The 58,253-nt window shown below is 36.7% G+C and overlaps 4 protein-coding genes and 1 pseudogene across 5 annotated transcripts; 1 reads left to right on the top strand and 4 right to left on the bottom strand.

Moving 5' to 3' along the window:
- Window positions 1-622: 622 nt before the first annotated feature.
- LOC116716745 (metalloreductase STEAP4-like) lies at window positions 623-15,423 on the top strand (annotated as a pseudogene).
- Window positions 15,424-22,693: 7,270 nt separating this feature from the next.
- LOC116716983 (serum amyloid P-component-like) lies at window positions 22,694-25,122 on the bottom strand. Its single transcript, XM_032558024.1, has 5 exons — window positions 25,053-25,122; window positions 24,819-24,867; window positions 24,495-24,597; window positions 24,074-24,371; window positions 22,694-23,081 (listed from the first exon to the last, which is right to left on the bottom strand). Exons 2-5 carry the CDS (start codon window positions 24,865-24,867, stop codon window positions 22,863-22,865), a joined length of 669 nt encoding a protein of 222 aa, XP_032413915.1. The 5' UTR covers window positions 25,053-25,122; the 3' UTR covers window positions 22,694-22,862.
- Window positions 25,123-27,343: 2,221 nt separating this feature from the next.
- On the bottom strand, window positions 27,344-32,042 carry LOC116716981 (C-reactive protein-like). Its single transcript, XM_032558023.1, has 5 exons — window positions 31,910-32,042; window positions 31,699-31,753; window positions 31,384-31,486; window positions 30,990-31,287; window positions 27,344-29,467 (listed from the first exon to the last, which is right to left on the bottom strand). The coding sequence occupies exons 2-5, from the start codon at window positions 31,751-31,753 to the stop codon at window positions 29,249-29,251; spliced, it is 675 nt and encodes a 224-aa protein (XP_032413914.1). The 5' UTR covers window positions 31,910-32,042; the 3' UTR covers window positions 27,344-29,248.
- Window positions 32,043-33,641: 1,599 nt separating this feature from the next.
- Window positions 33,642-37,103, bottom strand: LOC116716980 (serum amyloid P-component-like). Of its 2 annotated transcripts, XM_032558022.1 has the most exons (5): window positions 35,775-37,103; window positions 35,494-35,551; window positions 35,169-35,271; window positions 34,304-34,601; window positions 33,642-34,179 (listed from the first exon to the last, which is right to left on the bottom strand). In XM_032558022.1, exons 2-5 carry the CDS (start codon window positions 35,549-35,551, stop codon window positions 33,958-33,960), a joined length of 681 nt encoding a protein of 226 aa, XP_032413913.1. In that variant the 5' UTR covers window positions 35,775-37,103; the 3' UTR covers window positions 33,642-33,957. The 2 variants fall into 2 exon arrangements, with proteins under 2 accessions (XP_032413913.1, XP_032413912.1); XM_032558021.1 differs by having other exon boundaries at window positions 35,494-37,103.
- Window positions 37,104-39,018: 1,915 nt separating this feature from the next.
- steap4 (STEAP family member 4) lies at window positions 39,019-47,247 on the bottom strand. Its single transcript, XM_032558020.1, has 11 exons — window positions 47,076-47,247; window positions 46,685-46,995; window positions 44,024-44,131; window positions 43,859-43,929; window positions 43,679-43,766; window positions 42,584-42,862; window positions 42,396-42,490; window positions 42,197-42,307; window positions 41,746-41,788; window positions 41,492-41,656; window positions 39,019-39,542 (listed from the first exon to the last, which is right to left on the bottom strand). Exons 2-11 carry the CDS (start codon window positions 46,883-46,885, stop codon window positions 39,285-39,287), a joined length of 1,419 nt encoding a protein of 472 aa, XP_032413911.1. The 5' UTR covers window positions 46,886-46,995; window positions 47,076-47,247; the 3' UTR covers window positions 39,019-39,284.
- Between the last annotated feature and the right edge of the window lie 11,006 nt (window positions 47,248-58,253).

Below are 58,253 nucleotides of genomic sequence, written 5' to 3'. Positions count from 1 at the left end.
GCAATAAATTGCAAAGCAAAACAACCACACGCAAAACAGTAACATATATGCCTGGCTTAATTTCTGCTCTGCTGAGTCTGTTGGTGTCACATCTTTGCAGATGTTTTAGCTACGGGGAGAGGGAAACACTGAATTTGCACAAATTGTCTTTCTAGCCATTTGGCTGGAACAGCAGGTTTTGAAATGATAATGAATACGTGGGCCAGGATCTCCCACATGGCATCGTGTCTAGTGTGGAAACAGAAGATATAAAAGATGGCAGCCCTGGAAAGCAGAAGAATAATGTTTTTTTTTACTCGTGAAATATGAAAATCGGATTCTGGCAGTACAAGGATGATAACGCAGTCTGTGTTTCTCAGAAGGGATAAACATCTAAAGAGAAGAAAATGGTGAATCTGTAGGTATTATTTTCACTGAAGTGTGTAGAGGGTTCCGCATTCTCCTCAATTACTTGCTATAAAACTGTGCTGTTTTGTAACCCAGTTTAAAATAACCAAGATGTAATAATAATAGTTTTATTATTATTATTATTATTATTATTATTATTATTATTATTATTATTATTATTATTATTATTATTATTATTATTATTATTATATCATAACAGAATAATAAGAAAAAAACTGCTAAAAGAAACAGCTAATGAAATTGAGGCTGCTCGGCTGGCACACTCCATCACACGTTCGCTTAGCTGTGGATTGTAGGCGTAATAAATACAAACCCATGTCTCTTATGTCATGCAGACAGAGGTCAAAGGGAAAAGGGGAGAGGCAGAGTAAAGATCAGACTCCACAGCAGTATAACTTCACAGCATGGAGACACTAAAAATCCTAACATGAGTGTGATGAGAGGCAAGTCTGAGGAGATGAAGCAAAAAGGCATATCACTGCATCCTCTGGACATGGCAGCTGCCTCTGAGCCAGAGCTGCTGTGCATATTTGGGCCCGGGGACCTGGGGCGCTCTCTGGGCCTCCGTCTGCTCCAGTCTGGCTATGGAGTTGCGTATGGCTGCAGAAGACCACACAGCTGTGGCCCTTTGCTGCAGGGAGCTCAAGTACACATCACTGGAGCTGGAGTTTTTCTCTCAAAAACTGAAGAAAGGGGACAAATGTGTGTGATGTATGTAATTATGCAAAGAATTATGCGTTGAAGAGCTGAATACATGTTTTGTACAGGTGATGACCCATGCAGAAGCAGCCCAATCCTCTAACCTAATCTTTAGGAATTCTTGACAACAATGGAGCATGATCTGAAAGGGAAAGTAAATAAACACAAACTAACAATATGGTTTGATTGTTTATATCCAGTGGCTATCAAATGTATTCACTCTTATTGATTTTAGAACTGTTATGGTAAAACAAAATGTGGCTTTTTTCTAAAACAAAGGTATTGGTGGATTTCAATAACAACCTGAAGAAGGGCATATACCCAGAAGCCAATGCTGTCTACTTGCAGAGGTGACAAACTCTAAAAACAATGCAGAAGAAAAATGAATACATTTTAGGACTGTACATTGTTATATGCTCTGCATGGTGAGATAGTTGTTATCCCTGTTGCTAAGCAAATAATTTAAGTTTAGATTCTTTTATCCATTACATGGCCTTTGCTTTCTCTTTATAAAACTTCAGTCTGACCTCCATGTACAGCGTTTTACTTGTTGCACGCCATCCTTGGCAGTTAAACTTGTTCAGTCTCTTTTTGACTTTACAGACATGGACTTTCATGTGACATTTTAGTTTTTGGTGACTTGCTTGAGCATTTTATGTTCTGCTCTCAGGTTATTGTGGTGGTTAAACATGGGCATGCTGGCAATTGCTCAGAATGTCCTTTACATGCACCTTGAAGTAAAAATGAGATTTGAGATTCTTTTAAACCTTTTTCAAATTCCTTGCTAGACTCGTAGGCTAACATAATCTTCTCCCTGAGGTTTTCATTCTGCTCTTTTATTCCTACCACGCTGTTCCCTTGCAAATCAAAAGTCAGGAACCAAAACCGTCTGCGGTTTAAACAGGGCAAGCCTGCATCACGATGCCGTGTAAGGATGTTGTAATGTAACCGTTTTCACCTGATGTGATACACATTTGTGTGGGATTTTAGTCATTTTATGTGGAAAAAACATGGGGGTGTCCTAATATATACCTCACTTGAAATGATAAGAAATGATGTACAAATGTATGTTAGAAAAACATTAAAAGATTAAAGGTTTTCAAAGCATGCCCTTTATTGACCAGACTGCAACTTTCAGGGAAAATATGAAAGTGCTAAGACAGATTTCTTTTGAAACCAAGAAAAGTAAAATGCTGTGTGCTATACAGGCTGGTTCCCAGTGCTGCTGTGGTGAAAGGTCTTAACACGCTGTCTGCCTGGGCCCTGCAGAATGGACTTTTAGCAGGAAAACAGGTAAGAAGTAAGTAATCTTTTAGAGATAGTCAGTGGGATCAAGGCAAAACAACACCAGGAAGCTGCTAGGCATTAAGAAACACTTTAGCTGACAGGAAGGAAAGATACAAAGACAGAGGAGTAACAGGGAGGAGATTACCAACTTGATCTGTTCATGATGAGAAACACTTTACATCAAACCTGGAAACAGTGCCTGCTTTCATCACTTATTGTACATTGGGAAAAGTGCCTCTCAGATTTGTAAACATAAAAAAGATTACTTCGTCATACACTGTGCACAACCTGGAAATGGAATTTATTTCATTTGCCTTCCTGCTGATAGCTGATTGTATCAACTTTCCATCTGAGGAGTAAAGAAAATGAGGACATGGTAAAAAAAAAAAAAAACACGCACACGCATACACACCTTATTATGTTAGAAAGTTGAAAGCCCAGTGTTTATTGCAACCTTCATTTCAGTTTGTTTCGAGAGAAACACAAACATGCTGGAACCTCTGGAGACCAAACCTGAATCTGCCTCAAATCCTCTTTAGCGCAAACATTTATTCACATGTGTACACACACACACCCACGCCCGCACGCCGACACACACCATCGCTCACACCTCTGCAGAACTCTCTTTGAAAACAGGTAACGAACACAAGATGTGTCTTCAAATGTCTTTCTTACTGCACATGTAGTCACAGTATGTATTCATGCACACACATACATGCTTGTAAATGTGCACTATTCCCTGGCCAGCAATTTGATTAGATCCACAGCGGGGCTGTGGCGCTGTCACATTTACATTCAGATGGAGATTTAGTCTGTCGGCCGTCCCCTGCTGTTACTGGTGCAGTAATGTAGGCAGACATGGCTGACTGCCCAGTCCACTTATACACACACCTGGGGAAAAGTGCTCTATCCTTCCGACTCTCACACACGCCTGTCAGACTGCTCTCTCCAACGCTCTGCAGTGCTCAGTTTCTTACAAACAACTTAATCATCTTATCCCAGAGCTGAGAGGTAAAAATGATAAGCGTCAGCATGGCAAGATCTAGAAATGGGATTAAATCCTGAGTATAGATGAAGCGGACATGTGTCTTTACAGAGTTAAACAATACAAAGTAGTTTCAGCTCAAAAATTACTGATACAAAACTGGCAGATAAACAAAAGAAGGGTTAGTTCTCAGACAGACTTTATTTGTAAGGTATGTTCTAGTTTTTTCTCTAAACAGATCAACTGATATTTACAGCAAATAAACAAAATGAATAAAAATGGCTCTGCAGGAATAAAAACAAAAACATTTTTATTGTCATTTACAGCTAAATAGAAAACTGTCTATTTATGTTGAAAGCATGATTTGGTATGATGAATATTGGTGATGATGATTGTATATCGTTGCACTTGAGAATGTTTGTTGTATTTGCTCTAGTATTCCTTTGTTTTATTATTAGCATTGCTACCATTGTTAATTCATCAAGTTAATGAGATCAGATTAAAATATGTTAAGAAACCCACAATTTATACATTTTTGGGTAAGCTTTGTGTAACAAGGGTAGCCGTTCGCGGTAGGATTTTACAGTGACGATGAAGCGTTGAGGCAGTCAGGTGGAAAACAGCAGTTGTTTTATTCTTCACATCACATCAACCAACACTTCACAGGTGAAAACTGCAGTCTTAAATAGTCCCAGCTGTGACGGACCAAACCACCTTTGATTCACAGGGGAATCTCAATTCATCAATATCCACTTATTTAATTAAAATACCTTTTACTAAATATAAACATTTCTATTTACTTTTTATAAATATTTTATGTTTTATCATTACACCAGATGAAACACCACAAAACCCATAAACAATTCCCCCCCCCACACTTCTCAATGGCCTCTCCCGGAGACTATATATGGTGTCTGGACCCCCGGGGCAGTATTTGTCCAAACACCCTGGAGAGGACACAGAAAAGACAGGTGAGTCACTCTACACTAGCACTCCACACCCAACAGATTATGCACAACACATTTGCTCAGTTTTACCCACTAGTAGCTCATTGCTCTGCGTAACAATTATCCTCCCTCCACAGGCAACCACCTCACTCGTCAATGAGGAGCAGCTGTGCAGAGCCCAGAACAAAAGGCTACATGCTAATGTCTAAAAATACTCAATAAATACAATTAAAACTTCTTGTGTGCAAATTGTTACTGATGTGCAAATCTATGCTTAAAGTGCAGTGCTAAATAAAGTGCTTGTTAATAAAGTGCAAAAATACTTTAAAAATGCAATACAGTGATTTCAGTAAAATAGTCCCAGTAATGAAGATCTCTTCATTACATTTCCTCCCTCCTCTCTTAAGAGCACAGTACCTCAGTCCTCTGACACTCTGGATAAACAGTCAGCAACCACATTAGACTTCCCTGGCTTGTACTGGACTGTGAAGTCAAATGGCTGCAGTGACAAGTACCATCCAGCGATACGGGCGTTGGCATCCCTCATTCGTCTCAACCACTGGAGAGCACGATGGTCCGTCTCTAGAATAAAGTGACGTCCCAAAAGATAATACCTCAGGGCCTCAATAGCCCACTTCATGGCCAAGCACTCCTTTTCCACTGTTGAATATCTTGTCTCCCTGTCAAGCAGCTTCCGACTCAGAAACACCACAGGTCTTCTTTCACCGTCCACCTCTTGTTGAAGGACAGCTCCAAGTCCCACTCCCGAAGCATCTGTTTGTAAGATGAATGGCTTAGTGAAGTCTGGTGTGTGCAAAACAGGATGAGTACATACCGCTTGCTTGAGATCTTTGAAGGCGCGATCACAATCTTCTGTCCAGCACACTTTGTTGGGGGCTGCACCCTTTGTTAGATGGTTCAGTACAGCTGCTCGTTCGGCAAAAGAAGGTATGAATTTCCGGTACCAGCCCACCAAACCAAGAAATCCTCTCACCTTCTTCTTTGTAGTTGGAACCGGGAAGGAATGGATTGCGTCCATCTTCCCCACTTGAGGCTTTATTTTCCCAAATCCAATGACAAAACCTAAGTACTCCACTTCTCTCTGGGCTACATTACACTTCTTTGGGTTAACAGTCAGTCCAGCCAGCCTGATGCGGTGTAGGACCTCCTGCAGGTGAATCAGATGCTCCTCCCAGGACTGGCTATACACCACAACATCATCTAAATATGCTGCAGAAAATGCTGAAACATCTCTCAGTACATGATCCATTAAACGTTGGAATGTTGCTGGCGCACCCTGTAGCCCAAATGGCATGACTCTAAATTGGTACATACCAAAAGGAGTTTTAAAGGCGGTCAGCTCTCTTGCCTCTGGTGCCAACGCCACTTGCCAGTATCCTTTGCACAGATCCAGCGTTGTGATGTAGCTTGCTGAACCGACTTTCTCCAGTAGGTCGTCCACCCTGGGCATCAGGTACGGGTCAAAGTTGGACACAGCATTTAAATATCTAAAATCTATGCAAAATCTCAGGGAGCCATCTTTCTTCGGTACCAGCACAATCGGGCTGCACCACTCACTACTAGACTCTTCAATTATACCCAAATCCCGCATCAGCTTTATTTCTTTTTCCAGTACTGGAACCAACCGCTCTGGTATGCGATAGCTCTTTTGACGACTCGGTGCATCTTCTTTCAGCCGAATCTTGTGTTGAACCAGTGATGTAAATCCTGGAACTTCTTGAAAGAGCTGAGGGTCCAAGAGAGGTTTGATTTTGTCCTGCTTAGTAGGGGACAGATGAGAAATGTCAACCAAAGCACAGTCTGACATGCTTGTTGGAAAAAATTTTTCAGTCACCTCCTCATCCTCAACTGCTCTCACAAATAACTCCTGGTGCACAGGCTCCTGTCGGCTGTGGAACTCTTTCAACAAGTTGACATGAAAGGTCTGATGCTTTTTAGCTCTTTCCGGCATGTACAGTTCATAAACCACTTTACTCACTTGTTTGGTGATCTCATATGGTCCATGCCATTTTGTCAGCAGCTTGTTGTCGCTGGTAGGAAGCAGTAACAGAACCTTCTGTCCTGGCAGGAAGACTCTGTCTCTGGCCTTCTGATCGTACCATGTCTTTTGATGTTGTTGAGCTGCTTTCATATTGTCCTGTGCAAAAGATGCCATTTCCTGCAAACGCTCTCTCATGTTGATGACGTATGCTGCAATGTTTTCCCCCTCTGGCTTAGCGTCTTCCCAACAGTCCTTCAGTAGATCCAGCGGACCTCTCACTTGACGCCCATACAATAGTTCGAAGGGTGAAAAACCTGTGGACACTTGTGGTACCTCCCGGTAAGCAAATAACAGGTACGGCAGCCATTGGTCCCAGTCAGCACCTGTGTCAGAGACAAACTTGCGCAGCATATTTTTGAGAGTCTGATTATATCTTTCCACTAGCCCGTCCGTTTGGGGGTGGTAAGGGGTGGTCTTAAGTCCCTTAATTCCTAATAATTTATAAACCTGCTGCAATAGTTTGGACAAAAAGTTTGTCCCACAATCTGTGAGAATTTCTCTTGGTATTCCTACTCTAGAGAAAAACTGCAGGAGACAATTAGCAACATGTCGGGCTTTAATGGATCTGAGAGGAAAAGCTTCAGGGTACCGTGTAGCATAGTCACAAATCACCAATATATAACGGTAACCTGTCGAGCTCCTTTCTAATGGGCCCACAATATCCATGCCGAGCCTTTCAAAAGGTGTCTCAATAATTGGCAGCGGTTGTAGCCGGGCTCGTGCTACTCCTCTGCCTGAAGTCAACTGACATTTTTCACAGGAACTACAAAATTTAGAAATCTGGGTATACATTCCTGGCCAAACAAACCGGCTACTGATTCTACTCAGCGTTTTATGAAAAGCCATATGGCCTGCCCACGGAATTGAGTGGCCCAGCTCCATAACTTTGTGCCTGAACTGTTGTGGAAGGGCTAATGTTTCACACTGTCCCTTCTTCTGATATAAAATACCTCCTTTGATTATGTACACCGCATCTTCCAGGAAGTCTAACCGGCGCTGATTAGTTCCTCCCAATCCAGCTACTTTTTCAAACCAAGGTTTTAAAGTAGGATCATCTCTCTGTAGTGCACCCAAATCTGAGGGAATGTCAAACTCAAACAAGTTATTTGGCTTAGACAACTGTTCTATCCCTTCATCACCTGAGCCTTTGAATTTCTCCCTTCTTTTCTGAGCTTTTGACTTTTTAGTTTTTCCTAGCCTTGTTTCCAGAGACTCCCCAAAAAAGGGCAGCTCTTTCAACACCGTCTTTGAACTTTGAGCTCTTGTGACTACATTGCAAGGTTTCAATGGTTCTACTGGTATATCAGATGTAGGACATAAATCCCCTGTATCTCTGTTGGTAAGCACTTGGGGTTCATAGTCTGACTGGTGAATAAGGTCAAAGAGAGTGGGAATATCATTACCAAGTATAACTGAGTATGGCAAAGAGGGAACTACAGCTACTTGTACCAGGTATGTTTGACCTCCCACTGTCAAATACACCTCAGCACTAGGGTAGACATGTTCATCTCCATGTACACAGCTTATTTTAACCCCCACCCCACTTAGCTTTTCTTCTGAGAGTAAGCTAGCACGCACTAGAGACTGGAAGCACCCAGAATCAAGCAAAGCTTCTTCTTTCTGCCCATTAACTAGAACAGAACCAGTGCACACTTTCTTTTCTACAGCCTCAATAGCTGGTCTTGGAACTGAACACAAAAGTGATGGCTTTGATTTAAGGGTGGGGCAGAAGTGTTGTGTATGGCCAAAGCCATTACAGTTGTAACATCTAATGTCTTGGACTGAAGACTTGAGAAATGACTTTTTAACATTGGGAGGTCTTTGGGAAGGGAACTGCTTTGAACTAGAAACATTTCTAGTCTGACTTTGACCAGAGCCCTGTTCACCCCCAGTGGACTTACTTGATAGGGCATAGTGAGTCTCTCGGCCAAAATAGGTGCTCTTGCTCCCCTTCCTGGCTGATGTGAAGACCTCCGCAAGAGTAGCTGCTTCTTTTGCCGTCTTCGGGTCACGCTCACGTATCCAGATCTCCAACTCCGGATTAACCATTCTTAAAAACTGCTCCAGAATTATCTGCTCAGATATTTCTTGCACAGTAAATTTATCAGGTTTAATCCATCTTGAAAACAAGTCTTTCAATCGCACATAAAGTTCACGTGGCGTCTCACCTGGTTCAATCTTCAGGCATCTGAAGCGGCGTCGATAAGTGTCAGCAGTGATTTCATATTTTGCCAGAATTGCCTCTTTCACGTTGTCATAGTTCTCAGAGTCAGCCATATCCATTAGAACATAGGCTGTGCGGGCCTTGCCTGTCAGCAGAGGAACAAGACGGACCGCCCACTCATCTCTAGACCAACGACACACCTGGGCCATCCTCTCGAACGTCATCAGAAAATGCTCAATGTCGTCATCCGTGGATAAGGGAAGAAATCTTGGTTCAATTATGGACCTGGAACCATGAGCTACCTGGACATCACCACCATCTGATTCTTCTGCATGTGCTTCAGCTGTTGTGGGTTGATCATGTGCTTCTGATACATCAGGTCTTTCAAGTACAGCATGCACTTGAAGCTGCATTTGTTGAAATTGATGCTGTATGCTTTTCCACCTTTGCTCCTGGCGGGAAAAATCTTTATCAATCTTCAGGTCTCTAGCCACTTGAGACCGCATAATAGATTTGACCAACACTGCCAGTTCCTCCAACTTATCTTCAGGGTTGGTCGCTGCCATGGTCTCCATTTCAGAGGAAGCTCCAGCTCCTTCATCAGGCTCTCCCTCTTGGCCTAGCTTTTTACCACCTCTGGTCATCATCTTCTCACTGTGGCATGACTGGCACACTTCTGACACCACTTGTAACAAGGGTAGCCGTTCGCGGTAGGATTTTACAGTGACGATGAAGCGTTGAGGCAGTCAGGTGGAAAACAGCAGTTGTTTTATTCTTCACATCACATCAACCAACACTTCACAGGTGAAAACTGCAGTCTTAAATAGTCCCAGCTGTGACGGACCAAACCACCTTTGATTCACAGGGGAATCTCAATTCATCAATATCCACTTATTTAATTAAAATACCTTTTACTAAATATAAACATTTCTATTTACTTTTTATAAATATTTTATGTTTTATCATTACACCAGATGAAACACCACAAAACCCATAAACAATTCCCCCCCCCACACTTCTCAATGGCCTCTCCCGGAGACTATATATGGTGTCTGGACCCCCGGGGCAGTATTTGTCCAAACACCCTGGAGAGGACACAGAAAAGACAGGTGAGTCACTCTACACTAGCACTCCACACCCAACAGATTATGCACAACACATTTGCTCAGTTTTACCCACTAGTAGCTCATTGCTCTGCGTAACAATTATCCTCCCTCCACAGGCAACCACCTCACTCGTCAATGAGGAGCAGCTGTGCAGAGCCCAGAACAAAAGGCTACATGCTAATGTCTAAAAATACTCAATAAATACAATTAAAACTTCTTGTGTGCAAATTGTTACTGATGTGCAAATCTATGCTTAAAGTGCAGTGCTAAATAAAGTGCTTGTTAATAAAGTGCAAAAATACTTTAAAAATGCAATACAGTGATTTCAGTAAAATAGTCCCAGTAATGAAGATCTCTTCATTACACTTTGATTGCAACTGTTAAAGTTTAGAAATGTTCAACCTTGCATACCCTTTTGGAAAGTGGAATTTCCTGCAGAATTGATGCCCATGCAGACAGCCATATGGAGCTTTCTTATCTTCTAGCGCTAACAATAAATATGTATTTGGTTGTCAATGAAATGTAGCAAGATGGAAGAAAAGACTTAACCAAAACAAAAATGTGCTAGAGCTGGTTTTAACTTATATCCACTCCTTCTTGATTTTGTAAGCCTGTTTGTCTGGATCATTTCACTCTTTTGACATGATGCTTATTGACATCAGGTTTTAAATAAACAGTTTTTGAAGGACATGTTCATAGTATCACATCATGTAGTTTGGTCACATTTGTTGTTTTATATTTATAGTTTATGTTTGTCCTTCATATCTTATTATGTGGAAGACTTGTAATGCTATATACTTCCTTTTTTATCTTTCTGATTCGGCTGAATCCCTAAATTTCCCCTTTGTGGGACGATAAAGGCTTTCTATTCTATACTAAATACTTTTATTAAATTCACTGAATTAAAAAAAGTCTTAAATTTGATCTAATTTTAACGTTTATTGTTACTGTTTGTCTATATGATTTCTTTACCATGTTTTTCCACACTTCTCATTTTATATGCTAGTCAAAAGCATATAAAAACAACCAAAAGTATTTTTAAGTACCGTACCTTACTTATCAAACATCCTTTCTGCAAAATATTTTTAATTAAATACCTAACTGATACAAGAAGATCAGCTTAATCATTTTAAAATCCTTTGAGGGATGCTTTCAGTTGATATTTGATCAAACACACAGAATCTGTTTAGATATTGCACATTAAAGAAAATCATAAGAATAAAACTGTAAGAGCTGACAATACTAATCTCTTTTTCAGAGTTTAAATTCTTGCCAACAACATCTTCCAAATACTTTTCCTTCTGCATATTTTTGAAACTGTCCACTAAACTGTGTGCAGGTCTTCCTGTGTGGAGAAAGTGGAGAAGCAAAGCAGGCAGTAGCACACCTGGCCTCCAAACTGGTCCTCACTGTTCTGGTTAAAGGCTCTCTGTCAGCAGAGTTGGAGGACTTGCCCCTGAAATTGTTCCCAGAGTGGAGGCTGCCTTTGTCCATAGCTGTTGGCCTCTCTTCTTTCTTCTTCTTCTACCTGCTCATTAGAGATGTGATCCATGCTCATGTTGAAAATAAAGATGAGATTTCATATCGAATCATGGTGTCCCTGGCCAACAAGGTCATGAGTTGTCCTTGATATCAAGTCTTTTCTGGTATATCTATTTTTTTTCTTATGGGTGTTTTGTAAAATTGTGTTCTTGCTGTGTCCAATTGTGGCACTTGTTATGCTATCTCTCCGTTACCTGCCTGGTGCAATTGTTGCTTTTTATTTTCAACTCTACAGAGGGACCAAATAAAATAATAATATATTGTTTTAACAATTTGGTATATTGTGGAAATGTTGTAGAAATGCAATGTTAAATTAAATCGTACTTGCCTTTGGTTTTTCTTTCTCCAGGCGTTTCCCTAACTGACTGGACCGCTGGATGCTTTGCAGGAGCAGATGGGTCTTGTTGCACTTGGCTATGCTTTTCTGCATGCCATCTATACATTCATCATTCCTATTTGCTATTCTGTCAGGCACAAACTCATTTCAGGGGTGGTGGATGAGGTACAGCAAGCTGGTCCAAACCAGTTATCACATTTTTTAACAGTCATGTACAAAGAATAACATGGCATAAAACTTGCATTGATCCTTTCTTTCTTCCTTTGCCTCTTTGTTTCTTTCTCTCTTTCTTAAATGAAGAACAATAAAACCGCCCCATTTTACTTTGATAATACTGAGGCAGGGGCCACAGTCTCGTTTATATCACTGGGAATCCTGGGATTTTTCCTTTTTGTCCTGTTAGGACTAACATCCTTGCCCTCTGTAGGTGGATGCCTCAGCTGGATAGAATTCAACTTTATTCAGGTCAGTGCTCTGTTGGAAATGTGAATGTGTGTGTGAGTGTGAACTTCACCTTTACGAGTATGAACATTATCAGACAGGTGGAGTAAATCAATCAGCAGAAAAGATCTTTAAGCACCTTTGTAGAGGGTTATATTTTGACTTTCCAACTTCTTTTACGATAGCAATTAAAATTCTCCAAAAGCAGTAGCTGGCACTCGTTTCTCAGAGTGAAAGCCTGGTGGACTTTTGCCTGGGATTTTAAATGTTAAGTTATTCATTAAATAGAATTATGATACCTGGTGTAATTCCCAGCAGGGACATTGTTAATACAGGTCACAAGCCTATTTATGTAAAGGTCAGATCCATAAGTAGACACCAGAATGAGGCCCACAGAAAGACGCATAGGTCAAAATAATCCTTATGATCTGGTGAAAAAGAGTTGTGAAAAACATTACACTTGAGATGGCAATTTTCAACAAATATTTGTTAAAGATGTGGTTTGTGTTACTCAAAGGTTGTATGCATGTTGATGCACACAATGGAAGGATTTGATATTTCAAACACATTAAGTGAGATATGCCCTGATCATCATTAAAATCAATAGAAATAATTTGTTTGTGCTGTCTGAGCTCACTGTAAGCAAATGTGAATGTGAAATTATGCAACCAAAAACTAAAACTCTGAATGGAAGCAGGTTGTCCAAATAATTCACAAAATTGAGCTTCAAATAAGGCCACAGGTGTTATGTAAAATGTGTCATTGTGAAATGAATTAATCTGCATTTTCTGCTCCTTTCACTTGATGATTCTATTAATAGAAAAAAATAAGTTTACATGCAACTATAAATTTCTAGGAAAAATACCACTAAAATTATTTATTCATTAAATGAAAGAGTCTGAAGCAAATATATTTTTGCAAAAACGCTGTTAATCTATATGTAAAGCCACCTACATTTACAACTCATTATATTTGTTACACAAATGTTGCAGCAACGACCTGATAATGACATTTCTTCATCTCATCTTACACTCTCCTTGGCATGCTAAATGCTTGAAGTGGCTGACACTGCAACAGAGTTTGGCCTTTTTTTTTATTTATGCAGCTGATAACTGTCTGACCAGCAGGAGGCACTCAGACTGTTTGTAGAACATGTTACAATAATGATTAAGCACATTTTACATATGCCAATATGCATGGAAAAATTAACCTTGACACCAGCTTCACTATTGATTACTGAATGGAAAATATAAATAATGCACAATAATAAACATTGATTGAAGTACCCCTTCATTTTACAGAAAATTGATCTTTATGCTCTCTGTTTTTGAAAAGGCAAAACATTATTTTGAAGAATAGATTTTTGTTTAATTAAATTAAATCATCTGTGACACAATTGCTTAACTTGCCAATTAATTTGGCCTATAATATATTTTCAATGGGCCAATTTGTGAAGAAACAGCTGCTATCTTTCAGTATGTGTTCAACTCATGATGCTACGTTGTCTTTGCTACATTGTGAGAAAAACAAACTGAAATAGTACAATCTGTTACTATTTCATCTTCAGGACAGAACAAGTTGTGCAGAAGACACTGTCTCATATTCTATTGTATCCGATGGTCGTCTAATCATCTTGGCCTCAAATTTAAAAGCGTTGTGCTAATTTTATGATTTTCCCCTATGGGTTAAACACTTATTTGCTTACACTCTCCTTGCTTAACTCCTTGAGTTAAACAAAAACAATGTCAGACTTCCCTCCCACTGCAGTTGTTTTAAGCTTGGTGAAGTGAATCTTCATCAGTGTGGATAGAGCATGCTTTAAAATTTGATTAGAAAGGGTTATGACTAGGTTATTGCTGCATTTGTGGAGCTCTTCAGTATTTCTTCTGTAACAGTGATACAGTATACATATGTATACTGTATCATAGTATAATGTAAAGTATATATATAAAGTATATAGCATAAAGTATATATGAAATCTTAAAGTTGTGACACTCATGCTATGGAGTCTTTTGAGATGTAGAAATAATTGGTGCAAGATTTGCAATAGTGTGCTGTTAACATTTGGATGGGTAAATATTAGATGATGTTCTAAGGGACAGTTTTGGGTTGTACACATATTTTTAACAGGCATGCAGTTGGTATAATAAATGCAGACAGGAAACACACATTAACCTTAGTAAATTTTAGAATGTGACAATGAAAAATATTTTTCTTGAATAGAGGAATTTTTAAAAGAAATAAATTGTATCTAGAATTGCAAGAACTTTTCTTTTTCCTTTCTGGGCTTCTATTGACCCATAAATCTATAAGTTATAATGTTTTCATCAAAAGCAGGCTGTTGTAGAAGTAAAACAACTATTAAAATAACCAGAAAATGAGAAATAGTGATGTTAAAAAGGTTTGTATTTTATGGTGTAGATTTTTGTACATATTTCTAACACACAAGATCTTTGTAAATCCCAAGTGTAACTTTTGACTTGAATTCCACATACCTTGTAACACATACGGCTCCAATTTTTTTTAAGTCTTATCACAAGCACTTATTGTAGTCTTAGAGCGGGATAACCTACTGTTGGAAAAAAACATGGAGGAGTCTGGTTTGAGAAGCAACCCCTAGTGCAAATTCATGTTTGATATTTGTGTAATTGTCATTAGGAGAGTTTATGGTGATATATTTATCTTAGAACAATTAAATATCAGTGACTTGTTGCTCAGGAAAAACATATTTTAGGCAAAACTTGTCAGAAAATAATATCACAAAATGTGATGAATTACATTAAATCAATAGAAATTATGTTGAATAGGGATAAAAAGTTTTCTAATAGTTACTGTAGCTAAAGCAAAGCATGTTAAAATTAATTTTTGTCTAATCTAAGTGTTATCTTTCTTTAATCATAATACATTGAATTTTAAAATTGTGCTAATTGTAGACATTTTGCAGACCTGTTTTGTATTAACTTTAATGTGAAGTTTATTTTAAGCCATTTATTCATTTAGTTACATGAAAACTTGACTTTTAATACCTTTAAACACCAGTCCCCAGATTCATACATGACACCTTACACTTTTGATTGTTGTTGTTGTCTCTCTGTCATCATGTCAGTGAAAACATCTATATTTTGACATGTCCTACTCTTTTTGCAGTGTTTTAAGTAAGGCCTTTATATGTGCTATTTTTCAGTCTGAACTAGGACATCTCACTCTGTTCATTTGCACGGCTCACTGCTACATCTATGGCTGGAATAAATTTCTTCAACCCTCAACCTACAAATGGTACACGCCTCCAGGCTACATGCTCTATCTGATCGTATCTTCTGTGGTGTTGGTGCTCAAGTTACTTCTTCTCCTTCCTTGTGTGGACCGCACCCCCACCCAAATTCGCCAAGGCTGGGAACAGACTCAGCCAAAGCAGATGGGTGAAATAAAAACCACAAACCTCTGAACTTTGTTCTCAAAAGGCAGAGTATGCAACCTATTAATTCACGTCTTAAATTAGCCACGTACAGTCATTGCTGGAAAATGTTTTCAGTGTGTAAACAGTTATCTATTTTAGGTGATAAGTAATAAATTACCATAGTGAGATTATAGACATACAAAACAAATGAAAATTTTGGTAATTTTCACTTACTTGGGCAGTTATCTTTTATCTGCTTTAGAAAAACAAAAAGAAAAATAAGTATTACAAAAAAAGTAGGTAATGCTATCATGAACAAGCAGAACTACTAGTTTTCTGTTTTACTTTAAGCATTCTTCTTTAAGAAAATTTATAAATATGTATATTTATATCCAACGGCAAGTTTTTCAGTAGTTAGTGTGAGGAAGGTTATTGATTGGCTGCTCTGATTAGACAAAATTGAGGCAAATAAAGTTTTGACTTTTCATCTGTTATGGATTCTGTCTTTACTTGTATCTCTTTTAACCTCTTCTATCTGCTTACACTCACATGCTGCAGCTTCCATAACCATGTTTAAATCTGACTGATGCCAGTCATATGTAAACAGACTGAAACTGATTAGACTACCCTTTAGGGAGGGTACAGATTGCAGAGAAAAATAAAAGCTAAACTTGCATTTCAATCTTGGCCTCACTTGGTCTTAGATGTGCTAAGTGTGGCCCAGTGAATGTAACTCTGTATCTGTTCCATTTGTATGACATGCATGACTTGTAACATTTGATAATTTTTTGGTATTAAAGTCTGTTTTTATATATAACCAAATCTCAGTATTTCTTAAGGTAATTTACACTGAGGGGTTCTGGTCAGGCCCTGAAACTGGTTAACGAACCTGGTGGAGCACAGAGACAAAAATGAATGAACTCCAATACATCCGAGGCGTGGGAGAAAAACACACTGGTTTTGTTTGTTACCTGGATGGTTACCTGGATGGTTACCCGCCTCGTCACCAGAACAGAAGTCTGTGTGATGAAGGAGAGGAAAGAAGACATGATGCTTGCAGTGCTGCGCGACTCTGTCTACCTACATTTTGCGCTTACTGCAGTGGTGTCCAAAGATGATCCTCGAGGGTTGGCATCATGCATGTTTCAGTTCTCTCCCTGTTTCAACACATTTGGATCAAATGATGGCTAATTAAAAAATCCTAAGTAGAACATTGACATGTTCTATACCAGGTTGTTACTATCAGCTGGTACAGAACTAAAACATGCAGGATGCTGAACCTTCTGGATCAACTTTGGACACCACTGGCCAGTGCATTCATATTGACAGAAATAGGTGTAGTTGGGCACGTTGTGTGTGTTGGAGAGGAGGGGAGGTCTTGCGACTGGATAAATGAAAGATTAGTGACTGATAAAAAAATTACAACATGGCTTGTAGACGAGAATTGGTGCAAGGCTAATGACTCAGAGGTAGAAGAGGAGAGGCAGGAACAAAGAGTATCTGTTGTTAAGGGTACAAAGTCTGGAGTAAGAATTTTTCCTCTTCATTTATGCCGACAGCACCCCTTTTACTCAGTTATCTTGTTATCATGCATCTAGAAAATATTATCAGAGCACACAATCTGTAGTCCCTCACACCCTCTCGCATTGTTTTGTTCTCTCATTACCGAGGAAACTGCTGTTGATATTGGCCTACTTCCTAGTGTCAGGAAGCTATCTGCTTGGCGTGTGTGGGGGTGTATGTGTGTGTCAACGCCTTAGAAAAAATCTTCTAATATGTCCTTGGGAAAGAATTACAATGTGGCGACATGCAGAAACACTGTGAAACAAGCTCACATACACACATTATTGTTATCTATTTCAGTTTATAAGCCTGACAAATTCATAAAACCTTCAAGTACCATTCATGTTCAGCTCTGTATGGATATAAACAGCATGGACATTTAATGAAAGGTTCTCCCAATATATGTCTGCGAAATCTGAAAATATATGTTGAGTAAAGTGTCAAAAGCAAAAGTCACAGTTTTCTAAAATCATTTTGGAGATTTTTTGATGAAACCAGTTCTTACATAATTTTTATTTAAAATAGTTATTTTAGCACAAAATTGCACATGTAAAGTAAACTAGTTGCAAATCTTAAATTAAAAGCTTAATTTAGAACATTGTGAGCAAAGCACAAAACATTTATTTTTGCTAAACTTTTTTGTAAACAAGTTTCAAACGTAAGATTAGGGTGATAATACAAACAATTTTTCAACTCCACATTCTTGTGTTTCAAAAATATTTTCTTTGGATAACAAATACACTGAACAACCATGACTGGGTTAGGTGTGAATTAGTAGATTTTAGAAAGAAAATATGTCTTCAAGAAAAGACTTTGGGTTTGTACAATGACGGTTTCTATGTTGCTGTTAAGTTTTTTTCAAACTAAATTTAAACAAAAATAGAAAATATGCAAGATGTTTTGAAAGAACAAATGGCTAACCTTAGTATTTATAAAAAAAAAAAAAATCAGCAGTGCATTTTGAGGGCTTTCAGTTTATTGCAGGATTTAATGCATTACAGCCTAGAATATTATTGTATGCAAACTGAATGTCAAATAAGTGCTTCTTGGTGTCTGCTGAAACCTACAGTAGTCTCAATCTCAGTCAGCTGAAATAAAAGTTGCCCTCCATTACATCAGGAAGCTGTTTCGTGATCACAAGGGGCTTTTTCTGAGTTCCCAGGCAGCACAGGGTGCTTAATTGATTCAGTGGGAATGTCAAAAGAGAGGTGTGTGGGGTGAGAAGTGTTACTGCTGCAGCCCCTCTCTGGGCAGTTAATTTATCGTGAAAGTCCCTTGAAACTTGCAAGTAGGCTACGCTGTTGCCAGAGCAGTAGTTTGTGCAAACTTTCACATCCAACATTGAAGAGTTCAGTCTGTTCAGAAAAGTATTATTATAAATAACTGCTACAGTCACATTCAATGAATTACAATATGTGTTCTGATGTGGCACGTTTGTCAGATTGAAAGTACCTTTTAAACATATCTGAATTGAGCTATTGAAATAAATTTTAAATAATATTCTAATTTATTGACTGAGTCTGTAGTCCAACATAGTTGGGCTGGTAGCAACCATAAGAATCTAGATAATTTCAAAAACATTAGACCTTTCCCTTCAGGCATTTACAGCTTAGGCAAACATGGCGCTATAATGAATGTTATAGACTTGAGTTATCAGATGTGTAGTATTGAAGAACTGAAGAAGATCAGATCACTGATCCTGGGGCCTTTCATTTAATCCCTGTATCTACAAATATATCCATCCAGCCACCCAGTCACCCAGTCAGCCAGCCAGCCAGCCAGCCAGCCAGCCAGCCAGTCAGTCAGTCAGCCAGCCAGCCAGTCAGCCAGCCAGCCAGCCAGCCAGTCAGTCAGCCAGCCAGTCAGCCAGTCAGCCAGCCAGCCAGTCAGCCAGTCAGCCAGCCAGTCAGTCAGCCAGCCAGCCAGCCAATCAGTCAGCCAGCCAGCCAGCCAGTCTCTGTACCTGCTTACCCTGGTAGTAAGCAGATGGGGCTGGTGTCCATATCCAGCTATCACTGGGCAAGAAGCAGGGTATACACCTCAAGGCTGATTCTCTTAAGGTCCAGATTAACTGTTTTTACCAAAACATCTTTCTTTTTTCTGTTTTTGTGCCTCTAGTGACACTAGGCCTCTAGTGTCAAATAGTGGCCCAATTGATGGGGAATACACATTGCAAAAGTCAACGGGGTGAGACTTGAACCCATGATGGCCGCTTTGAGGACTGAGGTCTCTCTTTGTACATGGGTCACATGTTTTACCCCTACACCACTGCCACACCCACTCAAAACGTTTTTGATGTTATTAAAACTTGTTCTTTGCCTTTTCCAGTAGATCATCTGTTTTTCTCTACAGTTCATATCTAATTACATTGCAACCAGCTATCAAGTTTTTTTTAAATTTATAAAAAACACTTAGACATATACTGTATATTGGAGTACCAGTGTGAAATAATCTTTGAAACTCTATGCTTTTGGTATTTTAGAACTATTAGCACAGTTTCTTTATACAATAATAGTCTGCTGACTATTATCCAAACCAAACATTTCTCATCAAAGAACTGCTCTATGGGTCAAGGTAAATGTCCCATACAAAACAAACTTAACGACATGTCTTCTGTTTGAATCATTTTCCTGACAAAGAGGTTGTTGGAATCAGGAGTTTCAAGCTCTTTACATGCAAAGCACGTTGTCTACTGCTGAGATACATCTCCTGCTCACTTCATTTTAGCATCTTATTAGGCCCTTGTGAGGAAAATCTTGTCATAATTACCATCTATAGTCTTGAATAGCCCAGAAACCTGCCAGTGAATTTGACTTTTGACCAGCAATTCTAATCATCTCATCTGTGAGCAAGAGTGAACTAGATTTAAAGAAATTCCCTCTGGGTATTTTGTGAAAGTGTATTTTTCAGTGATACACAGAAATGGGCAGACAAATGCATTGACAAATTTATAGCAGGATATCACAAAGCCTTCAGTCGTGACTGTGTTCGGCACAAACTAAAAAACAAAATTGTAAAATGGAATAGAGTTAACTTTAAATGTTGAGATGAGAAGAGCAAATATTTCTATTGCATATATTCAAGATGAGCAATGTGTTGAGAGGTCCTTCTGTGTCCTTCTCAAAACCGTGGTTAAAACTGTGATCATTCAGTACACCCACTCAAACCAGTCAGGACATTGACCTTCTGAGGATCCAACTGATCCCATCTTCTTTAACTGCATGAGTTTGTTGTTAATGTAGTTCCACTCAATGTGTCTTTCACAAAGGTTAATGTTACCAAGTCCTGGGTGAAATCAGACTTGTAAAATTTTAAAACATCAACTTGACAGTTTTAACAACAGAATAAATAAGAAAAATGCAAGAAAATCAAAATGATGTTTCCGACAAAATGAAACAAAAAACTAGGAAGGGCAAAGGTTAAACTTGTTCTATGGTTGCTTCAACTATACTGTATTTTTTCAGCATGAAAAGGGAAAATTAAGTTATTACTGTGTCCTTTGTTCTTAAGGAGATCAGTACCATGCAGCCAATTACGTGTGTAAATGTGTACATGTTTTTGCCTTTACCATGACTTCAGATGTACTGTTGTTTAATCTAGATCGTCACATATAATCTAAATATCCATGCATTCAGTTTTTATACCTGCTTAATTCTTTGGGCTGAAACCAATCTCAAGCCATCAGTTGGTGAGAGAGAGGGCACACGCTTGCTCACCACTCAATCACAAGACAACTGAATAGTCTGAAGATTCATGAACATAATTCATTTAAAAAATCAAATAACTCAAATTCCTCAGTTGAGCTGTAGGCTGCTGTACTCATAGATCAGTTACAGAATTGCTTATATTAACTTAACCAGAAGATTAGCTCAGTTGCACTGCTAAAGTTTAGAGGACTCATATGTAAATCTTGTCCTTGCACCAACATATATAAGAATTTTTTTTTTTTCTGATATGATTGTTCACCGTGACTGACAAACTATTTTGTTAAGGTTGTGGAGCTCTGCTTGAAAACTCCTCCGTCCTGGGAACTATGCATGAAAATGGTTTAATGCATTGCATTCTGGGATATTTTTTACCAGTCTCTTTTGTTCTTTTGTAGTTAAATCCCTTTTTTTCATGACTGGGTCCAAAACAGTACAGTCTCCAACTGACAGCATCATATGCCACCCTATTTGACCAGTAAGCAAATTACAATGGGTCTAGCACAGAGCCATTGATGATCTTGAGATTTTATAACACCAGAGGCTCAAAGTACATTATGATTTAGATACCTTAATGATATTAAGGTATCTTAACCTTTAGGTATTCAACCCTAAGCTGTGCCATAATTAAAGTGTTTATATTTTAGGTTACAGGAGCAACTTGTTATTGAAGAAAGAAAAAAACAAACACAATTAATTGTGCAGTGGGAAGATTTATTTTTTTAATGATATTTTTTTTATATGATCAGCATTTTTGAGCATCCATTGTCAAAGTTAGTACAATGGCACAATCAAATACATCATGAGCTTGATTTAACAAATGAATTAACTTGTTTGTCTTTTTTAAAACAGCTATCAAAAACAACACTAAAATTCCTAGCAAAAGTCAGACAAAATGGAGCTAAATACCTAAGTGTTTAATTGAGATTTTCAGTAAGAATGTTTTGACCAAATATTATGACTTAAGTTTTGTCATTATTAAGGTGAAGAAAATTTAGATCAATCCATAATTTAATTCACGGATAGAAAACATATTTCCATCCATGAATTAACTTGTCCAGATATATATTTTTTTTCATTTAGCATCTTTAGGGGCATATAAATATGCAAAGCAATGAAACAAAGATTGACTTTCCCAAAAATCTAACCAGGAGGCAATGACTGTAAAATAAACAAAATAGGGCCTAAAATTGAGCCTCGTGTGTACCATAATGGTGTGGGCCCCTAAACAACACTGGTCCAGATTTACAGAGAAAGTTCTGTTTTCGAAATTTGATTCAAACCATTTCAAAACTGTGTCTGTCATGCCAACAAAGTGTAAATAAGAGAATATCATGATCTATCGTATTAAATTATAGATCATCACACTGTGTAAATAAAAAAGAGCGTTTTGGTTATCTCCTGAAAAAATTCTTTTTATACTATTAAATATAAATTTTATTGTCAGACTAAAAAATAAACAGCCATTGAAAGCAGGTTTCTTGAAAACTATTTATATCTGTGTATTTTAGAACTTTTACAATTTGAGCAGACAAGCCATGACTGTTTTTCCATTATAATACCATGGGATACATGGCATGATCAATCAGTCAATCAAATTTTATTTGCATAAAACATTTCAGCAACAAGGCATTTCAAAGTGCTTTACAACATAAAAAACACAAAGTAATGCAACATAAAATCATTTATGACGTCCTTCTAAGTTTTCCTGCAATAAAAATGTTAAATATTTTGAAACTTTAGTTGCATAACTGTAGCAAGATAACAGCTCTCTATTTATAGAGTAAAATTATATATAGAGTAAAATTAACAGACAATAATTTTACTTACAGGGACATTTTTATCTTGAAGAAAGAAGTAACAAACTGACAATTCTTAATTCTTTATGGTAGGATTTTTTTAAATTAAAATTATCAGATTTTTGAATACCTGTCTTGAAAGTAGTTTTTAGAACAAAACAAACAAATACATAAGCTCTTAATGACATACTATATTTAGTTACAAATTTAATCCAAAACAATTTTTGTAAAACATTCAACAATGAATCTGGGGTAAAATTTAAAAAACAGTATTAAAGATTTTAACAACATGTGACAAAATGATTAGTCTAATGAATTAAACATATTTATTATGTTGAAATATAAAGAATAGAGTAATTTTTGTTCATAACATACAATTTACCAATTATTGTGTGCTATATACATTTTTAGAAAGGATGATTTACTGACAAGTATTCTGTTTATTCTCGATCAGCACCCTTCCTATAATCTGGAAATCCAGTGAATTCCAGTTCAACACATTTCCTTTTGCGTAGCCCCGGTCATTCATGTATTTCCGGATCTCACAGGGTGAAAGCTTGTAATCCCACATATGGAGATCTGACATCATGCCGACAAATGATTGTTTGGCATCAAAACCACCACCGTGTGAATCTTGATCCTGTGAGAAGAGAAAACACAATAATCAAACAGTAAACTCACAAGCATCTACAACCTTCCAAACTGCAAGAGTGGGTATGCTATAAACATTTTGGGGGGATTTATGGTGATGCAGAAGTTTAATTAAACATACATCTCAATACTTTGTACCCTGACTAAAGTAGGATAAGGAATAGAGGCATCCATCATTATTAGACAACATAAACAGCAAATATTTGATGCCTTAAAAATCAAAAAATGAAACTAATAAGAAACTAATAAGATTAAAGATGATATGTAATACAAAATATTATAGTAGCGATTTCAATCTAGCAATAAATCCACTGTTGGGTGAGTAGGTTTTAGTATTGCTACATGTTTCCAATAAGCCATAATGACCCCCAGTTGCGTTTTTGTACTTATTTTAAAACTTTGACTCAATAAAAACAAATATATAGTATGCATATATAATACAATGTTTAAATGTAAGCACTGTAAATAACTGAGGATGTGTTGGGGAATATACTGTATGTCTACCCTAGTAATATGAACTAGTTTTTATTCCTGCAGTAGAAACAGGAATGATAAGAAATGCTCCTCTAAAAGTTATCCTGGTTTTGTAAAATGTTCCTGATGCTAAAATGCACCTTTTTATGTGAACCTGTAGTCATATTGTATGTCAAAATTCTAAATCCTGAAACACAATTTATGAAGTGGGGCAGATTATCTCAGCCTTGTCTTTGCTTATGAGTTATTACAAATTATATATAGCTAAAATATATGGAGAAGAAGGAAAACAGAAGTATTTCAGACTGAAACTGTTTTTCCCAGAGTTTGTTTCTGCTTAACAAGTTTGCACATAGCCACCCTCAAGCTCTTAGTAGAAAGGTTAGTTTAAGCTAAGCCACCAATTTTAATATGTGGCTAACTTTGATTGAATCATAAACTTAATACAATTTGGGAGATTTTTCATAATGTATGAATATTTCTGCATTTACAGTGTTTGAAACACACCTGTCCTAAAGCAATTATAATTGGTCCACTGATACTGGATCCAGAGCTGGTAAATTTCCTGCTTGAAGGCTTTCCATCCACCCACAGTTGGACCAAGCCAGACGTAGAATCCCATGTTGCACAAACTGATTGCCACTTGTTCAGCTTGAAGTCCAGGCCTTCAAAAGTTGTGGCCGTGTTCCTTACATACATTTGAAAAGAATCTAAGCTGGCCAAATTGTAAAACAAAAAGGCATTATCAAAAGAGGGTAGAGCCAACGAGAAAAGGGCGTGATTTCTTTTGAGGTCTGTAAAGAACCTGTTTTGAAGCAAAAGACATGAAGAATTTTGTTTTAGCATTAGACAATCATACACTCTGTAGATTGCTTTCTTTGTTTTAAAAAATGTAGTTTTTAAAAATTTTAAAAAGGTAAGTACTTACCTGAAACAGACAGTCACAGCCTGTAAATTTTGTCTTGATGTTGTCAACCTAACATGTGCTGTGTTGGTTTCTTGCGGGAAGGTGAACATTTTCTCTGAAAGATCTTTAAAACAAAGGCGTTATTAAAGAAATTTAAATACATTATTTAAAAAATACATTTAAAGTTATGGATACTTTCAAAAATAAATATTTATATTTATAAAAACTCCTCATGTTCCATTTTATATTTGCATAGGAGTTAGAACAACTACTACACTTGCTATCATATAAACTTATAATGTCTACTATTATATTGTTAAAAAAGCAATAATTGTTTTTTCTCACTTTGAGGAATGGCAGCACATGATGTCACCAACAGCAGAAAGAGCAGCATCTGATACAAAGAACAAAAAAAACCACCATACAGGTCATAAAAAATGAACAGCGATGACACTCTCAATAATTAGCAAAAATTATGACTTATTCAAGCTTTTCACTCACCATAGTTGTCATGAATCCTTAGTCCTTTTTGTACATTAGATTTTACTTTAAAACTGTGTAAAGTTTGTCAATTCTTACCTTGGATGTTGATTCTGGGTGTTGTGTGTAAAACTATCCGACTGTCACTTTTATACTGTAGGTGTTGGTAGAATACCGTATTTTATTGGTTCTCTTGGTGTCCCTACCCTGTCTGACCTACATTCTATATAAGTTAGCAGTAGCTAGAGGATACCATTGAATTTATTTAGAAATACCCTGTAAACAACATCAATTCAGTTAAATTGCATTTTGCCAAAGGAATTACATGTCATATTTCTCATATGACTGAATATTTCAGTTTGGATATTTTATTTCTTCTTTTTCTTGGTCTTATTTTTTTCATTCATCTCGTTTATCTAAGTTAATGAATTGCAGAGTCATCTTTTTACAGTTTAGTGGACGGGATGTAATAATTACTTTCTTGTTTTGTTGTGATGCCTTATCAATTTGGACTTTCGCCTCTGTTTTTCCCTTTTATTAATTTCTTATTTTCATTATATTTCCTTGTTCTAGTTTATTCTCTCTGTTAGTTCAGTTTCTTATTAGAGTTTTGGACTTGTTCTTTGCATTTAGTATTTATTTTATCTTCATATCCTGGTTTACTCCTTCTGTTAGTTCAGTTATTTCTTATTGTTGAGTTTAATAGCTATGCCATCATCCAAATATCTTTGACCACTGTGACTCTTATTTATTTTATTTAGTTTTTACTAAAGAAAATGTATTTAAATTTACTATCTGACCAGTTGTTGCTTAGTCATGTTTGAAACTTTTACTGCACATGGTGGAACGACTGTCGGCACCGTTCCTTTGCACCAAGGACTCAGATTTGATGTTCAGTCAGCCAAAGGTCTTTCTTCATTAGGTTTAAATGTGGCTGCTTGGGCAGGTTCACTCTTCTTCTGCCTTCTTCCCATATTTCAAAAACATGACTGTTAGGTTAACATCTTAAATTGCCCTTAGATATGAGCATTTATTTCTCACTGTAAATGATTACCATTTACCCTGTTCAAATACCTTGAAATCTAATCTATCTAGTTTTATCCAAAGGAAGAAAAAAGGCACCAGAAAATGTAATTTGCAAGCTGCATTTATTTAGAATAAACATTTTCCAATTTGAAGTACATCTTTGACAGTGTTTTGTTTTTCTTTAACATGTCATTTGCTTATCATCAGCACTTTTCCAGTAGTATTAAATTCCAATGCCTTCCGGTTAAGCACATTTCCTGGATTGAAATGCAGATAGCTCTTAATCTCACTGGGAGAAAGGACTGAGTCCCACATGTGGACATCGGTCATCATGCCGACAAAAGACTGCCTGCTTTCAAAAATTCCACCATGCCTGTCCTGTTACTGTAAGAAAAAAATATTGGATTATAACAAGAAAAAGAAAAATATGCTACATCTTTGTATAAATATCAACTTTAACTTATCAAGCTGTTAAGAAATATAAAAACTGTCAGCATACCTGTCAGAATAACAATTGGTTGACTGATCTGTGATCCACTGAAGAACTTCCTAGCCCACTGATCCACTGAAGTACTTCAAACCTCCTCTGTCCCAGTCCAGATTCACTGTCCCATGTGGAACAAACATAGTGCCAAACACTGAGCTTGTAGTCCAGTCCAGAAAAACGAGTTTTCTGATTTCTAACATGGAGATCAAGCGTATTTGCAGCTGTGTCCTTATATGTGGTGAAATGGTTGTCATATTGAGGTGTTGCCAGGGAAAATAGGCTGTGAATTCGGGGAAGATCTGTGAAGAACCTAGTCAAAAAGCCTAAAATTACACCATTACCTAGAGTAATGGTGTAATTACTCTAGGTAATGTTTCAAAGTTAATGAAGTATTTGTTTCTAGCATTTCCTTAAAGTAAAATATTCCTGCATTAAGAACAGTTATCACAAAAACACTTGGATGAAATTTTTTAGACTTTTTTCTTATCTTATATTTAATAAATAATAGCAATAATAGCAACAATAATATTAATATTAATGGATAATGAAGCACATGATAGCACCAGAAAAAGAAACAGCAACATCTGGCATAAAAATATCCCACACAATAAAAATGTTTCCACTGTCAATTCTGTTTTATAAAGAGTTTTTCTTTCAACATGAAACATTGACATTAATTCATTGAGTAGTTCATGTCTTACTTTTACCTGCTATAAACACTCATAGTGTGTGTGCAGAGGCACAAATACAGACTTATTATAGTCTGGGTGTTCATTAATGACTTGTGACATTTTTATTCTAATTGTAAAAATATTAAATATTGGATATTAATTACATTGACTTCAGTAATAATTACATTGAAATCATTCATTGATTGTGTTTTTTTGTATTTTTTTCGATTCACTCAACTTTCAAGCTGTGAATCAGTTGCTAATTTCTGCATTAGCCAATGAAGGTTGGCACAGACAGCAAGAAGATAGAGGTTTCTATGGTAACAGTACACTCAGAAAAGTGTTTTTGGCTGTTGTTCAGGTAATGGACTTTTTTACATTAGTATAACTAAATTCATTTGGTTTATTGATGACAACTTACTTTTTGTGTTCAGTTAAATTAAAATTTAAAACTCTTACCAAGTAAAATTAACTTAATTAACTTGAAGAATCTTATTATCTTGACTTTATTTGAAACAATTGTGTTCAATGCCAGTTTTGGGACCTATGTCTGACCAACTCAATTTACTAAATTTATCACTCACATTGTACTTAAGATACAGCTAAAACTTAAACTACTTTACACATGTAGTTTTTTTAAAAAAAAACAGAAAAATTACTATAGTAAAACCAACTTAATTGAATTGCCTCAACAAGTAATTAAATCAAGTTGGTTCAACTTAATTTATTAAGTTGCTTTAACTTAATAAATTAGGTTCGTTTAACTTAATTGAATTGTTTCAATTGGTAATAAGTAATTCAATCAAGTTAAACCAACTTAATAAATTAAGTTCCAAACAGCAGAAATCTTGTTATCATGAATTCAAATAAATCCAGGGTGTATTTCGCCGGGTGTGTCCCCGCAGGACGAGAGGGCTCTCCTGTGCTCAGTCTTCTCATTGAGAAAATTTGATTAACAGCATTATTGAGAGACCAGTTAATCAGATCCATAATTTGTAAATTCAGAGGATGTGCAAAGAGAGGCTCCAAAAAAGCAGCACAACAGCCAGCTTCTTTAGTAATAACCATTTGCTGGTTATGCTCTTTGTAACCAGACATGTTTACAACGACATGACTGTACTAAATAAATTCTTTATTGGTCTTCTTCTTCTCAGCTCTTTTAAGTAGCTGAGAAACTGAATTTGGGATCCTCTCAAGAGATAAACCAGTGTAATACAAATAAACAGATACAAATGCTTGAAATTTGCCTCTGTAATGAATTTTACAAATTTCCCTTTTAATAACTAAAATAAATAAACTTTTTGATAAAATTCTAATTTATTGAGACATGCTCTAGTATGCCTTCTCACTAAACACGTTGCTGATCTACTCTGGAGTTACATGCTCAGAATCTGTTCAAAATCAACAACCAAGCAGGCCTAGACTTTGGATCTATGACCCCACTATGTTTTCCATTGCAACATCAAATGGCTTATTTTGTATATGCCTTCTAAAAGCAGTTTAGTATTGTACCTATTTCTTGTTTAGAACATTGTTTAGATTTGTTTTCTCCTAGATTATTTTTTGTACAAAACATTGACTTTTTCAGACTCTCTTTGTTCTTAAGCATCACTTTACTTAGATTTCATAATAAGCAAATATAATTATAAATATAATTTCATAATAAGGCAAATGCAAATTTAAGTGTTTTCCTGTTTCTTTTATTCAAAACTTTGTTCAGATTTGCCTTCTCTTTTTCATATTCTCTTTGTTTACAATGGTTGTTTATTTGTGATGCTTCCTAAATAAATGAAACAAACACATTTATTTAAAATAACAAACGTAGTGATATAAAAAGTCAAATTCTAGAGTCAACCTTAAATTCATGGACAACAAACCTAATAAAAATGCCTACATATATGTACACATTAAGGTTGTAATTTCTATATGTTTGTGTTCATGCAAACATATCTAGATCACAGCTATGTGTACTAGATTGAAGCTTTATTTTAGCTACAATGAAAATAATTCACATTGTACAGCATTTATCTTTTTCTAATGTGAGGTCAGATTCAATAATGATGATGGGAAATGTATGAGTTGCTGTAGTGACCAAATTGTTCTAAAATGGGTTAGTAACAAACGGTTTTTGTATGTTCAAGCAACACTTTGTCTACAATCTGATAATCCAGAGCCCTCCAGTTCAACACATTCCCTGGTGTGAAGTTTCGTTCATCCACATAATTCTGGATCTCACAGGCAGAGAGGACGTAATCCCACATGTGGACATCGGTCATCATGCCAACGAAAGACTGCTTCATGTCAAACCCGCCACCATGGCTGTCCTGCTCCTGTTGGAAATGCAGAGTTTTAATGTTTTTTTAATGATTGAGAAATAGAAAAGAAGGCATTAATGATTTGAATCAAATGTTATGTCATCAAAATTATGACCCATGCATTTTCAACTGGTCTAGTAAATAGTCAACACTCAGATGTTGCTTCAAAGGTACAGCATAATGATATGAATAAAATGTTACCTATTTGGTTTTATTACTTATTGAATAAAGGCTAGGTTTACATTGTTTTATGCAGAGGTTTTTACTGATTAATGGTAAGTTACTGCTTGTTTGAAATTTTAACATTGTTTATATCACAGTGGTCTATGTTAAGGCCACTGTATCATTTGTATACTAATGATATTTTGGATTAAAACAAGCCTCTACATCCTTGTTAAATTGCCAGATTTTTTTGTGATTCACATAATTTCACTTGCAAACCCTCGGTGTGATTACCTGTACAAACAAGAAATCACTTAAACAGAACCTGTCTGACAAGATGGAGGTGTTTGTCTGAGTTTTGATAATTTTGGTCATTACTGACCAAAATGGTGGCAGAGATAGTTCCCATACTCTCTCTGCCACCACCACTCTTAATAGATCATGTAAATTTCTAATAAATTTCCTTCCCTTTCTCAGTATTTAAGTTCCTTGTTTTTTTGTGAAATGGATTCTTCTTTTATGCTCATGCTGGTTTCATGCTCTGTTCTCATTGTGCCAGAATTGTAAGTTTTTATTTTGACATTTCTAAAGCTCTTCAGCTCAGTTTTCTTCCTCTGGTCTAACTATGCTTGACTCCAACTAAAAACTAAACATCAAGTAGGTTAAAAGATCAATTTTTTGCCCCATTATTTAAAGAATCACAAGCACAGCCAGGAATGCCATTTATATTTGTGATTCTGGAATGCCAAAATCAATGTCTAGCAATTTGGAACAAACTCAAACTACAATGAGAATCATTGTCCACAAACAGAGAAAACATGGGTCTGTCGTGATTCTTCCCAGAATTGGCCAGCCCACCTAATATTCTCCAAGAACAAATTGACAATTCAATTATGAGGTCATACAGTAACTAAGAACAGCATCTAAAGCCCTGAAGGAAGTTCAGGTTGCTTCAGTTAAGGTTAGTATTCAGAATTTAATAATAGTAAAGAGATTGGGCAAAAATGGTTTCTATGGGAGAGTTTAAGGTCAAACCCACCAATTATCATGAATATATACTATAATGATGATCTAAAGCATTTCACTGGGATAAAGCCAGGGTGGATAGTTTTGATGTCATATGGAGATCTTCTGAACACAGAAAGACGCAGTGACAAATTATAAATGATCTGCTTACATTATATAATTTCACCCAAGTCTACCCAGTTTAACCTAAATTTACCCAACTTTAGTTCTATTTTGTTTCAAGTTTGTTTTTATGTTTATCAACCTGTAAAAAAATTTGGATGAAGTGATTCATATATTGGACAGAGGCTAATAATAACAGGTGTTCAAGATGTTTGTTCCATTCTTCAGTGAATAAAGGAAATTTTACCTGTCCCACAATAATATTGACAGGTCCACCTATGTTCGACCCAGAAATTGTGAATTTTCTGATCGAAGGCTGTCCATTAAACCACAGTTGTGCCAACCCAGTCTCAGCGTCCCATGTGGTGCAGATAGAGTGCCACGTGTTGAGCTTGTAGTCACGGCCTCCATATTCAGCCTTTTTATTCTTAATGTGTGCCTCCATTTCTTTATTGGTGTTATCCCAGAAAATCAAGAAGTCATTGGGATTATTGGGTGTGGACAAGGAGAACAGCATGTGGTCTCTTTTGAGGTCTGTAAATGATCTGTTACAATGACAGACATAAAGCATTGCATAATGTATCTCACTCACAAGGATGAAGAATGCTCTTCTACATAATTCATATTTAAAATTACAGTACCTGTGGCAAACAGTTACGGCATTAAAATCTCTTCTCGATGTGTTAAACTTCACATAAGCTCTGTTGGTTTCCAGTGGAAATGTGAACATCCTACCAGAAAGATCTGAAAACATAAAATGTATACATATTTCCTTATTTTATTCATAAATACTTTTGAATACCTGATTTGCACATGTCAAATACAGTCTTATCTTTTGAAAGTAATGGGAAATAGGAAGAGAAATTTGTAATATCTTTCAGGTGACCAACATATTCAAAATGTAAAGCATGATTTAATAGCAAACCATATACATATATACTGTATATAAGAAATACCTTGTGTCCGGGCAGCACAGGCTGTTATCAGCACAAGCAGAGACAGCACCTTCATCTGATTAAAGAATAAAATTAACATTACTGACAAGTTTTCATCACACAAATCTGAAAGTTAAAGTTTCCTTTGAATTTCTTCAGTAAACAACACAAGAGGAAATAGTAAATATGGACAATGATTAATTTTCTGCTGAATTTGAATTCATGCTCTTACCTTAAAACATGTGCAGTGACTTTGTTGGCACAATGGGTAGAGTCAATGTTTCTACTCGCATACTCCCTATCTCAACAAAGTTTTTAGTTTGAACTTCCTTAAACCAGTTCTTCTTTTCTGTTACAAAGAAATCTTAACCTCTTGTTTAAGACACACAAACTATGGGCTGCTTATGTTGATGTCGAAATAGTTCTTGCACATCCAGGAAATGTGTAAAATGTGGCAAAAAAGACATATTGTTCTTTTCTCATCTTTTTAAATCCCACAGCACAGATGTTAACAGTAGGTTCTATGTTTTTGTAGTTTCGGTGCTTCCCTTTTGTGCACATGCTACAGTTTTAGTGTGAATATCCCTGCAGGGCTTTCTGCTGCAAAGCTTTTCCTGGCAGGAACATTTTGCAGCAGAAAACTTCCTGTCAGTAATCAATCACGTTACTGCATTAATGGTTTTTTTGGGAAAAACTGCAAAGACAAATTCCTCCTGTATATAGAAAGAAAAAAAATAGTATTCAAATTATCTTGACCTGATGTGAAATTGCTTACTATTATCACATTTTGCGACTATTGAATTTAGTCTCTTTTTTTTCGACTTTATCAAGTCATTAGCACATGGATCATTAGTTCACAGCACAGCTTCAACATAATTAACTTATCACTTTTAGCCGTCTTAAGAAGTCGTTTTATATATATCAGCTGAACTTACTTGTACTTATTTCTTTAATATGTTTCTCCCCTATGTTGCATTTGCTTTCAATTTAGTTTGTATTTGTGCCAGTTTAGAGAATATCTAAAAGTCTGGATTATTACATCACACCATTTTACAAAGTATCTGTTGAAGTAAAACCTGTGTATCTTCTGCATCACTGTCGGTTTGAGATGGCAACAACTCAGGTGTTCCTTAAATCCCTTTTAGCTTTTGTGAAAGAATATCAGAGCTTGTGTACATAATGGTGTTCCACTGAGACCAATGTCACACAGCTGATTCACATTTCTACAGAAATACCATCTAAAATCCTTCAGCAAAGATTCACTTTATGAAGCTTCCTACTGTCCTACAGTAAATTAAAAGTAAAGAAAATGCTTCTCATTTGGTGGAGGGTGAAGACAATCATCAGATTCACATTAAGATTAGATGCAGGCCATTTCAATGTCTATCGAGGACAAATGAAATTATTGGATGAAATAATCAGATAAAATAATCTTGGACTCCTTGTTTAATGTATGGGTGAGTAGGTGATAACTATTGAAATGAATTACAAAACTTTTAAGATCACAGAAGAAGGACACTACAATCTTAACTCCGAATGTAAACTAAAGAGAAAGGATTTCTTTCGTGAATTTTTCTAAAAACTTGGTACCAGCAAGTGTGGAGTCTCCATGGGACTTGCTATCAAAAAGAAAGAAGAGAAAGAGAAGTGTGGAAAACTATTCAGGATTCAGTTGTTGTAGAATAGATCAAGTAAAGCAAACTGAGTTAGGGTGTGTGATCTGATTATTGGGCCAGGAAAAAGGACAGTAATACTGTAATATTAAAAACAATTATCTGATGGACCAGATAATTTAATTGCTAATTGTAGGGGGGATAATTTGAGTTATCTATTACAGCTCTAGACAATGTTTTACTTCCATCAAACCACAGATAGCAAGATGCCTAAGTTAACTCTTCAAGTCTAAGTGTGAATTTGAACGATCAAGTATCTCTGCTGAGGAAGAAAAGCACCAGACACAAGTGTATGCAACACAGGCTTTTCTCATTTATTAATAGACAAAACAAAGCTTTTATAAGAACAGATAGTTACAATTTACCTCTCCCTCACATAAAGCATTCTGTTAGACTGGTTGTGTGACAGGAAGACAGTGTCTCGTACTCATTATATACCAGTGTGTGACTCACCGGAGAATGTGAGTGGGTGGGGAGTGTGTTATTCTTTTCCCATGAAAAGCATGTCTCAAAAGAAGCAACAACAACAAAAAAGAATATAAAGAGCAATTATTTAATATCAGGCATTCTTTTATGATTGCGACTTTTTGTAAGTGATGGTATTAGTTTAACAGTTCAAGAACAAACCTTTATTCTCTACCACCACTTTTTCTACTATCTGATAATCCAGAGCCGCCCAGTTCAGCACATTTCCTGGAGTGAAGTTCTGTTCATTCACATATTTCTGGATCTCACAGGCAGAGAGGACGTAATCCCACATGTGGACATCAGACAACATCCCAACGAAAGACTGCTTCATGTCAAACCCGCCGCCATGACTGTCCTGCTCCTGTTGGAAAAGCAATTTTTAAAGATATTAAAAAACTGAAATATTTTGAAATATATTTGCAAAGTTTGATATTAATAAGAATTTAATAAGAATTATGGAATATGGAGGATGACTGACAATTTACCTGTCCTAACATAATTATGAGAGATCCTCTGATGTTTGATCCAGAGCTGGTAAATTTTCTAACTGATGGTAGTCCATCCAACCACAGCTGCACCAATCCAGATGCGGAGTCCCAGGTGGTGCAGATAGAGTGCCATGTGTTTTGCTTGTAGTCAGTTTTTCCAAATACTGCAAATTTATCCTGGGTGAAGATCACCAAGTCTTTGCCAGAGCCATCCCAAAGAACCATAAAGCCATTGGCAAAAGTGGGTACGGCTAAAGAAAATAGGACGTGGGTTCTTTGGAGGTCTGTAAAGGATCTGAAGGGGAAGCAAATGCAACTTGTGTTACACACCTCATAGAGATGAAAAAAAAATTCCTTTACAGAATTGTGCAACAGAATCAAGACCTCCACTACTTTTAATTTAGATTTTCCTGTTTGAAATTTTTTGAAGCCATATGACATAAGATTTCTTCACAAGATTTCCATCCATGCATGAATTTGATGATCAACTGAAGTATCATCAAATGCATGATTGAAGGATACAGCATGTTTGCTGGATTATTTTTTCTTTTCACATTTCTTAAACAAAGACGTTTGAGACACTGGTCATTTGCTAAAGATGTTTTTTTCACTCAAAACCTTTTCTTTTGTCATCCACCTTTCACTGTTTTTGAATTATTAAACATTTATTGCTGTGCTGTGGTCATGACCAGGTACAGGACAAGGCAATCAAAAAACTTTGACAAATCTTCAAAACTCTCATAAAACTACAGCTTGAGACCATCTGAAAAATGTCAATGAACTTTTGATGCTTGGAAACGAGCTAAAATAAATTTAGCAGAGAGAGGAGGTTAAAACTTTACAATAATTGTGAGCATAACACCTTTGACAAACAGTTACTGCATTAAAATCCTGTTTTGTAGTTTTTAGCTTCACATGAGTTGTGTTGGTTTGAAGTGGGAAGGTGAACATCTTGCCAGACAGATCTGGAAGAAAAATAACAGAGTAATAGAAGTTGCCTCTTTTTAAAGGATATGTTAAAAATAATTTTTGACAGGTTTGGTAGATGTTAAATTTAGTATAAATGCTGTAAAAACATTCAGAACAAAAACAAAAATTCAAAAAAGCTCAAAATTTAAAGCAAATCTAAATTCAGCCAGCTATAATTCTTACAGTTTACCTTTTATGAGTAATAAAAATCAATTTACCTTGGTTCACTGCAGCACATGCTGTCAGCATTCCCACTAAGAGCAGCAGCTTCATCATCTAACAAAAGAGACAAAAATATGTGGAAAACATTAAGATCCCATTGCTCTTTAGAAATCCCAAATATACTAGCTGGTCTAAAACAACACTTTCAATTCAGCTTGAATTTCCACAAAAACAGTTCTGATGGAAATTGAAAAGAAACTGTAAAGAAACAGAGGCTTTTGTAAAATGTTTAGCCATTAACTTTCTTGCCAAAGTTCAAAATAGTGGTCTTACCTTAAAAATCAGTGTGAAGACTTTGATGCAGCTCTGAGAGGTTTGTGCCTTTATACTAAGTCATATCATAACTTTATCCAGGCATTTTTTGTGAGAACTTCTTTGATCTGGTTCTCTTTTTCATCAGGCCTGCTAACGATGCGTTTTTTTAGCTCTTGATAAGCTGAATTTAGAGGGTCATTAACCTGATTAACCTGTGACTTGATAAGATAGTTCTCATTCATGGCTGCGTGTATTAAGCAACAAAAACTGGTGTATGTTTGAGTGGAACTTTGATTCTTAGTTGAAATATAAAGAAAATAAAAAGAGGCGAGTTATTTATCAAAATAGAAAGCATTTGTGCACACTTTATTTTAAATCAAGCAGCGTTTGATTTGAAATATTCCAAAACTCTCTTTTCTGCTATGAAAAATATCCAAATATTTCAAAAGACATCCAAATTACACAAAATCTTTAACTATTTTGTGTTATATATCTATACACATTTTACTTTAAATCAAGCAACTTTTCATACTCCGAAACTGTCTTTTCTGCTATGAAACAAAGTTATTTCAAAACACAAAAACTCAACAGCTGGATGAACTCAACATAATCTTTTTAATAAGTGAAGGGTTAAGTTAGGTTAAAGGTGTTTGCTTTTTTGTGCGTAGCTTTAAATGGAAACTTCTGTATTTACACTCTTTCAGACTTACAGTCTCCAGAGCTGCATCCTACACAATATTAAACACATATAATACATACTTGATTTGTATATGATTTGATACAAATGGCATGAAAAACTGTTTATCCACAGTATTTACTTGCACATGAAGTTAAGACTTAGTGAAATTTAATCACTATTCTATCAGTGAAGAGATTTAAATCACTCTTTAGTGATAAAATGTGAATCATTGCAACTGAAAATCTTACAACTAGACAAAAAACAAAAACATTTTCTTAGTTGTCATTACAGTTGAATGTTTCAGATAACAGAAAGTTACTTCTCACCTCTTAATGAGACATTTACATTATCCTCTATCCATTTATTATCTCAAGTTCTCACTTTAATACTTTTTAAATGACTAATTTTATTTCTGTTTTTTCTTTTTATTTTAATGTAGACACAACCCTAAACTTGTTTTATTTGTTCCAGCTCAGCAGTTTTTTAAATGGGGAAATATGAAAGGGAAGCGCTTTAGCTTACTCTTGTAAAATAATGTGAAGGTTTTTGATTTGTATTTTATGACCTTTATGGGTTTAGATATTTTTGTTGGAATCAACACTTTCACTGAGGGATCATGAGACAAAGGTGATGTGTTTTGTCAAGAAGTTATAAAGCTTCTATTTTATTAAGCAAAACTTGTTTTTGAATTTCTTTTTCATAGGACAAAATTCAGTGAAAAATAGATGAAAATTTAACTGAAATATCTCTTTTTACATCTCTGCTTTATAGCAGGTCTGATTGTGTTTTTATTTAACCAGTTAAGAGATGAAGCATTAACAAATACAGACTCAGCAGAACACATAATTGTAAGCATTAAGCAAACATATTAAGAGTTGGTAATATGCCAACATTGATTGTGTTCTGAAGGTCAGAATACAATCAGAATAAAGAATACAGGTCAGTGGAAATGTAATTTTATAAATATAGCAATATCTTGAAAATTTTATTTATTTCAGTAATTTAGTTGAAAACATGAAACTCATTACAAAACTCATTTTAGTTCTCCTTTATTTTAATTATCATGACTTACTGCAAATGAAACACCAAAATTTAGCTTCTTGGAAAATGTGAATTTCACATTAAACCAGTAAAAACTAAATTTTAATTCAGAAATGTCAGCCTGGTGACTGTATTGATCAGTATATACACCTAATACTATGAATAATATGAATTAGTGATTTATTGTAGCATTGTGTGAAGGTGCTATTCCTGTTTCCTGTGCACCATTTTATACCTGTGTTTTTCTTACACTTTCACTAGTATACAGCATTCTGTGAACAGACAGCTTTGTAAGCAATTTTTAACTTTTTTCATCAATTTATAATGATATTCTAATTTTTTGAGATGCATCCCTTGTTGTGTGTACACCACTGTAGACAGAGTACTGTAAGTAGACCTCACAGTTGCCTAAAAATACAGAAGTACAAATGACAATTCAACAACAGTCATCACATTTTGCATCAACTGCTGATTTAGTGATTTCTGCTCTACATAAATGTATTCATCAGCACTTTTTGTACATTGCTTTCAATGCAAGTCCAAAACGGCTGATTTGAATTAATTTAGAAAAGCACAAGAGAAATATTAGAATCAAAATGGCAAAAAATGGGTTATTTCCAATATCTCTGTATTGATACTTAGAAGTATTTAACTCTTGGCTTAAATGACATAACTGCTTTAATGAAGTCATATGGATTCAAAAATTACTTTTTTATATGTGGAATCCAAGTCTGTCGGTTTTACAGTAATTCTTGGAGACACAAGGATAGATCATATCTGCAAAGCTGAGTTTTTTCTTTATCCTATTACTTGTGTTTACTCTCTTTCAATTGTATTGTTTGCTAGCTATTCACTGCAACAACAATTATATACTTCTTTGAACAAATGAAACACAAAACATTATAAATGTAAAAGCAACAAAGACATGAAAAATTATCCCATGTTCAACTGTTTTGTCCGTCTTGCTTCAAGAAAGATTCACTCCAAACCAGCACTGTAAATCTAAAATTATCATTTAATGTGAAAGAGTTCTGCAGACTGAAGCTTTTCTGGGTTTAATAATCTCTTCATCATTAGTCTTCCTCAAGAAAACAAAACTTGTCACGATTATACGGGTGAGTTGCCTCTGTAAAGGGGTTCTTAATTGCGCTTGCAGATTGTTGTAATTCAGTTAGCTACATAATTCCTATTTGTTTTTGTCTACTGTTACTAAGTAAAAATGTCTAAATACAAGGTGTGAAGATTCTGAAGAAATAGATCTAGTAGATGTCCAAGAACAATGAAAATATATCTGGTAGTGGTGAAGTCATCACCATTTTTAAGACATGTTATGTTAAAACAAAATTATAATATGTGTTGTTCATCTATGGAAAAGAAGGATAAACTCAGCTCATGAGATTAGTTTGATAGATTTTATTCAAATCTTCATTGCGCTTCTTATATATATATATATGTATATATATATACGTATATGTGTGTGTGGGGGTGGGTGTGTGTGTGTAAAAATGCAAAAATTATATTTAGTACAAAAACAATAAAATGCCAGTTTCATGTGTTATTTACTTTTTTTATTATTGTTTGCCCCCATAGCATTGGCTATATAAAAGTATTCCTTAATAATTGATACAAAAAAACATACTTACAAAGTGAAGGTGTTCAAACTGTGGACGTAAATATGGTAACATTTAACACAGGCCTTTACTGTTGTGCACTATTTTGTTCTGCATTAAAACTGAAGTGGTTGAATTACATTTAGAGTGCTCTTGAAAGACAATATGTTTCTATGCAAGTCTGTGACAGTTTGTGGCAATCCTACGCTAGCAGTGACTTCTTGCTGTCGTTCTCAGGATCTGTCCTCTCCCAGCCCTGCCGAATGCGGCTGAGGCTTTTATCCACACAAGGCAGAAGAAGCAGCAGTCTGAACACCAGCACCAGGGACGGCACCACCAAGCAGAGCATGTAGCCGGGGGGAGTGTACCATTTGTATTGCGAGATGTACAGAAATCTGTCCCAACCATACAGGTAGGTGTGAAAGGTGCAGAAGAACAATGTCAGGTATCCCAACTTGGACTGGAAAACAGAAAAACAAAGAAAGGTCATCATCTTGGTATAGAGCTACTTGGCCCTCAACAGTTATTGGTAAAGTAATGGATTCCACATTAAATGTTTTTTTATTCAAGTTGTTTAAACTCAGACTGAGGAATTTAGGAAAATGATACCAAATATTTAATTTAAAGACATTTACTCAATGTGGATTTACTCAAGGACTTAAATATGGAGATGTAGTAGCTATGTACAAAGATTGACTTTGTGTCTGGCGAGATTTGCCGTGTTGATCTAACTATATGTTTTAAAATTTTTTTGCATTTTTAGTTTTCTAAAAGACAACTTTTAGAAAGATATCTTTTCTACAGATATCTTGACAGTGAGCATTACAGATTTTTTTTCTTCCTCCCTTACCATCCTGCTTACAGGGTGATGATGATAAACTGAATTTCTCATCCAGCCTAGTAGCAAGTGGCTAAAACAAATGAACGTTTATTTCACCTGAGTAGAAGAAAGTCAGACATTACTTATTAAATGTGTCTAAAAACTGTGATCAATTAGAAATGCAAAATGCTGTAATCTTTTTCAACAGGAATTGCAAGGAGTACTACTATTAATGGGACTGTGACTGTGTTAATCAATAATTTTATCAATTTTGTTATATATTTTAACATTTTCAGCCTCATTGACTCACTTGAACTCCGCCACAGCTTTTCAGTGTCCCAGGTTAAGGATGGCAAGTAACAAGGTGACCTTTACTGAGACATTTGCACCAACATGTCTGAGTTTTATAGAGGTAATCCCAGAAATGTCCCTGGAGATTTACATGAAGTACGATCTGCACAAAGAAAACTTTAGGACTGTAGCTCAGGATAATGTGTGCTCCTAAATTACATTTGATGAATAACTTAACATTTAGAGTCGCTCTAATTTGGGCTGGAGATAAAGAGTAGGGTGGAGTGAGAAAATGAGCTTGATCTGACCCAGATACATTTATGAATGAGTTCATTTCCTGCAGTGTGATTGTCCTTACTCTCAATGGTCAACATGAGGAAAAATGATAAACAGCCAACAGAAGAATTGGAAAAGGACAAAGGAAAATATTCACTGAATTTCATCCAACAGGAAGTTCAAAATAGACATCTGCATGATGTCACCATTTTCCATCTGAGCTGAAGCACAGAGTCGTCTTCATCGGTCACAGCTTGAGTGTTAGTCAAGGCTCTTTTTCTGGGATATACATCCATATTCCTGTTTTAGGATCAGTATCCTATCTTTCAATTTCTATATCAGCTGAACAACTGAACTAAAAATTTTGTGGCAAATTTTTAAATATCTCCTTACAGGTGGGCACAAAGTAAGCAAGCATATTTTAGCATTTCTGCATTGAATGAAAGGTTCTTTGGATTACATTCAACTTGCCTTGAAATAATTTGATACCAAGACGGAAAGTTTATGAATGCAACACACTCAAAACATGTAATATCCAAGCTTTTGGGGCGTCTGGCACTAGTTTCTGATACAACTTCTTCTTAGTTCTGTCATTTGAGGTGTTTAATTGTTTGGTACTTTTCATATATAGTGGCTTATATGTACTCCAAAAAGTGAAGCTGCCATATCAAATGTAAAACAAATGAATCAAAGTTACTGTTGAGTGAAAAAAATATTTTTGTGTCAGAAATATTCCCAATCTTTAAAACCAATCTTAATAATAGACAAAAAAATAATGAGTAAATACAAAAAATATGTTTTCACTTGATGATTTCATTTACGGAGGGAAAGAAGTCATCCAGATCAACCTGGCATTGTGTGAAAATAAATTCCCCCTTTGTTCATTATTTGCTCAAGCTAAATATTAATACATACATAGTTTAGGTAAAACCTAGTATCTACGTTTGATTGTGGTCGAAGACACTGAATCCCATTGAGAAAAACCTGTTCTGTATAAGTAAGATAAACATAGAAGTTTTCACCTGAATGAAGCTGAACTCTCTCCAGCTGAGAGCGTTGCTGACAGAAGGGAGAGAGGAAATCCCCAAAAGGAGATACAGGCCAAATCCCAGAGCCCCTATGGCGTAGTATGAGTCAGTTCTCCAGGCCATGGTTGTGTCAAATGGAGATGTCTTGTTACTCTTGATCTGAAAGTGAAACAAAATAAAAAAAACGGAATAAATATTTATTGCAACTCCACTTGTAAAACCAAAGAAATGTTTTATAAATCTTTTACCTGTGAGATGGTACTTCCTGCAAGTCTGAATCTTACATAATACCTGGGTACAAAAGACACATTATTTAGAACAAAACATTTCAAATTAGAAAAAAACAAACAAAAACGCTTTCTATATTTCATAGATACAATTTATCTGAACACATTGTGAGAAGGATAAATTATTTTTGTGACAATAATATGTCAATCTGTTGAATATTAACCAGATGGAGTTATAAGACTTTATTCTTTGTAAGCAATTTGAGTACACATTAAAAGAGATCTAAAGTTGACTAACAATGCTTTGTATAAAAAAAGTGGTTGATATTTGGAGTTGCTATGGAAACACCTAAAAGATTTGGGTTAGACATAGAGATATAGATTGTCAGACTTTTCGAAGTAGAAAGCAATGAAAAAATGTTCAATTAAAGGAACTTTCCCAATAGGGATATTTGTATGGATCATTACCTACCTTATGGGGATGAGTAGAGTATAAAGCACATGCAGGGAAGCAAGGGCTAGAGCTATCAGTCCTAGTTGTTTCCTGCACAACATCCAGCGATCCAACCAGTCAGGAAAACGCCTAAAACAAACATTTTGTATGTTATTAAACATGCTTTCTACTGCATATCATCAGAGAGTTTACATGTTGGTCAATATCCTTTTCTTACTTGTATTTGGTTCCTCTGTAGAGCTGAAAGAAGCCAGCTATGACTCCAGGCAGATAACAGAGAGACAGCAAGATGAGAGATACACTTGGGAACACCTTGAAAAGAAGAAAAAACGAAAACATTCCAGTTCATGCTTAGTAGTTTTAAAGAAAATGTACTATTTGTAAAAAATAATAATCTGTCTGCACCTTGTTAGCCAGGGACATCATGATTCTGAAGGAGATGTCTCTCCCCTCATCAACGTACGCATAGATGACGTCTCTGGTGAGAAGATAGAAGAAGAAGAAGGCAGTGAGGCCAATGGTGAGGCGCATGGGCAGCCTCCACTCGGGGAACAGCTGCAGGGGGAAGTCCTCCAGCTCTCTGGCTGCAGACAGAGACCCTCTATCCTGAACAGTGAAGCCCAGTTTGGTTGAAATCACTGCCACTGCCTGCTTAGCCTCAGGATTGTTTCCACACAGGTACACCTGGAGCATGAAAAGGTTCTTACAACTCTAAAAATCTCCTGTGAGAGAAACATAGTGCTCAGCCATGTTAATGCAATATTTATGTACATATGCATGTGTACACACATTGATGAAAGGATGTGTTTGACTCTAGAGAAATGAATATGAAAGTGAACAAAGACAGCACGGCTTCTTGTATGGAATACTAAATTTAGGCGAGGAAAGCAGGTATCAAGCAACAATGCTCAGTTAACACCTTGTGATGTTGCTGATGGTGCTCCAAATACACAGCACCCCAATGCATAAATATGCACACACTTGTGTGGTTTTTACCATCCTCTGAGACCTAACAAACAGATCAAAACAAAGCAGGAAAAAAAAAACACATGTGCTGCAGCTTTGCACTACAGAGAGAGAGCAAAACATGTGATGTTGAGCTTAGATCTGAGAAACGATGGAGTTCACTGATTCAAAGAGACATCACAAGTGGCTTTCAGAACAAAAACATTAGGTTGACTACCTAAATTTACATTCTTTTCCTTAAATGTGGTCTAATGAATGCTTCAAAGTGTGTGATTATGATTTAGACTGAAGTTCTTCCCATCTTGAGTAGCACCCACTGTGCAAACACATCAGAGAACTAGAAAAAAGAAAAACTTGTTTTTCTCTGATGGAATAAGAAATCTGTCAAACAAACAAGCCCCTATAACCGAAAGAAAAGATCACACCAGAAAAAGAGAAATACTGCATTTTTGATGAGCAGGAGAAAAAAAAGACTGAGTTTTGTTGTTTTTTTTTCCACAGAGAAACTTGTTAGTGTCACAACAGATCCGGTACCTGTCTGTTGGCATCTGAAGGTCCGTTCTGGAGAGCCCAGGCTGACAAGGTGTTAAATGCTTTCACCACATGGGCCCCAGGGATTAACCTGGACAGTGAATAACAAACTTTAGCTTCATGCTCTGCCAGCCACAGAAGGCTCTGACCGCATCCATAAGACACCACCTAATCTCTACTTACTTCTGCAGATACTCAGCGTTGGCCTCTGGGTACATATTCTTCTTGAGATTGTTGCTAACATCCACAAGCACCTTGCAGTGAATAAAAATCGGAAAAATGGTTTAAAAGTGAGAAAATAAACAACACTAATGATGCACAACATTATGTGATTGCACAGTAAGGCACCTTCCCATTGAGTTGAGGTGCTAGTGTCTCCAGGAAGTCATAATGTTCTCTTTGGACACAAACAAAGACCAAACTGGCTGATTGCGCCGCTACCTCATGGCTCATCACCTGTACAAGTCAGACACACAAACACAAGACGAGCACAAAAATTGCATGTACAGAGGTGCAAGTGGTACTTCTGTTGCTTTTGTGGGTGTCATTTATCTGAAGTAAATTAACTGAGTTGTTCAAACACATGGATCTTTGCGTGAAATATAAACTTCTCAAAAGAGCAGTACACTGGTGAATATTTGACAATGTCATGAATAACTGCTGGAAGTTACAGAGCTGTGAAAAAGTGTTTTCCATCCATCCATTTTCTAACACCCTTGTCCTTAGTGGGGTCAGGAGGGGTGCTGGTGCTTATCTCCAGCGAGACATTTCAGGCGAGAGGCGGGTCCACTCCATCTCAAAAACGTGTTTTCCTCCTTACAGATTTGATTTGCTTTTGTTTGTTTTTTTGTCACACTTGAATATTGATCAAACATATTAAATCAAATCACACAATAATAAATTTTTGTGAATATGAAAAGCCTCACCCTTTGTTATTCAATCATTAACTGTGATTAACAAAACTGGTTGGGAAAATGCATTCAGTTTCATGAGCCCATCCCCAGAGGCTGTTCTGAATCTTCCCAGGATTTGCAACAACTTGTTTATGGGGCTGTGTCTCATCATACAGAGACCTCTTGGTGTCCTTGAAGAATATTCTAAGCAAAAGGTTTTGCTCTGGGACTGATCAACTAAGGACAGCTACAGATTCTTGCACAATAAATAGATGGTTTACACCTGGAGTTGAAGAGGACCACACATGGAAAGTGTGAATGTGGAAAAAACTCTGTAAGGTGATGGGGAATATCAAATGTGGTATTGAATATGTGTGGCTTATAATCCTTTAAAAGGAACTGTGTCTAGAGATTGGGAAATCATTTTTTACAATTTAACCAAGATTTTCTCATGATTTGTTTGTTCTGACTTGGGCTGCAATGTGAAATAAATTCAACTGAAGTAATCCCTGCAGAGCTTTTATTCCTGAAGCATCATCATACCAGGATCTTGAAGATGGCCCCTGACATATTCACCAGAGTGGTTCAAATTTCTGTTCAACATCAGACTCCAGTATAGACGTTGTTCTCTTAACAATAAGAGAAAATCAATTTGTCCACTTCATTGTTGTGTAAATTTCTTTCCTGTATGATTTCTACATTTTCATGATCAAAGTTGCTGAATTTATATAATGTAATAATGAACTTATGTATTATATGTAGTACATGAGGCAGTATGTTGTGTCTTACTTCCGGTGGCATTGTGTCACAGAGTGAATTAAACAGTTGGCACATGCCTTTTGCTGTACCTCTTTATATCGCAATATATGTGTGATTACACATGTACTATACATGCTGATGTTCCACAATGTAATATATTTGATAAATGTATGTGACATATTTAGTCTGATCAGCCATAAATGTGCTGCATGAATCTGTAGCTAATGGGAAGTGATAGGTGAACTTGATATACAAATGAAGGTATGATCATACACAATTTTCAATTTTAGTAAAAAGAAAGAAACCTTAGTCAAAGAAAACGTTTAATTATTGTAAATAATTGTACAGAATGGAATTAAACATAAAAAGCTTTTAAAACATCATAATTAAAAGTCAAATATGTGAGCTTCTATCCAGAGTAGTCAGTGCCTCACCAGTCATAAATCTCACCACTAGTTACTGGGACTCACATGCACAGAATATGAATACATAATATTTATTTTCATAAGCTCACTGCATTTGTGGAAATAAATAAGGATGCTACACATTGCAGCTTGTGTGTGTCCACCCTGAAGTTGTTGTTCAATCAGAGCCGACAAAATTATGACTAACTCATTAGTGTGTCTGCTTTAATATTTGTAAATACTTTTGTGGCAGTGGAGTGTTAAAGTGAGTGAAAGGAATTATTAAACAGCGCAGGCAGTCAACACATCTCCATGCTTGTTCGAACCTTTGTTTACAATTAGTCTGGCCACTTCCTGCCTTCTTTGGCTCAAAATGATGAGTCTGTCAAATGCAGTGACACACAGGTTTGATTAAATGTGTTATACCAGTCACACTGAGGTCACTTTGAAAGACATCAAACATCTGGCTAAGGAGCCCATATGACAACAGCCTGGTTCTGATTGATAGACGATTGATAGTTGATAGTCTGATTGATAGTTCTGATTGATGCTGTCCAGCCTGCCATTAAAAGATCAGATATACTGTATGTTTCCTCTTTAGGCTGAGAAAAACAAGAAACTGAAAAGGAAGACTATGACGCACTTTTTATGAAAACAATTGGAAACAAACTACATTCTCAGCACACCAGAATGTGTTGAGTTTGAATGATTCTGTTCATATGTAATATAAAAGATGAGAACAGTCTGCACCACACTGAACCCATGCATCATCTGTGCTAACGCCTGTCGACACACAGCCAATCAGTAACATTGTTTAGTTAATGAAAAGACAGAAGAGACTTTCACTTTAAATTTTACAATTTAAAGTGCAATTACCAAAAACAAAACCTCAACAAAACACAGTACTATATAATATTTTTTGCTCAGTCCACACCAGACATTGTAGCACATACCTGAGCTCCTGGAGGAACGGGGCCGCAGCTGTGAGGTCTCCGGCTCCCATACACCAACCTATACCCAGACTGCAGAAGACGTTGACCCAGAGAGCGCCCCAAGTCTCCCGTCCCAAAGATGCACACCGCCTCCTGTTCAGGGGTGGCTGCAGCACTCGCAGGATACAGCGACACGCTCTCTGGCTTCACCTCCTCCGACATGCTGCACTGCCTGTCTGGCGACGTGGAAGCAATCTAACACCAGATATGTTGTGTGGATTTGACAGAACAAATTGTTCCTACTGGTGGCTCTTCTTTCAGGGGCAGCTGAACTGAAATATGAGACAGTAAAGTGTCTGTATTAAAGACAGATGTAGAAAAAATGTAATGTGCCTCTGAATTGGCAGCTTACCGTATTTGTCTTGGAAAAGTACAGGAGCTGAAGGAACAAAAGTGCAGAAGCTGAAGGAACTTTAAGTCTTGAGGCAGTTTTTGTACTTACCCACCCCCCTCCCAGTTCAGAATGGGCAGTGTGTAAAGTCTGGAAACTCCAGGGAATAAGGTGGGAGCCATCTGTGCAAGTACTGGCAAAACTGTTAGTTATGAGTTGTGTTTTATTTTTTCTCTGTGTGCATGCAAGTGTGTTTCTGTTTAGCAAAAAAACTGGAAATGTTTCTGTCGTGGCCTTCTTCTGGGAAATGAGAAAATAATCTCTGAGATGTTGTGCAACATTGGGAAAGAACACTTTAATATCCAACCACCTGCCCAGATGTTTTGGTTCTTTCCAATATTACAAAATCACTATTGTAAATAGATCGTGTTTAGATGGTGAAAATCAGTGCAAGTTGGGATTTTTAGATATTTGCACATTTTAAAATGCAACAGTTTCTTTGCAGCTGTCAAAAAGTTAAGTATGAATGAATCATAGCTCTGAACATGTTCAAATTTGAAAGTAAATGCAGCTCTGTTGTTCAGACAAAAATGGGTTTGCCCGTCATCCCTGGCTGTGGATCAGTGACACTGAGCTCTTGAAAAACATACAATCAAAACAAATTCCAGGTCACAGTGTGCAAACACAGTGTGCTGGGGTGCTTGCAACTGCAATTCCTCTCTGTGTAGTTTCAGTTCAACATGAAATCCACATGGCCTGCCTCAAGCTCATAATTACTTTGACAAGAGGGCAAAACAAATAGCACACATTTTTTGTTAGCAAGAGGTTATTTGTGGAGCACTTGGAGCAAAAGAACCCAGTCCTATAATCAGCCACTGATGCATTGGTCAGCAGAGGTGCTCACTGAATCATGAAGTTTGCAAGAAAACCCACCAATTACAATCTAATCTGCACTCTTGTGTTGCCCTCTATGAGTAATTAATGTTCTTAGCCCTGTAACTCAAATTGGCCTATGCCCGTAAACCCTTCTTTTGCTCCCAGAGGATGAGAATAGCTCTGGTGTTCAGAGCCAAGGTGAACCACAGATCTCATGATCTGCCCTAAACTGTAATTATGCCTTATGCTCTGTTGTCTTACTCAGTGGCCAGTAAACATTTGTGCAAGCTCATGTGTAAAAAGAAAAAAAAAACACAAAACATATTAGTGCATTTGGTGGTAGTTAAAACACATGTTGACAAAGTCATAAGGCATCATTTTAAACATTTATTTTTTTCAGTAATGGCTGGGATTGAAGTCCAAAGCCATAAAATGTGGAGAAAATTGACACAAAACAAACACAAAGAGGCTAAGCAAGCTCACAGGAGTTGTAGAAGAGTAATGACACTGAATGAACACTCAACTTGGGCATCAATTCAAAATACAAAGTTCACATGAAGATAAGGTAGCGATAGCTAATCTTCAACTGCAATCTGTCTTCACAGAGAGAAAACATTTCCGATGATTTAGGAAAACAATTTGGGAGTAGTAGCTTGTAGACCTTATAAACGGCACTGTAGCCAGGGATTTAAAAGCACTTTGTGGCAACCCCTGTCAACTTTTGTCTGCTTCTGACACAAATGTGCTTGTGTATGTGCCAACACTCCAAAAAGAGACAGTAATTGTTGTACTGCAAACCCACGACTCATTGGAAATTATCTGATGTACTGATATGCATGTCATAACTAATCTGAAACACATTTTCTTGCACAATTTTCTTCTTAACTGTAAACAGATGGTCTGGCTGCTGGTGATGGTGTTGAATCTTTAGAATCCACTATGTTGTGTCCTTGTCTCTTATTTTTAGATTGATCCTTTCCTTGACCCAAAGTGTCCAATCATTTCATTATCTTAGGACCAAACGTGTTTCCAAGGACTCTTTAAGGAAAATTAAGGGTGCTCACTTCATTCTTCTCTATGTGAGACCACATTTCACATGAGCATTTTTCCATTTTAAAGGTGTTTTTTAAAAATCCATTTATTTTGTAGATGTGTTTTGTTGCCGCATGCGATGTTGTCATCCATATATCAGCGCTTTTCTGTTTGATATAAACATGGTTCCAAAGGATCTGTTTGTTTCAGTAGTCGGCTCTGATATTTGCTCTTTAGTGAAGGATAATTTTTTTGTTTGCTTTGTTTTTAGCAATAGTGAAATAGGTATTATTAGATATTATTTTCCTTACACAAAAGGCTCAACAGTCTCCATTTTAAATACAGCTCACAAAAATAACAAGAATCACAAAAAGTATTATTCTACCAATAAAGAAGAAAAGCACAACAAGGACTGTGCTGCTTGAAATAAATCAGGCTGGTCTAGTACATGGTACAATGACTTTCTCCCCCCCCCCCCCCCCCCACATAGAGTAAACATACAGTTATGACCTAAAGTTCTTTGCCTTATGAAGCCAATCACAAGATCAACCAGGCCTGAACAAAAAAGATTTCAGCAAGCATAACAGCTGCATGTTATGGCAGTACTCTAAACAATCTGGCCTAAAACAGCGTGGGATTTTTTTGATTATCAAAACAAAAGTGAGAGGAGGCAGCAATCAAATATCAAATGTCAAGTATGGAAACAGACCTTCTCAGGCGAGGGTGATGATTGGACTGTCCAGTTTTCCCAGGCACAAGCCATTACCCTGATTGGCTTCACACGGCTCAGTAACTGGTTGTATAAGCAAAATGCATGAAAGCTACAAAGTAGATGCTAATGCATTCTAGTGCATGAAATGAGGCTTACAGTAAAGTCCTGCTTTCTCTATATCTTTGACCTGTACACCAACACAGGAATTGATTACCATTCATTATCATGTTTCAGTAACATCTTTTAAGAGGTAGGACTTATTTTGCTGTAAGACAGACTCCCGTTTCAGCTGTTTCTTCTAAATTTTTTATCTGTTTTGTGCATTCCTACTTTGGATATATGGTCTATCAATTTCTTCCATGGTTCCATGGGAGGGCAAAAGGACATAGCTCTTGTCTTCCAAAAGTATTAATCCTCCATTCACATTTTGTCATATTTACAAAAATAAACTTAAATCTGGTTTTGGAAATTTTATTTGAAAACCTAGCAGGAAGAAGAGCTTATTTGTGGAGTAAAACAAAAGTGACAAATACTTTTTGAAAATTTTATGATAAAGAGATCTCTTTGCACTTGTTCTCTATACTTGAATACCCCTCAACAAAATCAAGCAATGGAGATCCACAGCTCTGGTGGGAAAATTGCTTGATAGGACAACTGTTAGTAATGTACTTCCCAAATCTTGTCTTTATTGAGAAGTGTCAAGAAGAGGGCTGTCATTGACTAAATGCCATAAGAAGTCTTCTTTGAAATCTCCCTTATGATATGTATTGCTGTGCGCCCGCCATCAGAGGTCGCCAACCCTGGTACTCAGGGCACACTGTTCTCGTCCACCACAAATCACAAATGGCAGGCAGCAAAAAAAACACATGTGGGCTCATTGCAGGCTTGCTTCCGGCTCGCTCTGCTTTTACACGAGGGATTTCTGGCAAGTGCTGCAGGAACAGACTCAAAGGGAGGGTAATATGTAGTTCCCTGTCATTTGGTGACATTTTATAGCACAATAAAGTAACCATGTTGCTCTTAGTTGTTGTGAAAATGCTGTATACGTAAAAACAACTTAAAAGAAATTTGACTTCACATCATAACCATATCTGACACCAAGAAATTGTCCTCTGTCTCTTTAAGAGCCTCCTACCGTTTCCAACACTCTTTCCTCAGACATCATCAAAACAATGTTTTTCCAGCCTGTCTTGTGATGCTGTTTACAATCTTCACTGGAATCTTCTTGTTTGTATGATAAGCTCAGCGGACGTGCATTTCTACCAGATGTTTGCTAATTGCGGTTGTTGCTAATCTGGTGGGGAGAGGAAGCGGGGCGGGAACTTGGCTTGGAGACTGAAGCTCCAAGGTGGCGCTTTGGGTAAATAGGTGGTTCATGAATATACGTCAAGCAAGATTTTTAAGAGAAAATTTCTATGCCACAAAACAATTACTGCAATTCAATTGACCTTTGCAAACATATGAATGCATAGATTGTGTTTTATTTCCTCATTAAAATATAATTCTTATCCTAATAACCATTTTTTCAGTTTGTTAAGATCCTATGTGTTGTATTCTTGTTCTCTCTCCCTCTTTCTCTCTGAAGGCATAACATGCCTGCTGTTTTTGGATTCTTTTCCTCTTAACGTGCTGAATGTCCTCGTATGAACCCCCTCAACGCTCATGTTAGGTCATGTTTTGCTTCCTGGGCCATAAGCCAGCACAGCCAGAAAGGCCACGTCTAAAATCATCTCTTTTTCAGGAGCACAAGATCAAACAAGTAACACATTCATAAGGTTGCCAGGATATGATTAGGCTGTCAAAGCCCCTTTTTGTAAACATTAATAACAGAAGGCATTAAAGTCCAGCTGTCTAGTTTGCAGCAGATGATATCAGTAGTGAAACTTAAAATGGCTTTGGAAGGACTTGGGAATGAAACGGCAAGCTGTGCTTTTCCTCACTGCAAACACTCTCTGTCCCACCACTCTGGCCCATCACCGTGATGTTGAAGAGATTTACAGTGAATCCTCCCTGCTGACCCGTGCTGCTCTGGCGCTCAATGAATGGACTGTAAAGTTAATGAATCACATCCAATCTTTCCATGTAGCACACAGCACCTTTCTCTCTCTAAGACATATATGTGAATCCTCCCAATCCCACTCATCCTGGCTCTTGTGTTTCCAATGCAGAGCATCATCAGGATATGGTCTCAGCTTCATATGAGTCCTAATCACAACTACAATAAAACTAGAATGTAAGATTGTGCTATAGTCCTCATAACACTTACTGTAAATGTGTAATATTAGGCAAGATCTGACTGCAAGTTCTTATCCTTACCTCATCTTTACTTGGAGGCTCTGAGCATAACTTTTAGTGCAGAAAAAAATCAGTTTAAAAAATGTTAATATGTAAAGTTTTAAATAGATATTTTGCACGGAAAATGTGCAAAAATGGCACAAAAACTCAAATAAGTTGAATTCAGAACAATGAACACAATTAACTGACATTCAGTAAATACAGTTCAGTGGTACAAAATCAAAGTGAACTGACTTGAAATGCACTCACTTAGTTCAAATTTTAACCAGAGAAAATTAAATTCACTTTATTAAAGTCAAATTTATTCAGGTTTTATTCACTTCAACTCAATAAATTTAATTTCAGATGAAATAAATGGACAACTAATTTAATTTAACTGACCTAAAAGGAAAGGACCTAAATTTTCCAAATTTCAACTGAATAGTTGTCTACAGGACCCCCTACTGCTTGCTATTAGTTGTTACTTGTTAGAATAAATGTGAACTTATCGATTTTGTATTTATTTTGTGTCAATATTTTCCGACTCAACTTGTGGTAAATCTAGCAACTCTTCTGTGTTGTTGGAGACTTTTCTGGTGACAGCGCTCTGCAGCTTGTCTGCAGACAGCCTGCCTGTCCTGAGCGAGCAGCGAGAGGGGCTATTAGCTTCTCCAGCTTCCTCACCACTGCAGTCAGTCTGACACAGCACCATACCTTCACTAATAGTCAGAGCAGAGGAGACATATTTCACTCCGTGTTCACATTGCAAATAAATCACACATTTGTGAAGCTAACACTATCACCAGTGCTCGCTACGCCAACTTCTGACTCACCACCGGCCTGGGGAGGAACAGCAGTGATTTTATGCCTGAAGTGATAAAGTTGTTCCAAGCCATACTACTGCAACCGATAGGAAAATTCAACCGCTTCAGAACCGTTTGACCGACGAGGTCAGCAGTGAGACGGTTTAAGACAAAAATAATGCCAAACTAAAAGAGTTGCACAATAAATGTCTAAATGTGCACAAAAACATGAAGATAGAACCTTAAATACATTTTTTAAACAGTTTGTCAACAACAGTTTTTCACTTAAATCTGACTGACTTCAATTGTATTTGGGCCAAAATATTTACATTTTGAATTATAGAATAAAACATTTATTAGAGAGAGAAAAAAATGGTTGTATGCCAGGAGTATGCAGCATCCATCTTTCATGTACCTTGGATGCTCCAGACTTCAGTGAGTTTCAGAATAAACTTCACTTCCTGCTGTTCGAAACCAATCTGCTGCCCCCCTCCTGTTGTCTTTAATAACACCATTCAGTGCTTCTTCTGCTTCTCTCTCACTGTATTGTTCCAGATCTCATCCAGTCTTGGCCCTTGAAACATCAAATCCCGCTCTTGAACAGAAGTCCTGGTGGTAGAGAATCTATAATTTATCAGTCCATGACCACACACTGCTGAATATTTCACTCTGAAAGTCGTGTATAATTATAGTTGACTTTGTGTCATGCTGTCACTCCAGGGCCTCCCTCTCTGGTAGTTTTTTTTTTTTTTTTCAATACAGACCTTCAGCCCTCAAAAAATGCTTTCTTTGGAATTACAGGCTATCTTTTCGTCTTGCAGGAGCTGTCAGGTGGCTCAGTTGCTTTCAGGTGGCAACTCAGCTTTCACATCTCATCCTTTTTTCAATAAAACATACAAAAGCTCATAGTTACTGGTAACAGATTAGGTAGGACAGAGCAGACTTTGACCTAATGCCCATCCTGCCATTTAGAATATAAGAAAACGCAAATTGCAATGTTTGTAATGAGGAGGGCAATAAAACTTAATGGGAGCTAATGTGGTTAATCTGATCAGGGGAGCAGAGAGACCCTAGGTTAAAACGGCTACTAGACAGGATAAAGACTTAGGAGGAGGAGCACACACTCAAAATACACTCACACAACCACACATTGGCAGCTTAATGGCCTATGTCAGCTCTTGTAATCTGATATCATTAGATCGCTACAACTCTTCTCAATTTAAGATTAATGCATAAGCCATGTGGAAGGTCCCCTGTCTTTGATTCTCAACTGTTGGGGTTGCACACGCTCAGTGTCACGTGGCGTGTGTTTGAAGATGTGTGGTCTTTCATGCCTTCTTCACTTAGCAACAGTTAATTAGTTCTTGGTGAGTGTTACCTGTGGGAAAATTGTCTGAGGAAAGATGTTCAAAAGGAGGGGAGGGGTCACTGAGAATGAGATGGGAGGAGAGGGGTCCGAAAGGGCTGATGTGTAAAAAGTGTGTGATATATATACTGTATATAGCTACCTTGAAGAAAATAAGAGGGATATAAGAGGGATAACGACAAAAAATGGAGGAAGCCAGAGAAGAGTTATGGAAAAGTGACAGACAGCAGACAAGGGTGAATTAATTTTTAATCGAGAGGAGAAGTCAGGGTTACTGACAAGAGAGAGGCAAGATGACGTCTTTTCACTTACACACAGAAACACTTCTCTTACAAACCTGCGAACATTAGCTTTATTTTTCAGAAAACCAAACACATTTTCACATCCTATTAAAATTAACTCATACTTTAACTGTTCCTATTAAAGGCATTTAACATTTCTAAATTATCTAAATGATTTAATTGTATTTAAAAATGTATATTTCAATTTTTGCAACTTTTCGTTTTCTTTTTCATTTAGACTTGTATTTCACAGTTATATTCATTTTCATTTTAGAAAACGAATATAGCACAGAACACACAAAGAGATGACATTACATTTGACCACAGAACTCAGTCATCGTGCATAAAACTATGTCCACATAAGAAACAATCAGTGATAACGATGTCTCTGGCCCAAAAGATTTCAAATCCAGGATTTGTGGTTCATAATGGTGAGGCCAAAAGCGTTTCCAACACAGGTAGTATCCTATTTGGAACATCAGGAGAAATATTTCTACTTCACCTTTTTGTTTCTACAGAACTCATCCCCATTTATTGAATAGGCGGCTTTATAACAAAAGTGCTCTGTCTGTGCATTTTTTTGTGTGTTGTCAATAAATGGTCACACATCCAGTTCAAATATATTTAGTTTAGAAATGTATTCTTAACAAAGAAAAATATTTTTTTGTCCACAGCTATAAAATGTGACAGCCATATATATAAGTGCACTTATGGTTTTAAGGGAGTGACTAAAAAAGCCATTTCTGTGTCAGCAAAGTGCATTTTAAAATAATTTATTAGGCTTGGAAAAAAAAGAGAAATATTTTTTTTTTGCAAAACATTTATGTCTCATCCCTTTAATAGTTTGAGGGTTTCTGGCTCTAAAATACAATAATACATGTCTTTGAAATTAGGATACAGATTGACTGATTTGTAAGGTTTTGATTAGCATTTAATTTGTTTACTTTTTCTTAAGTTTCCTGAGATTTCCTGTTTCCTGTATAAGTAAACAGAATGTAATTCAAATGTCTGAGATGGAGAATCACTTTGAAAACTATAAAAACTCATGGCATTGTTGGAATATAGTTTTCCTTCATAAAAATCACACCCAAATCCTTCCTTTAAACTCTAATACTTTAATTCTAATTACTCCAGACAAGCTTCAGTGAGCTGCAGACTGGGCGGGCCTTTATCCCCTGGGTGGGAAAAGCTCAGAGCGTAGAACACAAAGGCAGGCAGGAGCAGAAAAGTTAAGAGTGAAAGGAGGGTTAAGTGCACTTCCTCTTTCAGCACTTTTCTGTTAGAAGTTTGCATGCTTAGATTTATAAACGACCGTAGCAGACAAACACAAAGTGCTATTTAAAAGTTATGAAGCCTATTTCATTTGGCAAGACAAGGCAGCAAAGTACATCAAGCAAAAATATAAATGACACAAGGTTATAAGTAAACTGAGATGAAAAAAATAACTCTAATGGGTTTTTTTTTTCTAATTATAATAAGACGACAAAATGTAAATTACTGTTTGATCTGGTTTCTGTCCAAAAACTGCAGTTTAGATTAATTGGATACTCTAAACTGTCATTTGGTAGAGTGATGTTCAGGACTGTGTGTTTTTGTCTTCTGTCCCTGTGTTGGTTCCGTTGATCTCTCCAGGGTATTCTCCTCCTTTTGTTTGTTGAGTTTTGCCAGGTACAGAGAAAGGACAGACATGTTCCACAAAATCTGCTTTCACAAGACCCTTTAGTGCCAGGCTTGAAGACCTTTTTGCGTCTTTTGATATGTAACCCCACACAAAATTGAACTGAATTGAAATAGTTGTTAAGATAGTACCATCTATTTTCACAGCTATGAAAATGTGGTTGAAAGTGAAAGGTTAAATATGCTTATAGATGGATGTCCATTGAGCTGTAAATATGGTTGCGAGTTGGCAGCTGTTAATCAGCTGGGCTAACAAGCTCCCCATTCATTTTTGGCTGAGCTAAATAAAGACAGTCAACCCTCTACAAAACTGAGAGAATAGCAGTAAATATGACCAGGTCTTATTATTAACCTAAAGTGTAGGAAAATACTTATTTTTTTATGCCGCCATAGATGAAGGTCAGTTTGTTTTCATACGAATAACATTTTCAGCTGATCTGTATGAACTGTGATTTCCTCATACAACACCAGCTATTCTGTAACTAAGTTTCTCAGTAAATTAGAAATTATGCAGCACTGATACATCTCCAAACAATTTGAGAAAAAGATTACGTTTAATTGTAAAAGTTAGCCTTCAAGTCAGTTATAACAACAATAAAACTATAACTGCTACACCAAAAGTCTTAAAAACTGATATATTAAATGTAGATATTATTTGAAAAAGTTTTGCGGTTTACCTGATAAATGTATTTAGGTACGAGCCACGGAGTCCTGGCAGATTCACTGTTTTCTTTTAAATGCTTCATTTTCATCTTAAACAGGGCTATATTGAGATCCATCAGACATCTAAAACCGAATGTAGATGTTGAAAAAAGCTTCACTTTTAAACCACAAATGGACCATTCAGACATGGTTCAGAAGTATTTTCACCACAAAATGTTCACTTTGATTTTTCATTCTGATAAAAGTCTCTCAACGGCATATTCACATCTCAAAATCTCATGCCACAAGGTCGACGCCAAACAGAAACTGGGAACCACATAAAGGAGTTGATGAAGAGGACTAAGTGTAAAGTGGGGTAAAGTGCCTGCAACACCAGGTAATGGCATTGCTGTCAGTCACTGGTTCTGTGATTTTTTTTCCCCACACACAGTGTTATGAAACATGGATAGCTTGAATGACTGATGGTCAAAGAACAAAAGTGGACTGAAAAGTAGCTTGTCTTTGCAGCCATATAACTGAACCATTTTGTGTAAAGGCCTAATTGTAACAGTCTCACTAAAAATATATATTTTTGGGTCATATTATTACATATTTTCCTCCAAAATATAATAACCAAAAGCCCTATTATTTCTATTGTTAATTTTAAATGTGCCCATTGTGAACGATCAAAACCTCCTACACATCGGTGCCTCTAAGGCATTTTTTCCCATTTGCTTAGAGCACTGCACAACAAAGTAATCTCTTATTGATTCCTACAGTACTGCCCGAAGCCAAATTTTGCTTCTGCCTCTGCAGGGTGTCTCACTCATCTGCACTTTTTAGCTGCTTCATTAAATCCTTTTTTCTGCTTCACTGATGCTGCTTTTGGCATGCACACTTCAAGAGGGCATAGGCATGTCTGCCAAATACAAATAATTTATTAACATCACAGTCATTCTTGGTCATAAAAGTGGAAAGGATGTCAGGGAAAGAATAACACACAGCAGAAATGAATCTGTTCTCCACAGATATTGTTCAGACAGTGGAAGAAGGTGGACAGGCACAAAAATGATGGCAACGCTACGGCTGAAGCTTTCTAACTCAAATAATGTTTTAGATTTCTATGCATTCTTAACACATTATTCCAAGCATGTCTCAGTGGCGGCAAATAAAGGATAAATGTCCACTAAATCTCCAACACATTTACAGCTGCGTCCCTTTTGGGTTTGGCAGCCAGATCCTTAACATGATTACCTCCAAGTACTCCCAACTCAGAAAACAGAAAAATACCCCATGGATTCTAATACCACTTTACTGACCCCACTGGGGTTTTAGTTCAAGTCAGATCTGAACATGAAAACGAAACAGAAATGATGTCTCATTTTCCCGAGGGAGCTCCTTCTTTTTCTTTCTTCTTTTTGTTATCTCTTCCCACATTGGCTGCTTTCATCCTGCTTCCATTGCTGTGGATACCCACAACACACAGACACTCACAGAGGAGTCAAAACACACACAAGAAAAGAAAAAGAAAACATA

Source organism: Xiphophorus hellerii, chromosome 3 (genome assembly GCF_003331165.1).
Source record: "Xiphophorus hellerii strain 12219 chromosome 3, Xiphophorus_hellerii-4.1, whole genome shotgun sequence".
In the NCBI taxonomy this organism is placed as follows: domain Eukaryota; kingdom Metazoa; phylum Chordata; class Actinopteri; order Cyprinodontiformes; family Poeciliidae; genus Xiphophorus; species Xiphophorus hellerii.
The sequence above is the reverse complement of the archived record's forward strand: the minus strand, read 5'-3'. Positions and strand labels throughout refer to the sequence as shown.

Bases quoted from the DNA above. Each gene is read 5' to 3' on its own strand.
- LOC116716983 (XM_032558024.1), bottom strand. From the start codon at position 24,867: ATGCTGCTCTTTCTGCTGTTGGTGACATCATGTGCTGCCATTCCTCAA. The intron at 24,372-24,494 runs GTAAGTACTTAC...GCTTCAAAACAG, and splicing joins GCTGTGACTGTCTGTTTCAG to GTTCTTTACAGACCTCAAAA. The intron at 23,082-24,073 runs GTGTGTTTCAAA...CTCTTCTCACAG, and splicing joins TTATAATTGCTTTAGGACAG to GATCAAGATTCACACGGTGG.
- LOC116716981 (XM_032558023.1), bottom strand. From the start codon at position 31,753: ATGAAGGTGCTGTCTCTGCTTGTGCTGATAACAGCCTGTGCTGCCCGG. The intron at 31,487-31,698 runs GTATTTCTTATA...TTATGTTTTCAG, and splicing joins CTGTGCTGCCCGGACACAAG to ATCTTTCTGGTAGGATGTTC. The intron at 31,288-31,383 runs GTACTGTAATTT...TCATTGTAACAG, and splicing joins GCCGTAACTGTTTGCCACAG to ATCATTTACAGACCTCAAAA.
- LOC116716980 (XM_032558021.1), bottom strand. From the start codon at position 35,551: ATGATGAAGCTGCTGCTCTTAGTGGGAATGCTGACAGCATGTGCTGCA. The intron at 34,602-35,168 runs GTGTTATGCTCA...CTTCCCCTTCAG, and splicing joins GCAGTAACTGTTTGTCAAAG to ATCCTTTACAGACCTCCAAA. The intron at 34,180-34,303 runs GTAAATTGTCAG...CTTTTCCAACAG, and splicing joins TCATAATTATGTTAGGACAG to GAGCAGGACAGTCATGGCGG.
- steap4 (XM_032558020.1), bottom strand. From the start codon at position 46,885: ATGTCGGAGGAGGTGAAGCCAGAGAGCGTGTCGCTGTATCCTGCGAGT. The intron at 43,767-43,858 runs GTAAGTAGAGAT...TTCACTGTCCAG, and splicing joins AACGCTGAGTATCTGCAGAA to GTTAATCCCTGGGGCCCATG. The intron at 39,543-41,491 runs GTGAAAACTTCT...TCTGTTTTCCAG, and splicing joins GAGAGTTCAGCTTCATTCAG to TCCAAGTTGGGATACCTGAC.